General features: G+C 40.7%; 1 protein-coding gene and 1 long non-coding RNA gene across 2 annotated transcripts; both read left to right on the top strand.

The window, feature by feature from the left end:
• Positions 1–31,550: 31,550 nt before the first annotated feature.
• Positions 31,551–36,611, top strand: LOC116409806. Its single transcript, XR_004222086.1, has 4 exons — positions 31,551–31,588; positions 34,775–34,828; positions 35,441–35,491; positions 36,558–36,611. It is a non-coding gene; the product is annotated as an uncharacterized LOC116409806 (long non-coding RNA).
• Positions 36,612–36,999: 388 nt separating this feature from the next.
• Positions 37,000–64,182, top strand: LOC101731041 (adhesion G protein-coupled receptor E2). The gene is made up of 16 exons (XM_031899354.1): positions 37,000–37,142; positions 37,932–38,093; positions 47,344–47,478; positions 48,942–49,000; positions 49,809–49,892; positions 50,946–51,114; positions 52,076–52,177; positions 52,272–52,459; positions 54,675–54,839; positions 57,033–57,227; positions 58,196–58,431; positions 58,999–59,059; positions 59,936–60,027; positions 61,003–61,171; positions 63,603–63,701; positions 63,781–64,182. Exons 1-16 carry the CDS (start codon positions 37,049–37,051, stop codon positions 63,838–63,840), a joined length of 2,070 nt encoding a protein of 689 aa, XP_031755214.1. The 5' UTR covers positions 37,000–37,048; the 3' UTR covers positions 63,841–64,182.
• Positions 64,183–72,089: the final 7,907 nt, after the last annotated feature.

The following is a 72,089-nucleotide window of genomic DNA, read 5'->3' as shown; positions in this document are numbered from 1 at the left end:
ACCTACTACCAAAACAAAGCTGAATAAATGACATTGTGTTTTGTGTACATTTCTCTCTAACCTGATTTCATACCCTCAGACCTCCTTAACACAACAGTCCTCATCAAACTAAGTTCTTGCCAAACCTTCCCCTGGAATTGCCCATCTCTCATAAAGAATGTATTATAAAAATATAGGGAGCTAGGGCTTTCCCAACCCTTCTCTATGTGTGATTGTCAACAGAGTATATTGACAAATCTCTGTAGAACGACCTGCTTCCAGAGTTGGAGTGTTGCTCAATGCAAAGTTTATTTAAAAAAGGAAGGCATTTTGGCATTTTACTGCCAATAGATTCCCCACATTAGCGCCACCTAGAACGCTATATATATATATTTTTTTTTTATTTCAATATTTTTATTTTTATTTCAAAATATACATGCATTTTGTATAAATGTTGCGGTATAGGCAACAAGTCAATACCATGTTATTGAAGTTATGAATAGTCAATATAAACTTGCATACAAGTAATATATAGTCAGCGAACATATCTTAAGGAGCTGGAGGGGTTCCCTTGGGGGCCACTCCAAGAACCATTATTTTGTAGTATTACATATTGCGTAAGCTCATAAAGACTTAATATTATGACGTACTAGTGGTGCTAGATCATGAGCTAGTATTCCAGAACAGTATAACAAACAGAAAGGGAGGAAAGAAACCATAACTATGTCTAGAATGCTATTCTAAAAAAGCTTTACCATACCTGAGTTAAGAGCCCTAGACGCTCCTTCAGTTTGTTTAAGCAGCTTCCATTTTAGCTTGGTCTCCTGTAGCTTCCTGCTGCAGCTCTAGCCGTTGGAAGCATAGGTCACACATTTTGTTGGAAGGGGAAGTGAATTCTTGTGAATTTTTATGGGAGGGGGCAGCAGGAGAGGGGAGAGAGGAAAGAGCTACACAGACTCTGGCCCCAGGAATGAAGGATTTTTATAAGAGAGGGAGTTTGATACTGAAGAACATGTTTGCAAAAAAGGAGACAAGAAATCCTGTGTCTTTTTGGGTAGATTTTTCAAAGTGTGAAATTAGAGCTCACTACAGGAAAAATCCCATAGGAATGAATAGAAAGTGGGTGAATTTTTCTATAGTGAGCTCATATTTCACACCTTGATAAATCTGCCCCTGAGAGTAAATATTTTAGGTTTCTCCTCAGGAAGGGGTCATACTATTCATACTGTATATTTGTTTCATTCAGAAGGTAATTGGCAGAGACAGGATCCAATGACTGAACATTATGACTTCTCATGCCCCACAGGTGTTGTGAATATACCCACCGAAGCTAAAGGATTTCCCCAGTGCCACAGGAATTCAAGACTATGCCCAAAAAATTCCAAATGTGATGAAGCTTCAGAAGGCTATTATTGTGTCTGCCTTTTACGGTTCAGAAATTACATTGATAATACTCGTGTTACTTACCCCGGGGGATCATGCACAGGTATGGAGATCTTTATGTCTGTGTCGTTACTTCATTCTACTGTAGGTTCCTTCTGTTTGTGCCCTTACCGACAGTTCTAATATTACCCTGTAGCCACCACCATGCTGGAAAGGAAGTGATTTCAGACTACAAAGTGTGGGATCAGTTCACACAAACTAATCCATACCTCCCTCCTGTTTCCAAAATGGCCTAATCACTCAGACCAATGAAATCTGTATAAACATGTTTGGCCAAATCGCTTTCTACAGTATGTGAACAATTTTCTGGTTAGTGGCGAACCTTACAAAAGAGTCAGTGTTAGACCGAGGTACCAGGAGCTCACCAGGAAGCATTGAACCACAGATACACTGTCCAAACTATTCTTCATTCTCTCTTCACTCATGTTACATTCACTCGTATATCCTTCAGTCCATATAACTCACCCCCATTTTTCATTGGTAAATGAATCCTCATACGTGAACATTAGTTTGCTTTAATCTAACTCATAGTATATTTATATTACAGCTATAGGTGCATCTCCAAGAATCTACTCTCCAACCACTGTCATCACCTCCACTACCCTCCCAGCCACCGACCCTATTACCTGCCCTGTTGGGTATGTGATGAGTTCCACAGGGAAAGGCATGGAGTGCTCAGGTACAATAAATCACTAGGATATTAGATGGACAATAAACGTTTCCCTACGCACTAAATACAATGAACATGTTATTAAGCTGCCCTTCCGTACTGGGTCCATCAGCCACATATAACAGAATTGCATATAACCGAAACCAGAAAAAGGAAGCTATGGCAGAACTCCAAAACATCATTATTAATAGAAAGTGCTGACTTCAAACAGAGCAGATTATCATTTGGCCGCTGAAAACAACCATAAACGAATCAAGCTTTGATGTACCTTGTTTACCTCTTGTATCAGTTATTGGTTGGTTTTGTGTATGTCAAATTTACATGTTCAACCATAATTGTATAGAGCTGCAGTATGTTGGGGCTTTATGAATATGTAGTAATAATAACAGATTTGTTTGTCTTGTCCATCACCATCTTCAGTGTCGGACTGGCCCCCCAGGATACCAGGAAAACTCCCGGTGGGCCCAGGGGTCAGGGGGCCCTCCTGCTCCTGACCATTTAGCCTGTTTCATGGTCATTCCCTATTTCTGAATGGGAACAAAGAGGAGAAATAGATGGAAGGATAGATGCTAGCATGTAAATAAAAGAGACTAGGAGAATAAAGAGGTTGGGTGAGGAAAGGAGGAAAATTTGTTTCGAGAGTGGGTCTATGGTCTAAGGTTTCTGGTGGGCCCCTGGGGTCCCAGTCCGACACTGACCATCATTTGTGCTGCTGTTTGTCTCATAACAGTCCTAGGCATCTGTTTACTAAAGGTCCCCATCAGGGTCGGACCTGCCAGGGGGGTTAGGGGGGCCCCTTGGGGGGGGGCGCGGGCACCTGCAGGGCCCCTGGGGCAGGAGCCCCGGTGGGCCCTTCTCCCCCCAGTCTGACCCTGATCCCCATACACGGGCCGATTGTAGCTGCTGATATTGGTCCCTTGTAGGAACAGAAACGACAGCCATACCCAACCGATCTCTGGCCTGAAATTGGGCAGATATCGATCAGGCAGGTTAAAAGATTCAGTCGGATCGGGGACCACATCAGCTTGTTGATGCGGTCCCCAAACCAACTGCCCCATTGCCGCCATTATAATTTGATCGTTTGGCCCCAGGGTCGAATTAGCCTATATGTTCCCCGATATCGCCCACCTGTAGGTGGGGATATCGGGTGAAGATCGCTCATTTGGCGACCTCACCAAGCGGGCAAATCTTCACGTGTATGGGCACCTTAAGGTTCCATAGTCAGCGATAATGGCTTGCTCCAGAAAAAACGCCAAAAAAGCCCCACAAGGGCAGGTTTACTAAAGTGCAAGCACTTTTGTCATTGCGGATTTTCTGGCGCACATATATATTATCACCTATTATCTCATTTATGCAACATAAGTTGTCTCCAATTTTTATTGCCACCTGGGGAGTGCGGTTATGTGAAACAAAGGCAGAACCTGTATAGCGGGAACAATATAGTCAGTTTTTATACATGGGCAGAGAAAATTAGTGATTGCACTGGGGAAAAATAATACTTATAAATGTATTATTATCAAATTAATTAAGAATAGTTTATATAATGTGACAATAATTGATTAGTGAAATTACTTTATTGACCATAAGTATATTTAATATATATAAAATATTACTGTGTATGCATTTCCTTTTTTTTCTAGCATTATGTGAGATTTATTTGCAAGAGCAAAACAAAGCTTTGAGTAATTGTAATCAAAAGGTGAGTAACCAGTAAATGTTTTTTCCTTTTTTCTTTACAAAAATAATGGAATTTTCCAAACCAGACTTCTGTGCCCAACAGGCTTTACTCTCCATATGGGACCTCCTGGGTAACTTAGAGCCCAATCGCCAATAAATCTCCAATAAACTTATATTGTGTGACTTTGTAGGGAAGTTTGGTTGAAATGTAATTGAGGAATATCTGGAGGGCTGGTACAATGTAGTTTAAACAAACTTTTTCAGTGTAAAAACAAATCAGAAAAGGCTAAAGAGGATTTGACTGTGGATAGCCACATTATTTCAAAACCCTGATGGAAAGGAGAAGATTGAAACTTTAGCCGCATTACAAGCCAAGCAATTCTATTAGGGAAACTAGGGACATATTTCTAAACAATGCAGAAGGATGAATCTGCAGATACAGAGTTTTTATAACTTCTTATTTATGTGCTTTGACCAAATATGCAGTGAGTATCATTGCCAGCAGTTAATATCCCATCAAACCTACTGTCAAATCTAAGAACACCAAGGAGGCATCTGGTTTAACCAACAGTTACTTGGCCCCCCAACCTAATTAAATCTTTAGAGAAGGAAGATGGTCAGTTATCTTCACAGCATATACAGTCAGGGTCGGGCTGGGGGGGGGTGCAGGGCCCACCAGGGGCCCCCCAAAGTGCCCTCGCCCATTGTTCTGCTGATCGGCTGCTGGGGGAGGGGGGGATATCACTCCAACTTGCAGCACAGCAGTAAAGTGTAATCAGAGCACAGGTCACATGGCTGTGGTATCCAGGGAAATGAAGAATATGGCTGGGTGGGGTCTCGTGATTCTTTCCTTTTTGATTGTTGTTGCTGTTATGTTGCCCTATGCAGTAATGCATTTTATCCAACAGAAATACACAGATCCTTGCAAGTAATTCCTGTATTTTATAAGTAATTACTATAATGAATAAATAAAAGATTATAATGTGTGTGAAATATGTTCCTTATATACATTTTAGGATCCCAGTTGTATTCTTCAGAGATCCACTTATCAACTCCTGGAAGCTTCTTGCCAGAGTAATGAGACCAAATTACACGTAGAGGTAAGGGATTTGGTTGAGAATTGTGATGAGTGAATCTGGCCCATTTTGCTTCGCTAAAGAATTTGCAAAATGACAAGAAAATTCGCCAAATGGTTAAAAATCTGTGAAATGCATTTGTTGCGCAACTTTTTTGTCTCCTGCATCTTTTTTTTGCCGCGCGTGGCTTTTTTTGCCACGACCACGTCTTTTTTTTGTCGTACCTGGGCCTATTTTGACACATTCGCGGCAAAATGGCCATGGCTGTGCATATTTTGACGCGACTACGCCCAATTTGACCCGACCCCCATCCAATTTGACGCAACCTATTTTGCACCAATTTTGACGCGACTACAACTTTTTTTGACGCATGACAAATTTTTCAGCTGCAAATTTTTATGGAAGTTACGCAAAACAATTTGCCAATAGTGAAATGTGGAAATTCACTGTGAATCCATGCCTGGCGAAAAAATTCGCTCATCACTAGTTGAGAAATGTAATTTAGCGATGCTTACAAATTTAACACCAGTTAATTATGGAAAAGATACCATGAAAGACCACAAAGTAAAACACGTTTTTTTTTATTGCCATTTACTAGTGATGGGCGAAATGTTTTGCCAGGCATGGATTCGCGGCGAATTTCCGCGTTTCGCCATTGGCGGATTGTTTCGCGAAACGGATGAAAAAATTTGCCGTAGAAAAATTCGCCGCACGTCCAAAAATCCAAAATAATAGCCGCGGGCGACAAAATAATAGCCGTGCGACAAAATAATAGCCGCGGGCGACGAAACAGCCGTGCGACGAAATAATAGTCGCGGACGACGAAATAATAGTTGCGGACGACAAAACAATAGCCGCGTGCGACAATTTTTTTGTCGCGCGACATTTTCGCCATTTCGCGCATTTTTCAGCGTTTTGCGGCTCTTTTGAAAGATTCGCGAATTTTTCAGCGAAATGGAACAGATTCACTCATCACTACCATTTACCATTCCTTTCTCTTATTCACATTGTTTCCCCTCTATATCTACCTACAGAACATCACCAATTCTGCTTCTCAGATTCTCAGCGACTCTTCTTGGTCTAATCTCAGCTCTTCCGCATTCAGCGCTATGGTAAATGGGCTCCTGGAGACCGTGGAATTATCAGTATTGGAATCATTTTCTAAAACTCCCACCAATCGGAATTTCAGCAGCCCGGAGATAGGTACAAATATAGTTTAATTGATTTGCTTACAGAAAACCTACACAAATTAGTAGCAGAGCATTCAGTACAGACTTTAACCCCCAAAATTAACTGTTTGGGTGCAGAGGAGTCTTAAAAGTAATATTTTATAAAATATATAAACTCTAAACTGATTATAGGTGGGCAACACACAAGCTGTACATAAACATAACAACTCTAGGATAATGAAATGTTACTACTTTGGTTGAAGTGGGGAAAAAAGCACCCCTTTTCTGAAATCTTAGTATGAATTTAATGAACTTTCTGTAAGGAGCCCCGGGCGACCGGCGCGAGTCCCTACCTGTGTGCGCGCTGGTCCCCGGCACTCCTGCGTGCGGTCTTCAGAGACGCGTTAGGCGCACAGGCGCAGGCATCATAGGACGCACTGACATCACCAGTGGTGCTAAATTCAAACTTTGAAAGGCGCTACTCAGTTCATTTCAAGTTGCCCAAGCTGGTTCTGTGTTTTAGACCATTGCTAAGTGTTCCTATTTGATTGACTTTCTGGTTTGTGACTCCTTGCCTGATTTTGACTATGATTCTTCGCTGCCTGCCACCGACTTTAGCCTGATTTCGACTTTGCTTCTGCCTGACCCCTTCTGTACCGGGTTTCCAGAAATAACCTTGGCCGTGAGTAGGATCCCCGTCAGTCCCGCCGCAGAAAGCCCGGGGCCCCAAAAGGGCATTGGGGAACACCGGGGTTGGCTGGGCTCTCCTGTCACCATACACGGGCCGATTCTAATTGCCGATTTGGCAGCTAATCGGCCCGTGTATAGGGACTACCGACGGGCCTGCCTGAAATTGGCCAGATCTCGATCGGGCAGGTTAGAAAATCTAGGACCGACTTTGCCTATACCCGTCATTATAATTCGATCGAATTAGCCTAAATTCCCCCGATATCGCCCACCCGTAGGTGGTGATATTGGGAGAAGATCCGCTCGCTTGGCGATATCAGCAAGCAAGCAGATCTTAAAGGAACAGTAACACCAAAAAATTAAAGAGCTTTAAAGTAATAAAAATATAATGTACTGTTGCCCTGCACTGGTAAAACTGGTGTGTTACAGTAACACTACTATCATTTATATAATAAGCTGCTGTGTAGCCCCGGGGGCAGCCATTCAAGCTGGAAAAAAGGAGAAAAGGCACAGGTTACATAGCAGATAACAGATAAGTTCTGTAGAATACAATAGTGTTTTATCTGTTATCTGCTATGTGCCTGTGCCTTTTCTCCTTTGAATGGCTGCCCCCGGGGCTACACAGCGGGGTATTTATATAAACTATAGTAGGGTTTCTGTAGCAAACACCCCAGCTGTACCAGTGCAGGAATGGCTGCCCCCGGGGCTACACAGCGGGGTATTTATATAAACTATAGTAGGGTTTCTGTAGCAAACACCCCAGCTGTACCAGTGCAGGAATGGCTGCCCCCGGGGCTACACAGCGGGGTATTTATATAAACTATAGTAGGGTTTCTGTAGCAAACACCCCAGCTGTACCAGTGCAGGAATGGCTGCCCCCGGGGCTACACAGCAGGGTATTTATATAAACTATAGTAGGGTTTCTGTAGCAAACACCCCAGCTGTACCAGTGCAGGAATGGCTGCCCCCGGGGCTACACAGCGGGGTATTTATATAAACTATAGTAGGGTTTCTGTAGCAAACACCCCAGCTGTACCAGTGCAGGAATGGCTGCCCCCAGGGCTACACAGCGGGGTATTTATATAAACTATAGTAGGGTTCCTGTAGCAAACACCCCAGCTGTACCAGTGCAGGAATGGCTGCCCCCGGGGCTACACAGCGGGGTATTTATATAAACTATAGTAGGGTTCCTGTAGCAAACACCCCAGCTGTACCAGTGCAGGAACGGCTGCCCCCGGGGCTACACAGCGGGGTATTTATATAAACTATAGTAGGGTTTCTGTAGCAAACACCCCAGCTGTACCAGTGCAGGAATGGCTGCCCCCGGGGCTACACAGCGGGGTATTTCTATAAATTATAGTAGGGTTTCTGTAGCAAACACCCCAGCTGTACCAGTGCAGGAATGGCTGCCCCCGGGGCTACACAGCGGGGTATTTATATAAACTATAGTAGGGTTCCTGTAGCAAACACCCCAGCTGTACCAGTGCAGGAATGGCTGCCCCCGGGGCTACACAGCGGGGTATTTATATAAACTATAGTAGGGTTTCTGTAGCAAACACCCCAGCTGTACCAGTGCAGGAATGGCTGCCCCCGGGGCTACACAGCGGGGTATTTATATAAACTATAGTAGGGTTTCTGTAGCAAACACCCCAGCTGTACCAGTGCAGGAATGGCTGCCCCCGGGGCTACACAGCGGGGTATTTATATAAACTATAGTAGGGTTTCTGTAGCAAACACCCCAGCTGTACCAGTGCAGGAATGGCTGCCCCCGGGGCTACACAGCAGCTTATTTATATAAATTATAGTAGGGTTTCTGAAGTAAATACACAACTGTGTAAGGGGTGTGCCCTACATTTTTTTAAAATAAAATCTACTTTTCCTTTGATTTTATTTACTTAGGGCATAGCCCTTATGTGACTTTATACCATATGTTATAGGATAAAGGGTCCGGGGGCTAGAAAGCCTCTTGTCTAGGATACTGACAAAATAATGGCACCTTTTTAATAATCATGGTGCCCTCTGTTACACTGTGTGAAAGCTGTTGTCATTGTCATTGAATGGTGCTCTTTGTAAGGCTTTTCTTGGTGGCTCATAATATACTTCATATACAGTGGTGGACTGCGCCCAGATCCAATGTACCTGATTGGCCGGTTTCCCTCCCCCGATGCGCTGCAGGTACAGTTCATTTAGGTGCGCTCAGGGAGCCCCTGTGGAGGGAGGAAAGGCATCATTGGGGGGGAACAGGAGCCCTTGAGGCAGAAGCCCCGGTGGTCCCTGCACCCCCCAAGCCGACCCTGTTCACATACATCCACCCTCTGTAACTGAATGGTCCTCTCTGCATCTCAATTATTATCCTGACAATTATAGATTTATATGTATAAACATTTTAATGCCCACCTTAAGTTTAATACTATTTTCTTTACAGATGTTGCTACCAAGGTGGCCGAAGAAAACTGTTCTTTCCTAACCATAACTGTGGGACTCAACAGCATGCAAGTGTCATGTGACCTCCTTCCTAAACCCGAAGGTCAGGCAATATTTGGGCATATTTATCAATTTTCGAGTTTGTGAATTCAAGTTTGTTTTCCTAGATCAAATAAGCTCGCATACTGAATGCTCACCTATTCATTATTAAGGAAAACTCAAAAAACTCAACAAATCTGAATTTGCACATATTTGCCTGGGACAACTCCCATTGACTTAATAAATTCCAGAAATTTGTGTTTTTGAACCATAACTGGAATTGTGCGAGTTTTAGCTCTAAAAAACCTGAATCGTGAAAAAAACACACTCATACATTGATAAAAAAATCTCCCCCTTAAACATATCTGGTGGTGAGACCATATAATACATAACAACCACTTTTATATTTATCTCCAGATGGAGCTGTCTTCATTTCATACAAGAACCTCGGCTCCAGGTTAAGTGGGAGTTTTCTCAAGTTATCAGAGGACCCTGAGGATAATAACCCTGCTGTAGTTAATTCACAAGTGGTGACTGGAGGCATCACAAGCCAAACACGGGAAAACCTTAACCCCCCGGTGTCTTTCTACCTGAATAATCTGCAGGTCAGTGGAAAGAACCCTACAATGTGCACTTTCTGTCAGAGGACTACCAATAATACTCATAAGGGTACTCACCTGGATGATGTCCAAACTCACATTTCTATAAAATACTGCAGTGAGATATCTGGGATTACAACTCAATAATGCAACATCTCCAAAATATCTTATTAATGCCTGTAGGGTTCTGAAAATATATCTCTTAAAGATTGTTTAGTTATGGTCACCATTAGACAGTACCCCTGTATCACTATAGTTCTCCTACTTTCTGCCCTATACAATGATATTATTGCTAGTTTAGATGTGTAGTAGAACATGACTCAGTATCAGTGTCATATAGTGTCAATAACTTATCTCTCTTTTTATTTGAGGCCCCAGACTCCTTCCATATATCTTTGTGTGTATACTGGGATCCCAAGCTGAGTGGTTGGTCACAGAGAGGCTGCAACATCATATTTTCCAATGTCTCCCACACCGTCTGCTCCTGTGATCATCTCTCCACCTTTGCTGTCATCATAGCTCCCTGTGATATAAAGGTAACTCAATTTCCCTGATTGTGTCTTGATTGGCCATAGATTGTCCTACTCTCAGTGAGTAAAGTTACGCTAAAGTGTGCTCATACACTTTGGGTAAACCTATTACTATTTGAAGCTGACATGTGTCTTGGGTTGGAGTTGTTAGGAAATAATTATATGTATTTATTAATGGCCAACATATTCCACAGAGCTGTACAACAGAAGGGTGTATACTGTACATCAAACATACAGAATACACAAAATACTAACTGATACAAGCGATAAAGAGGGCCCTGCTTGTTATATAAGTGGAGATAATGTATGGGACACAAGGTGTAGGGTTGGGCAAAATCAGAAGACAGCAAAGTGAGAAAGAAATGTGGAATTGAACAGGTATTGGACCCCTTATCCGGAAACCCATTATCCAGAAAGTTCCGAATTACAAAAAAGACCATCTCCCATAGACTCCATTTTAAAATAATTCACATTTTTAAAAATGGTTTCCTTTTTCTCTGTAATAATAAAACAGTACCTGTACTTGATCCCAACTAAGATATAATTACCCCTTATTGGGGGCAGAACAGCCCTATTGGGTTTATTTAATGGTTAAATGATTCCCTTTTCTCTGTAATAATAAAACAGTACCTGTACTTGATCCCAACTAAGATATAATTACCCCTTATTGGGGGCAGAACAGCCCTATTGGGTTTATTTAATGGTTAAATGATTCCCTTTTCTCTGTAATAATAAAACAGTACCTGTACTTGATCCCAACTAAGATATAATTACCCCTTATTGGGGCAGAACAGCCCTATTGGGTTTATTTAATGGTTAAATGATTCCCTTTTCTCTGTAATAATAAAACAGTACCTGTACTTGATCCCAACTAAGATATAATTACCCCTTATTGGGGGCAGAACAGCCCTATTGGGTTTATTTAATGGTTAAATGATTCCCTTTTCTCTGTAATAATAAAACAGTACCTGTACTTGATCCCAACTAAGATATAATTACCCCTTATTGGAGCCAAAACAATCCTATTGGGTTTAATTACTGTTTAAATAATTTTTTTAAAAGACTTAAGGTAGGAGATCCAAATTACAGAAAGACCCCTTATCTGGAAAACCCCAGGTCCCGAGCATTCTGGATAACGGGTCCCATACCTGTACTTAGCTTGTAGCACTGGCATTTAGAGGCTGATTTAGCAGTGATCAATCGTCAATGTTTTTCTGTGATTGTGCAGAGAGATTGGAAGAAGGTGTGATGGGATCTAGAAGGGCTGCAGTTTATTATGTGGAGTGAAGGAGTGAGCAGAATTAAATACCAGGCCTGGGGTGGGGCAGTGATAGTCGAGTTGTTGACAGTAATAGACATTTTTGGGATGATATGGGTATTGGAGGTAGGAAGGAGATATATTTATGTCTTATACACGCTTAAGGTAATAGTGGGATATCCAAGATAAGTTATTTTCAAAAAATACTTTTTTTCATTCACAAAAGCAAAACACAATGGTGCTTTGGAATAATTTAAGTTAAGTAGTGATATTTATCAGACCATAATGCTTTGTTACCCAGATATAAGTAACTGAAAGTCATTTTATATTTGTCAATGTTTTTTGTCTTGAACAGGAAGATCGTGGCCTCCACCAAGTCTCACGTATTGGCCTCGGCATATCTGTTCTCTGCCTCTTTCTATCTCTTGTCACATTCCTCCTGTGCCGGTCCCTAAGGAGCGCTCACACCTCCATGTTGATAGCACTATGCGGATGTCTCTTTCTGGGACAGCTGATCATCCTGTTTGGCCTACCCCAAACTGGGGTTAAAGTAAGTGATTAAACCTTCTTTTAGCCCAAGGTCCATTGTAAAAAAAGACAAGGAGAAAAGTAGATTCTTTATTTAAGCAAAATGTTGATTTGGGTTTAAAATTCCCTTGTAGAATTAATACGCCTATCATATATAATTTACTGTAGGACTGTGGCGCCACACTTCTGAAGCAAATGTGTGTTATGTATCAGACAAGGTTAAACAAACCTCCCTCAAATTCAACCTGTCTTTCAAGGGAGCTTTAACAAGTGAAATATACATATGGAGCTATCTCCAGTTTGGGTTGTGAGTTTACTAGAAAATATCTTTCTATCATCTACTGGTTCTGTTGCCACCTCAGACCAGGGGCCAGCAATTCTGTAATAGGGACCTGTATAAGTCTGACTTTTTCCCAGGTATCAGTGCATGTTATAAAGCTAAGCAACCTGGTACAGGTATGGGATCCCTTATCCGGAAACCCGATATCCAGAAAGCTCCGAATTACGGAAAGGCTGTCTCCCATAGACTCCATTTTAATCAAATAATTCAGATGTTTAAAATTGATTTCCTTTTTCTCTGTAAAAATAAAACAGTACCTGTAGTTGATCCCAACTAAGATATAATTACCCCTTATTGGGGGCAGAACAGCCCTATTGGGTTTATTTAATGGTTAAATGATTCCCTTTTCTCTGTAATAATAAAACAGTACCTGTACTTGATCCCAACTAAGATATAATTAATCCTTACTGAATGCAAAACAATCCTATTGGGTTTAATTAATGTTTTAATGATTTTTTAGTAGCCTTAAGGTATGGAGATCCAAATTACGGAAAGACCCCTTATCCGGAATACCCTTGGTCCCGTGCATTCTGGATAACGGGTCCTATACCTGTACATGACTTTCTATGTTTCCATGAATCTCTGCAATTTACCTCCCAATCTGGCCAGTCTCTGGAACAGCTTGGACTTATCCTTGCTCCTCCTACTGCTCTATCCAGCTCTGTTTAACCCTCAGGAAAGGTATTGCTCACGGTGAAAAGATGCAGATTCATGATACTTACAGTTTGGGGTACAATACTCCTTATCATACAAAAATAAGTAATTCTAGACAGTAGTGATGAGCGAATTCTTTCGCCAGGCATGGATTTGCAGCGAATTTCCACATTCCGCCATTGGCGAATTGTTTTGCGAAACTTCAGTAAAAATTTGCCGCGCAAAAAGTCATTGCGCGTCAAAAAATGTCGTTGTGCGCCAAATTGGGCGCGGTCACGTAAAAAATGGGTATGTCAAAAAGGGCGCGGTCGTGTAAAAAAAAGTACGGACGACCAAAAAAGACGTGGGCGACAAATAAATCGGGCAACAAATGCGTTTTGCTAATTTTTCGTCATTTCGCGAATTTTCTTGCCGCTTTGCAAATTTTATGGTGAAGCGAAACGGGACAGATTGGCTCATCACTACTAGACAGCATAGCTGTTTTAAGTTCCATCTTTGTTCTGTTGTTTGATTATGGTATATTTGACTGCCTATAATATGAGCAGACATGGGGACCAATATCCTTTTCTATAGTGCATTGAATACCCCCTTGGTTTGAACTCCTTTGTATCTATCCCCAAATTCCTTCAACTCATCTTACTCTCTGTCTCACAGATACTCTGCTCTATCATTGCTGGCTGTCTCCATTACATTCTCCTCTGTGCTTTCTGCTGGATGACTCTGGAGAGTGTCCTCCTCTTCCTCACTGTGAGAAACCTGAATGCAATGAACTACTTGACATCCCGACGCTCTCACTTCCCAACTGCCTGTATCATTGGGTTTGGGGTTCCCGCAGTCATAGTCGCCATCTCAGCAGGAGTTCGTTCTGATGGATATGGTACAGGGAAAAGGTACAAACTATTAAATTGATATGTTATTCCTATAATACTTACCTACTCATGTAGTTACCTTCATCTAAAAATACTTCACTATGGTCACCTGGGTAAATTAAATTGGTAAGTGTTGCTGAATGAGCACCAGCCCAAGGATAAAACGTTTGATTCATTGGGGGTGTTTTGCATTTTGCCCCCTCCAATAAAGGTATAGTTTTCACATAAAACAGCTCATATGTAAAGTGCTGTCCATATGAATAAAACGTTTTCAAGAAAAATATACTTTTCTAGTAGTATGTTGGATAATCCCATGTAGGAAAATTCTGCTTTATGGTTAAACCTTGAAATTATTTAACAATAATTTCATTGTTAAATAATTTCATGGTTTATCCATAAAGCAGGAGGCTTAAAAGGGACTTATTACCATTATCTATATCTACAGACATCTATGGTCTTAGACAGTGATCCCCAACCAGTGGCTCAGGGGCAACATGTTGCTCACCAACCCCTTGGATGTTGCTCTCAGTGCCCCCAAACCAGGTAGTTAGTTTTGAATTCCTGACTTGGGGGCAAGTTTTGGTTGAATAAAAACAAGATTTCCTACCAAATAAAGCCCCTGTAAGCTGATAGTGTGCATAGAGGCTGCCTAATAGCCAATCACAGCCCTTATTTGGCTCCTCCATGAACTTTTATGGTGCTTGTGTTGCTCCCCAAGTCTTTTTACATTTGACTGTGGCTCATGAGAAAGAAAGGTTGGCGAACCCCGGTCTAGATTATACTAAAACATGAAAATGAACATGTATGTTATATTTTGTGTGATATTTATACATCACTGGGAATGATATGATTCTCTGTTTGGTTCCTTGCAGTTGTTGGCTCAGTCTAAATCTCATTTGGAGTTTCCTTGGCCCAGTTTGTGTCTTCATCACTGTGAGTTCTTAAGCTCTAACAATGTTTTATATGAGCTCTAATATCTCTCTACTAATGCACACTGGTTATACTGTATCATAAAGAGAAAATGACTGACAATTAGTGATGACAAATAGTGATGAGTGAATCTGTCCGGTTTCGCATTGCTGAAAAATTTACAAAACGACAAGAAAATTCTGAAAATAATCCATTAAACGCGTTTGTCGCCTGCGTATTTTTTTGTCACGTGTGTCTTTCTTTGGCTCGACCATGCCTATTTTGCCGTGACCACGCCCAGTTTGACGTGACCGCGACTTTTTCTGACACACAACAAAATTTTCCGAAACAATTTGCCAATGTCGAAGTGCAGAAATTCACTGCAAATCCATGCCTGGTGAAAAAATTCGCTCATCACTACTGACAGTTACTAAAATGTATTAAACTGGCTTGTCTAACACGTCTCACTCTCACACACAGTCGACCCATATTTCATTTCCAATTCATTACTTTTTATTAACAACAAAGTCTCCTCCTATTGATTTTTTTACTCTAGTTAAAAACACTGGACCTGACCGGTGTGCAATAGTGTACAGATCTGCTCTATTGTTTAAGTATCTGTGGTCATATTATGCTTTCAATTGTGTCCTGAATTTGTTTGCAGTTATTAAATAGCTCTAATATGAAAAATGGGATCTGCCAGAAACATTCACTTGTTTCATTTTATAACATGAAGTATCACTATTTCATCTTGTAGTTTTGATTTGTACCTTTTGGTCTTTGTATTTCTATTAATGGCCTACCTTTTCCGTGATTTTGCTTCGTTTATGCAACAATTTTCTTACAACCAAAATTACCTGATTTTTTTTTTTTACAAATCCAACGTCTAGAAAAACATGGGAATGATATTTTTAGTTAAAAATTCCTTATTTCATTTTGCAAATAGTCTCTCATATACTCATTGAAAGTGAATTTGATAAAAAAAAAAACATGTACATTGTACTTATTAGATATCTGCTCATGTACTACCCTAGTGGGCTGATTATCACATAATATACATCTATGAAGCCCTTGGGCAGGTTTGGCCATAAAATGCTATGACTGACTACCTTTAGCCCAGTTGGACACCTCATTGTCCTTTCTTTATATAGAGTTTTCTTTAAATATTAAACATCATTTTTTTTTTTTTAAACCTTGCTTTCTTCTCTTCAGCTCTCTTTCTTTTATCATCTAGATAAATACCACACTCCTGATTTTGACTTTCTGGCTTCTCCGAGTGAAGCTTGCATCTCTGAACACAAATGTCTCAAGTCTTAAGAACACTCGGTTAGTATGTGAGCACTAAATATAAATATATGTGAGTGGAAAAAAGTTTATATAGTGTGTACAGGTTAGTACAGGTTAAAAGAGAGCTTCCCCTGCAGTTCAGGAGGGACCACTAGGCGGAGGTGTTCTCCAGTATAAAAGGGGATGGCCCACATATGTTAGAGGTCTTTTCCTGGGACCTCACCTCTCATGGAGAGGATTACAGGTCAGTGAGTCAGTAAGGTCCAGATAGAGAAAGGGTAGTTTAGCAAGGAGTCGCTCTAAGAGCAAGAGATTTCAGATTCTGGGAATGTAGCCAGGTAGTTTGCCGGGGAGCAAGACCTCACCGTGGGATCACCTATTTTAGAGAGAGGGCCATTGTGCAGGTGTCTTGAAGCTCCGAGGAAGTGTGTGCTATATTATACTGGAGGTGGGAACTGACATTTGTGTGAAATCTTTATGTGCTATTACTGATATTTGGAAGAACTGCTGCCTGGAAGTTAATAAATCAGTTCAATTTGTTTGCATCAAAGTCCAGTGGTGCTGTTGATTCATTTGAGGTGCCGGATACCCCACTGGGGGGATTCCCACCCGGAGAGAAAAGGCCAAAGGTAAACGGGTGACACGATTACTGGGAGGATTACTGGCTGGAGACAGAGGCCTTCTGGTAATAGCAGCACTCGGCCTTCCACTCACACTCTCAATCAGCCATAAGCCAACACCTAAGTGTGCACTACATTAAGTTTGTTGTATTCTGGATGCGGTATTATAAAAGAGGTTCACAGCAGCTGGTAGTGGAACACGCTTTACTTAGAACAAAACATGGCTGAACTGCCAACAAGTTGGGAGGAAGGAAAGGATAGACAGGCAATGCTAGGGGAAACAATTATTAGCAGAACCAGATGCCACAAACCTGGCAATATATAACTGATATGGAGCTGAGAACCCTGGTTTATTTCCTTCTCCCTACAGGTTACTGGCCTTCAAGGCCCTGGTTCAGCTGTTCATACTTGGATCTACTTGGATCCTTGGCTTCTTCCAGTGTGGACCTGGGGCCATTGTGGCATCGTATCTGTTCACCATCTGCAACAGCCTTCAGGGGGCGTTCATCTTCCTTGTGCACTGCCTGCTCAATCACCAGGTCACTAAATCCTTTTCACTTATTCACTAGTCAGTGTAACTCCAGCCCAGCACTAGGGAGGCTAACTCCAGATTTATTGGATGCTGAAAAGTATTCCTTGTGGGAGTTAAATTACATGGCAGTTTGACCACAGGCTGGTAGGAGACTCATGGTGGCACTCTGTTACAGACAGTTAGGGGGACATTTGTGGTGAACATTCGTTTGCTATAATAAATATTCTTGAAATCAGGGTGGCTAATGTGACAATGTCAGAAAGAACTAAATATATAGAGTAATATTAGGAAACTATATGTATGTGTATAAATATATATATATATATATGTATGTGTATAAATATATATATATATATATATATATGTGCTTTTGATCATTGGGCAGTTTAGCACCAGTAGTATAATATTTATTATTTTTTTAATTAATATCTATTATTTATGGTAGGGCCATACTTTGCTTCATTGCTTTCTCTTTGCGTGTAGGTAAGGGAGGAATATCGCAAAGTTTTCCATCGGCTGCATGTTCAGAAGCCAGAGTCGGAGGGAGTATCGGGCAGCACTGTTCCTATGACCCTGAAATCGGTAAGTCTCACCCTTCCCCTTACAGCCATTGCTCTCAGTGCTGCTACTCTGCTCATTGCACCTTCATATCTCTCTGCAGGTAACTGTGTCCGATGTAATAAAATCTGATACTGTCATAGATCATCCCTGTGAAGACTCAGTGGTATAAGACTTTGAAGACTGAAGCAAGGGATTGGGGACTGAATTAATTATAGGACCTATAAATAATTGTAAATAAATAGAGTATACTTGTATGTATTTGTTGTATTCAGAGTTTATTGATGTCTGAAGGGTCAGGTAGTTATGTTTAGTTCTTCCCTGTTGGTTTTCCATAAGAATTGCTACAGGCAGTGGATACTCTATTCCCAATTTTTGTAGTTTTTCTGATAAATGTTAAACATTACTCAAAGCAAAGACAGACAGTTCAGCAAAAATGTCACCAAAAAAGAACTCCGCAGCTTTGTTTACTTGAATGGGACTTTGAAGTTCTCCTTTAGAAAATGTGGTACATTTCCATTTCATAATATAAAAATAAGCCCCAAAGGCTAATAATACTTATAATGTTGCACATTGGCCTACTGAGATTGGATAAGGATCATCATCGGCCTTCATCATTATTAAAGAATTAATTGGAAATACATGGTTGTGTAGGAAATTACAGGAAAAAACTTATGCAGCATTGCATATAGAAGATGAACAGGATTTAGTTGCTGATTTTTATTTTTTATTCATGATAAATGTATTTTTAAACTGCTTTATACCAATGAACTGATTTGAAATTATTATAAGGAGAGTTCAGTTACTACTTTGCAATGAAAAATTCCTTGCTGGATAGAGAATATTTAGAACATAAGTAGTAACGATGGGTGAAATAATTCGGCAGGCATGGATTCACTGTGAATTTCCGTTCTGTTGGTGGATTTTTTCTCAAAAAGGGCAACAAAATTCGATGCAAAAAAAATTTGATGTGTCAAAAAATTGTCACCTGTGTAAAAAAAAAAATTGTTGTGCACGTAAAAAAAAAATAACGTCAAAAAAAATAATGATGCGCACGACAATTTTTGTGGATCTTTTCAAAGATTTGCAAATTTTTCAGCGAAACGGGACAGATTCGCTCATCACTAATAAGTAGTCAAAATGTCTACATTCAGTTATTTACACACATTGGAAAAACAAAAATCACCCCAGACAGTATGAAAATATCAAAACCAGCTAGTGTGAAACATGCATTATATGGCCAAAAGAATAAAAGACATGCCCCATGTCATGCTAGAGCAGTGTTTCCCTGGCATGTCCAGGGTTAAACCTGGCAACATTTTGCTTTGGCTCCACAAAGAGACCCTTAATTAAATATGCAACAAAGGACTGTGGGAAGGTGATACACTTATCTGGGTTAGGAGACAATTTGGAGCCAGACCATTTGGGCGGGGAAGCTGGGGCAATTGGTTTCTTTGATCTGTTGATGTATGTATGTATGTATATCTTTATTTATGAAGCACTACTTAATACAAACAGGGGGTTAATAAGATAATAATAGATAAATACAAAGTATAACAAAAAATACAAGATACAGTGGCAATAAGTTAAGAGTCAAAGACACAAGAGGATGGAGGTTCCTGCCCCGTAGAGCTTACAATCTATATCAGTGACATGTTGCTCCCCAATCCCTTGAATTGTTGCTCCCAGTGGCCTCAAAGCTTATTTTTGAATTCCTGGTAAAGAGGCACGGTTTGGTTGCATAAAAACCAAGTATAATGTCAAACAGAGCTTTCTATAGGCTGCCAGTCCCCATAAGGGCTATTAAGTAGCCAATTATAGCTGTCATTGCTACTCCTAGAAACCTTTTTCATGCTTGTGTTGCTCCCCAACACTTTTGCCATTTAAATGTGGCTCACGGGTATAAAAGGTTGGGGATCCCTGATCTATATGGAAGGGTAACTTACAGACACAAATTGGCAAATATAAGTGCTGTAGGTCACAGTGGGTGTCATTACAATATATATATATTTATAAAAGAAAGTTCCCAATGATGGAACTGTGGACCTATAACAGCAGGGGGTGCAGCTATGAGAAAATATGGATTATAAAAAGGGATCCATATCCTTTGCTTTAGGGTTCACATCCTCATAAATCACATATTGGTTATGAGGAGGTTACATGCTTCCCAATGATACCAAACAGGGACTGCCTATGGAGGGATAGTTTCTGGGGGACTGGGACATGAGACACCCCTCATGTTTGGTATCATTCTGATCGCCCACCTATGGATCATAGCAAGTCCATATTTTCATCATAATATTGGTTAATGGTAAGTGCCAATATTATATGACAGAAACTGGCCTGAAAATTGCAGCCCTCTACAGGGGGTCATAAGTGATACATTCCTGGGCACTCCCCCCTCATGTATGCGGTAATGAGGAAGGGTCCCAGCAGGGGATTAAAGGGCAACAGACCCAGTTACTAACAGCTCATACTTGAGGTTCCAATTCTGTTGGAGTGTGTGCCCAGGTTTCCAACTCTTGCCTCAGGAGGACCCTAAGGAATTACTTGGTAACGTACATAGGGTTTCTCTGTGTTTTATTCCCTTTTATTTTATTTACTGTTTTGCATATGTATGTTTCTCTTTTTGTAATATCTTTTATATGCACTGGTTACTTTTGTAATATTAAATATAAAATGTAATACGTTTTGTCCTTTTTGCTCTAAAAAGATCTCACGTACCCTGTATGAACGCTTGGGCCTAAAGGTACTAACTGCTTGTCTGTGTCTAGAGGGAAAGTTGTCTGTGTAAATGCTAATTAACTAGTTGACTGCTAGCAGGGGAATGTGACTGTAATTTAACCCTTTGGCTGCTAGAGTGCTTGTTGAATTTGTTAGCTAACCGAGCTACAGAGGGAGAGAGTGTGTGTTAGCTACAGAGGGAGAGAGTGTGTGATACATTTGTGTATTAGGGAATAGTACCTGTTGTAGAGAGCAGGGAGATATTCAGATTAGGTTTCTATCGCCTGTTAATGATAGATGGTGGCAGCGAATAGTTTTTTGGGGCGGTGGTGTGTTTGGGGGCGTCTGACGTTAGTCTAACCTGCGTGTAAGGTGACTGAGTGTAACCCCTTGTTTCCCCGTCCCAGTGTCACGTGCGAGAGTGGTGTGATCATGATACCCCATATGTAATAAAAGGCACTAAATTTGCCCAGGGGCAGTAACCAATAGCAACCAATAAGATGTTTGCTTCTAAACAGGTGACCAGGAAATGTTTCAGTGCAAAATGTACTGTAAGTGTTTAGGGGAAATCATGCACAAACATGCACAAATGTAAAATTTGGTTAGGAGAGCACTTCCCTGCTGGGCTGGTGGTTAGGAGAGCGCTCCCTGGTGGGCTAGTGGTTAGGAGAGCACTCCCTGGTGGGCTAGTGGTTAGGAGAGCGCTCCCTGGTGGGCTAGTGGTTAGGAGAGCGCTCCCTGGTGGGCTAGTGGTTAGGAGAGCGCTCCCTGGTGGGCTAGTGGTTAGGAGAGAGCTTCCCTGGTGGGCTAGTGGTTAGGAGAGCGCTCCCTGGTGGGCTAGTGGTTAGGATTTGGCGCTCTCCCTGCAGCCTGGGTTTGATTCCCAGTCAGGGAACCTTCTCATTCCTGGGCTTCAGTTGCTGTAGCTTTATACAGAAGACAGATATAGGGGATGACAGTTGGCAATATTGTGCAGTACAACACATGCTACAACAATTTGGGCCACTTTACTGGGGCTGTACATCAGGCTTCCTCCTGACTTATCCAGACATCTGAAGCAGCTTTTCAGAACCCCCAAATTTCGCTCAATTACAGACCGCACTCTCACATGTGCTTCATTAAAAGCACATTCAGCCCATGTATGTGGCCTGGTTATTGGAGTCATTAGCCACCAATAACATGGGTAGCCAGCATCTCCTGAAATAAAATAAGATGAAATAAGTTGTTGAAATAAAATAAGCTGCTTCCAGTCTCCCACTGTGAAAAGAGGGCCCGCTTGCAATGGATGTCACAGTGTGAGACTGATAGCTGACACTACAAGTAGCTGATTTTAGTCTCCCACTGTGAAAAGAGCACCTGCTTGCAATGGATGTCACAGTGTGAGACTGATAGCTGACAATACAAGTCGCTGTTTTCAGTCTCCCACTGTGAAAAGAGGGCCCGCTTGCAATGGCAATCCATGCTTATGGCAGGCCCTGGTTTCACAGTGGGAGACAGAAAAAAAATCTAGGAAACTTCTGATAGACATGACACAAATACTTACCTAAAAGCCATCCATGAGACATTTTTACACTTTCAAAATCAGCATATAATCCGGACTGCTTTAAGATGTAAGAATCATGTGAGGAGCCTGGAAATTCTGACACCATACTCATGATATTCATCTTACTGTCAAACACGATTTGGATATTCAGAGAATGGTAACTTTTGTGATTCCAGAAAATATGCTCTTTGTCTAGTGGGGGATTTAATGCCACGTGTGTGCAATCTATGGCACCTAACACATTTGGGATGCCACTGACACAATAGAACTGTCTTTTTACAGTGTTCCTGTATTATTTCTATTAGATAATTATCGCAATGCAAGATTTTTGTGCATACGAAATGACTTTGAAGTCTCCCTCCACCTATGAGTAATACAGTTGTAGGTGCTACATCAATATATAATTACATGTTATGTGGAAGGACATCTCTGACTGCCATTCACTCTGGTTGGCTAAAGAACTGTAATAATCTCTTGTCCTTCCAATCTGTATAAAATATAAAAGTCACAATACAATTAACTAGTAATTAATTAATTCAGATTTTCATTAGATGGCAGCTCAAAAGCCAGTACAATATGTATCAGAATTTAATAATCAAGTTTCCAGTCTGTCCACCTTGTCCCCCAGATCTGATGGGTGAATTCAGCCACTGCGGCTTAAGGCGGCCATACAAACTCAGATTTTACTTCTTGTCTAATATCGGTCGTACAAAACTAGGTTTCGGGCAGTTTTAATGGTACGTGTATGGCCAGCTTAAGAGTTCGGTTTTCAAAGAAAAGTTGGACTGTCTGGAGTGCAGCAGTAAGGGACATTCAGGGGCAGATTTATTGAAATGTGAGTTTAGGGCTTAATACATAAAACTCAACCACATTCTATTCACTTCTATGGGATTTTTAGAAGCGTATTTATCAATGGGAGAAAGTAAGAGTTCACCAATTGGTAACTACGCTTCTTAAAATCCCATAGGAATGAATAGAATGTGGGTGAGTTTTTATGTATTAAGCTCTAAACTCATATTTTAATAAATCTGCTCCTCTGAATCAGTGTGGGGTTCAGGGCATGTAGGCAAAGATGATGGCGAAGAGCTCTACATCGAGTGGCGCTGAAACGTTGGAGCAGTTTGAGACTGTAGTTTTCTTTCACCGACATACAGGGCATCCCATCACTCAGGATATGGGTGCTTAGTGCCTTTCCTGATCCATCTAAGCAAAACACACGTGGAGCGGAGCTTTCACAGCAACATTCCGCCTATTCAGCTGTGTTCATGTGCCCCCTTTGTCCCTGTGTTTTAAAGTTTACACAGTAGTCGTGCGCTTCTTTTCACTCACACAATTAGTAAATGTGTAATTTGGTCAAAAAAAAGAGAAAATTGGCCAATCTCGGACATAGTCCATCACTTACTACAATAGAAATTTGCTGTTCCAATATCCATATTGATTTTAGATGAATTTGTAGATGGATTTAATGACTTTACACTCTCCTGTTCTTTCCTCTTATCTGCAGTATATGAGCCAATTAGCAACAGGAAGTTGCTGTGACAATGTCTGGGGGTTGATGTAAAACTTCTATAGAAGCTGCATTCAAAGCAGAATAACCAAGATGCAATTTCGTTTCACATGGCCTTATGAGGTACAGCTTTGCCTTTATCATTCTTTACTTTATTCTAATAGATAAAATCATATTGACCCACTGTCACTGTTACCTTTCTCTCTATCTCTCTCTTATTTTATGTCATGGGAGACCCCAGAAACTGAAGGGAAATTCCTAAAACTGGGATAGGGGAATGCCTGTCCCTCTGAAGGTGCCCCAGTAGCCCCACATCTTCTTTTCTGCTGGGGCCCACTCACAATATACTGTATATATAGAATATAACTGTCACAATATACTGTATATATAGAATATAAATGGCACAATATACTGTATATATAGAATATAAATGGCACACTATACTGTATATATAGAATATAAATGGCACAATATACTGTATATATAGAATATAAATGGCACACTATACTGTATATATAGAATATAAATGGCACACTATACTGTATGTATAGAGTATAAATGGCACACTATACTGTATATATAGAATATAAATGGCACACTATACTGTATATATAGAATATAAATGGCACACTATACTGTATATATAGAGTATAAATGGCACACTATACTGTATATATAGAGTATAAATGGCACACTATACTGTATATATAGAATATAAATGTCACACTATACTGTATATATAGAATATAAATGGCACACTATACTGTATATATAGAATATAAATGTCACACTATACTGTATATATAGAATATAAATGGCACACTATACTGTATATATAGAATATAAATGGCACACTATACTGTATATATAGAATATAAATGGCACACTATACTGTATATATAGAATATAAATGTCACACTATACTGTATATATAGAATATAAATGGCACACTATACTGTATATATAGAATATAAATGGCACACTATACTGTATATATAGAATATAAATGGCACACTATACTGTATATATAGAATATAAATGGCACAATATACTGTATATATAGAATATAAATGTCACACTATACTGTATATATAGAATATAAATGTCACACTATACTGTATATATAGAATATAAATGGCACAATATAACCTGAGCTTAGGGACCCACTCACAATATACTGTATATATAGAATATAAATGCCACAATATAACCTGAGCTTAGGGACCCACTCACATTATACTGTATATATAGAATATAAATGGCACACTATACTGTATATATAGAATATAAATGGCACAATATAACCTGAGCTTAGGGACCCACTCACACTATACTGTATATATAGAATATAAATGGCACAATATACTGTATATATAGAATATAAATGGCACACTATACTGTATATATAGAATATAAATGGCACACTATACTGTATATATAGAATATAAATGGCACAATATAACCTGAGCTTAGGGACCCACTCACATTATACTGTATATATAGAATATAAATGGCACACTATAACCTAAGCTTAGGGACCCACTCACATTATACTGTATATATAGAATATAAATGGCACACTATACGGTATATATAGAATATAAATGGCACACTATACTGTATATATAGAATATAAATGGCACACTATACTGTATATATAGAATATAAATGGCACAATATACTGTATATATAGAATATAAATGGCACACTATACTGTATATATAGAATATAAATGTCACACTATACTGTATATATAGAATATAAATGTCACACTATACTGTATATATAGAATATAAATGGCACACTATACTGTATATATAGAATATAAATGGCACAATATACTGTATATATAGAATATAAATGGCACAATATACTGTATATATAGAATATAAATGGCACACTATATTGTATATATAGAATATAAATGGCACAATATACTGTATATATAGAATATAAATGGCACACTATACTGTATATATAGAATATAAATGGCACAATATACTGTATATATAGAATATAAATGGCACACTATACTGTATATACAGAATATAAATGGCACAATGTAACCTGAGCTTAGGGACCCACTCACACTATACTGTATATATAGAATATAAAGGTCACAATTCAAGGCTAATGTAGTAACTAATTCAAAATTACATGACAGCTCAGAAACCAGTGCAATTTGCATCGGAGTTTAATAATTACCATTGAAGCATCAGTTTCTATGACGTGTAAACATCAATTTCTGCTTAATGATGTGCAACAGTTTTTCTTCTCGACAGCTGCCCAGACCTAGGGTCAGACTGGGGCGACAGGGCACTGGGAAAAAAAATCTTGGGGGCCCTGGCCCTAGTGGGCCCCGTTGGCCCAGACCCAATCCCTGCTAGCCCTCCCCCGGGCCACCGGTCTCCCTCCCCTGACCTGCTGAAAGTAAATTAAACTTACACGCACTCAGGAGAGAGTGTTGGGCGGGTTTTGGCGGGTGCAGCAGGTGGTTAGGGGGGCGCGGTGGGGGCCCCTGTGGGGAATGTGGTGGGGTCACCTTGGGGGTGGGCCCTGCACCCCCCGGTCCAACCCTTTAGGCAGGTGCTGTAAGTTCAGCATATAAAATATGGTAACCCACATTTGTTTTAGGGTTTACTTCTCATTTAACAACTTCTTAATAACTGGGGGGGGGGTCATTTGTAAGGCACCCCCAGTAATTAATAAGATTGTTCATCAAGGTAACTTTTAGTATGTTATAGAATTAGCAATTATTAGCAAACTTTCAATTACTCTTCATATTTTTTATTTTTTTTTTTATAATTTTTGATTTATTTACCATCTTTTTATGACTCTCTGCCGCTTCCAAATGGGGGTCACTTACCCCAGAAGCCAAAACCTGTTACTCTGTAAGGCTACAATTGTATTGTTACTGAGCAAAGGCTGGACAAATAGGAGAGGGAACTATGTAGGCTAGAGACACCCTTTTCCATGATGCAAGAGTTCTTGCTAAGGATTAAAAATAGTAAAATGGTGGAGGGTTAGAAATTTGTAATAATCTTGATCTTATCTTCCCCTTTTGCTTATTTCCCCTCAAAAAATGTACTTCCCCTCTCTGGCCACATACAATATATTTCTCACGTATGTTTTGTTACTGTAAAAACACCAAAGAGATATTTTCAGGGGAAGCATGTTCTCACCAAGGCAATCTCTCTATCTAAACCTCATTTAAAGGTAAATATGTCACGAATAAGTGGCATTTTTCTTATATATTATTTATTTTTGGATTTCAACAATAGGGGAGGGGGTACAGAAAGAAAGAAGAGGGGGTGGGGGGGAAGCATTGTTTCTTTTACAGTCGTATTCTTTGTTCCTAAGCTGACAACAAGTTCTTGCTACTTTATAATGTATTATAGACACATTTCCGTTATATACAACATCCTTGCAAATTATTAATTGTAACATAGATACATCCATTTGTCTCCTTAGTATGGGTTAGGGGGTATCCTGTTATACCTTACTAAGCTGGTGAACTTTTCAATATCCTATTACCGGTCTAGGTTATTCAGAAAGTCTGTCCATGGTGACCATATCCTACGATAGATTTGACTGTTGTTATGTATTAGGAAGGATAACTCTTCTAGTTTCCTTATTTCTTCTACTTTTATTAACCATTCCTTATATGTTGGGGGAGAGGAAGACTTCTATTTCTGAGGGATCAGTGATTTTGCTGCCTGCAGTAAGTGTAGGGTAAGTGGATCTGACAAGGTATTGTTCTTTTCGAGTGTGGCATATAGTAATATGATGGGTAGTGATGAGCGAATCTGTTCTGTTTCGCTTCGCCGAAAAATTCGCGAATCTTTCAAAAGATCCGCGAAACGGCGAAAAATTAGCGAAACGGCAAAAATGTCGTGCGACAAAAAAATTTGTCGCCCGCGGCTATTATTTTGTCGCGCGGCTATTGTTTCGTCGCCCGCGGCTATTATTTTGTCACGTGGCTATTGTTTCGTCGCGCGCGGCTATTGTTTCGTCGCCCGCGGCTATTATTTCGTCACCCGCGGCTATTGTTTCGTCGCCCGCGGCTATTGTTTCGTCGCCCGCGGCTATTATTTCGTCACCCGCGGCTATTGTTTTGTCGCCCGCGGCTATTGTTTCGTCGCCCGCGGCTATTGTTTTGTCGCGCGGCTATTGTTTCGTCGCCCGGCTATTGTTTTGTCGCGCGGCTATTGTTTCGTCGCCCGCGGCTATTATTTCGTCGTGCGACTATTGTTTCGTCGCCCGCGGCTATTGTTTCGCTGCCCGCGGCTATTATTTCATCACCCGCGGCTATTATTTTGTCGCCCGCGGCTCTTATTTTGTCGCGCGGCTATTGTTTTGTCGCCCGCGGCTATTGTTTCGTCACGCGCTATTGTTTTGTTGCGCGGCTATTATTTTGTCGCCCGTGGCTATTATTTTGTCGCCCGCGACTATTCTTTTTTGACGCCGGCGACAATTTTTGGACGTGCGGCGAATTTTTCCGCAGCGAAATTTTTCATCCGTTTCGCGAAACAATCCGCCAATGGCGAAACGCGGAAATTCGCCGCGAATCCATGCCTGTCGAAACTTTTCGCCCATCACTAATGATGGGTGCATTTTCTATTTTAATAGGGATCTGGGTTACTTTATATGTTGTATCCAGTATTCCTTTCCAGAACTCCTGTATCTCTGGGCAAGTGAGCCAGATATGTGTGTGCGTGTGCCATCTGCTTTATTACACCTCCAGCACAGAGGAGAACTGTTAGAGTACATTCTGTGCAATCTAGCTGGCGTGTAGTGCCATCTAGTGATGAGCTTATATATTGCTTCATTAGTTCTCATGGCTCTTGATGCTTTGTGCGCTAATTTATAGATTCTGCCCCAAAGATTTGGAGAGATTTCAACATTCAATTCCTTCTCCCATGCTAGGCAGTGGGGTTCCTGTTGTGAGCTAGGGGTTTCGATTAAAATGTTGTATGCCTTAGATAATGGTTTGTCCACTACTGTGTTTAGTTCTATAGAGTCTATTATTTTTTTCCCATGGGGAGAGTGGTCTATTCCATTGCTTATCTTTACATGTGTGGATATATGTATGTAACTGGTTATAATTCCAGATATCTCTGGGGTGGGTGCCCCATCTTTTTTGGATTTTTTTTGGATTTCCATCACTAGAATAAAGAGAGTAGGCGATAGAGGGCAGCCTTGTCTGGTACCATTAAAAATATGGACTTTAGGGGACAGTGTTCTGTTAACCCTTATTCTTGCTGATGGATTCTGATATAGAGCTAGTATTCTGTGAATAAGTGGCATTTTAACCTGTGTTCATTTCCATTGCATAGAAAGTCAAAAATAGTAAGATTACTGTTCTATAGAGAATGTTACTCTCTGTATTGCTGTGTTATTAACATGGGCATATTACTTGCCTGGGCTGAGATATACAAATAGCCAGTTTCTAATGGTCATAAGGGGAAGGTAGGTGGTGCTCATCTATCAGAATTGCTTAGTTGTTGTTCCTGCCTTATTATATAATGTTCCTCCTGAACTGTATCTTTATGGCTGCAATTAAATGTATAGCTTTCATGCACTGAACCATGTACCTTTTAGCTGCCATTCATCAGACTTTAGGAAAACTATACCCCCAAACAATTTAAGGGCCACCTAAAATGCTTGCAACCTGGTGCTCATAAAAATGCTATACATGAAGTGCTTGTTCCTATGTTTTTTCACTGAGTGTCAATGCACCTTGGTACCTATTACTGCTCTGTTGGCATCAGGCACAGCAAAAACCAAGAGAGTCCTACACTTTTTACCAGTTGACACATGAAGTCCAGAGTCCCTTTGTGCCGCTTGTTTTCTGGCTAATCTATGTCAATATGAAATCTCAATTCCCTATCCTTCATCCTACGCAACGTTTTCCCCACATATTGTTGGGTAGATAGATCACATTCTCTGTACTACAAATTACATATGAGATACATTTATATTCTTAACCAGTAGATGCACTTCTGAAAGTGTTAAGATACTTTCAAAAAACCACATGCTTTACTTTCTTAGCTCTATACTTATAAGTTCAGCGTGGGGCATACTAGGGGAGACATAATTAGCTTTAATTCTACTTCTACTAAATCTAAACTGTGACTTATCATAGCATCTGAACAGACCAGTTTCCACAGTCTCATAATTATCTTTCTGATTTTCAAAGCCTCACAGCTATAATCAGTCACAAAATACACTGGATCTCTCAGTTTCCTATTTTTATCATTATTTCTCTTCTCTCTCATATTCTTTCTTCTATCACATTTGTAAGATCTCTTCAGTCACCACCCACTGCCTGTTCATATGCTTTTCTTAAAGTCTTAACACTATATCCCATAACTCCATAGCTCTCTTCTAGAAGGAATCCCAAGTGGAACAGACCCTCCCCAACCTGAGGAATTGTCCAATTAAAATACCCTCCAGAAGAGGCTCTGGGTCACACATTGTTCTCATCAGCAATGAATTCCTACTAATTGGCTTTCTATATAAATCCATTCCCACCTTTCCATCCAAAAATGTAACCCTTTTTCTCCAATCTTATAGGTGAATTTGATGCCAAAATCATTACCATTACAATATGTCACAAACTCGTGTGCCTATTCTTGACTCCCCATCTAAATCACTATTAGATCATCACAAAACCAATAATATTTAATTATACAATTGCCCAATGTGATCCATCTCCAAAGATGTGGCACCTTTTGTGGCATTGCTATGCCACAACTTTGGAGATAGTACTGGCCTCCATACATGAAAAATTATGGTTAAAAAGATATTCGACTGATTCACATTTCAAATTTGCTGCAGATTTGTCACAGATAGAAATGTGCTGTTTAATAATATATGCTGAAATTATCAGATTAAAAAGCTGCATTGTGAGGAACCTTATGAATTGTGCAGAATTTGGTACTTAGCAAGTAGCTTATAGTCAGCAAATAAGGTTCACTGGCCCTAATTTCCTTTTTATGGATGAGGAGTTTGATACAGTGACAATTACATATCTGCTCTCACAATAAACACCATATTGCATTTGTGTCTCCTTGCACCTAACATCAATGCACCCAGTGCAAATTGTGTAACCATAGCGATTAGCTTTAATGTCTGATTACTGGTTGCTATGGATTGTTAGTAAATTAACTGAACGGTCTATAAAGTTGTTGAATTGGTTACACAGAGAGAGACTGATAATTTCTGTTCTTATCACATAAGTGTTTTTATTTAGATATTTCCCTAATCTCTTCTCATTCTGTGTGTCTAATGGATTTCCCTGCTGCAGGGCCGTGTCAGTATGAGGACCCAGGTCGGATGGTTGCTGATAGGTAAGTACAGTTGGCAGAGTATAGGGAATTATTACCGTTACCCTTGTTATAGTCTCGACTTGGTATTATAAAAGAGGTAACAGCAGCTGGTAGTGGAACAAGCTTTACTTAGAACAAAACATGGCTGAACTGCCAACAAGTTGGAGGAGGTTGGGAGGAAGGAGAAGATAGACAGGCAAATGCTGGGGGGAACAATTACCAGCAGAACAGGATGACCCTGATTAGTTTTGACATGTAACAGCGCCATCTACTGATCGCACACCATAATCATAATTCTAATTGTACGAGTTTTATTGCTAAAAACTCGAATTGTGAAAAAAAATCAAACTCAAAAGTTGATAAATCTCCCCCTTTTTATTACCCCAAAATTAACACACAGTGCTGGCGGCTTATAACTGGCAGATGTCCCATTGCCTAGCAACAATGTACCAATAAAAACAATTCTTCTTAGTAGGCAATACATGTAATATTGGGGTATTATTTCTAAGCTATTGTCCACAAAGATGAAATTAAATCTTTATATGCACAAGGAATTACAGTTATATTCTCATGATAATACTGAGTACATTTTTCTGCAGCTGTCTGTGCATTAGAGATCTTCTCCGGAGATCAGGGTGAGTTACAAATAAAAGGTAAAACAACACAACATTATTTCAATGGAATAAGGGACACACACATTTCTAGTTTCTACCAGTTAATACCAATTTAAAGAGAAGTGATTTGGGGCTGCTGGTATGTATTGCTTTGCATGCTGAGCCAATGAATGGACACTGCTTAGGAAAACATGTTTTACATACACAATATACAGTAGTTTTATCCCCATAATTTCCCAAGTGTTATGAGAGAAAACACGTCTCACAATAAATATATAGATTATACTTATTCCTCTTACTACAGAAGAAACTTGGTTGTGCAGTACCAACATTTGCCTCAATCAATAGAAACAGTGCTAAAAAGAAACACAATTGGGGGGAATTCACAAAAGTGGTGATATTCCGACACAATAAAAGTGGAGATAGATTGGTCGGATTTTCCACCTAATTCACAAACCTCTATCTCCACTTTTGTGAATTTGTCTTTTAAACAGACAGTTTTCAGATTTTGTCATTTTCCCGACATTTCTTTTATGAATTTGCCTTTAGCTGTTAGTAAATCTGTCGGTGCCATCAAACCCAGTCCCACAGCTACAGGAGCCTTGGGGTAAGGATTTTACCAGCAGGATTTTGCATTTCATATGCCATTTCACTTTGGGGGCATTTCCTGAGGGGTAATTTTAGTTTGCCCAGGGAAACTATACATCATTTTTTCAGGACAATCTGGGCTTTCTAATGTTTTCTATATTTCTGTGTAATTCCACTTCTGTAACAAGATTTAAGGGTCTAAATACCTTCTTCTCTAGCCCCTACTCATTACTGGTCAGCGGCAATCCGGCCCCACACCAACATGCCCGGTGATTAGAGCTCCAAGAGGACTAGGGCCCACTGGGTTTTTATCCAGTGCCCTGTTGGGCCAGTCCAACCCTGTTCCCCAATATCCCAGTTTGGGGGCCAGTGTGTATGTGCCACCAAGATGGCTGCAGGGAACAGGTGGGCCCAATGCTGTCGGGGAGCTCTGTAGTTCTGGACATGCTATGGGGGCACAAATAAGTTGGGGCAAATGTCGGTGAAGTGATTAAAGAGGGGGCACTGCTGCTAAAACTAAAAATTTGCCTGGGAGGCTTTACTTGTGCTTTAAATAAAATGTTTACAATATAATCACTCAAAATGTTATTATTGTCTCATTCATTAAGCTAAAACTAGCATAACCATGCAAATGTGAGGTAAAAACTTTTTATATAAAAGATATAAATTAAACTTTTTTTAATCAGTGTTTTACTTGTTTATAAAATGTTAATGAGGCTGTTTGCACCTATTGTTCTAGGGTGAAACAGAAACTTGTCCCCTAACAATAGGCTTCTAATCCCCATTAATATGTTAGTGACCCCCCAATGGGGCCCCTACCTTAGGTGTGAAATGGAGACTGGGGGAAACAAAACAAAACAGAAGAGCTTAGAATTTGTCCGACAGAGTTACACTGAGCTTTACTCCATTCTGAAAATGTCGGGGGAAAATGTCGTTAAAACATCATATAAATGTTGTTTAAACAACAAATTCACAAAAGTGTCCGTAAACTGTCTTTCTTTCACCAAAAACGGAAAAGTGGCGGTTGAGTCACTGGAATCTGGAGAAAGTGTTTTCCACCAGTTTTTCCACCACTCTTACTCCAATAAAGGGCTATCTCCACTTTTGTGAATTCCCCCCAATGTAAAATTGTTGCAATGTGCATTTTGCATTACCTGTAATATTAATTGCAGCGAGTCTAAATGAATATATGGAAAACTGCATAATATTCTGTAGTTAATAGAATACAACAACAAAAAAAATCATTAATCTACATGCACAAATAACTTCAGTGTTTATGTGCCACATAAGGAAAAAAGAATCCAAAAATGCTCAACTATAAAAATATAAAACATTCCAAATAGTGAGAAAATCCCCCAGCCTACAGTGGTCCTAAGACTAAATTCCCAGCCCTGTATACCAATGCATTGTAGTAAAACACATACAGTATAACTACATTTAATGTAGTGGTTACTAATTGTCTTGATACCTGCAATGAAAATGTATTGGTGTTAGTAGCAGATTACTGCAACAAGTTGCAACTATACCTCTGTAGTAATGTAGTGGGTACCACACTCGAAAGTACGTATTACAGTAGGTTCTGGGGGGAAAAAACAGTATAAGCATTTAGTAATAAAGTGTAGCCGAGGGCATAAGCTTAGTAATGTCCAAAGTTAAGAATAGTTTGAATACAATAATACATCTAATATCTGGTTTATTAGCGATATTGAAACATTTAACTCATATAAAACACATACTAAGCATAATGACAATGTCAGTGGGTTAGCACACTGAAAAATGAACTGCCATTATACACACACTATTAGTACAATAGTATCATTTTATAAACCTTACCCCTGTTTGTGTTTATGCCTTGTAAAGCTCTGTGTATATTGTTAGTGCTATATCAATAAATAAACATACACCTGCAGTGACAATATAAATAGTCTAAGCTGCGGGCATACAGATGGGGAGCTACACACGGGGAGCACCTATGAACCTCCACCTCTTGTATCGGTTATTGATTGCTTTATATGTTATTCTGTATGTCCAATGTATGAAACCCACTTATTGTACAGCGCTGCGGGATATGTTGGCGCTTTATAAATACATGTTAATAATAATAATAATAATATACACCCCTGTAGTATTATAATGAACGTAAGCAGAGGCTCTGTACAGCAGTGAAACCTGGCAGGGATACGAAATACACAGAGTGAAGGAAGAGGATCTGAACAGGCACAAGATGGCACCTGGGAACTCTGCTTTTTTATCTCAGCTTTTCAAATAGGGGCAGTATTCTATGTAACAGACTGTGCGGGGAGGGAGAGGTAAGGGGGGGCGATGGAAGGGGGGGCGATGGAAGGCAGTTAAGGGGGGGCTGTACGTAGGGGGATTTAGTGCCCCTTTAAAGCTAAACTTCTTGGATATAATGAAATAGAGTTGCCAGTGACTGTTTGAATTCAATATGACAGAGATATTGAGAAGTGAATGTGTGGTAATGCTAACTTCATGGGTAGGGCTCACTAAATGCCACGTGCAGTATTTATAGCTTATGTTTATAGTATTTATAGGGATTTATCTCAAAGTATAGTGTCATTGGGTCAGATCAGTAAAATAATATAAATATCTTTGTTTTAGGTTACAGCGTTGCAGCAAACGATACAGAGGAAACTGACCAGTGCCTAAAAATAAGTAACTATCACCTCCACTTCTAATGATACAGAAAAGAGATCTAGTTATTCTCAGTCTTCCATTTCATTTTATAAAGAAATGTCAGCTACAACATCTACTATAGGGTTGCCACCTTTAGGGTTGTTAAACTTCGGGCAGGGGGGAAGGTAAAAGATGTCAGGGGGCGGGCCATGTGATGACAGGGGTGGGGCTGGCGACTGCATGTGGACTGGGCAGTGCTGTAAGGGGGCGGGCCTATGAAGTAGCCATCTGGGATTGGTTGATCACAGCGTCATTTACTTCATGTCCTGTCTGGATTTCCTAGTTTGGATATCCTAACAGACAGTTTTCACCCTTCTGAAAACCAGGCTGCCCAGATACAAACCTGGCAGGTAGCACCCTAATCTACTAGGTTTCAGCAACAGACAGATAAATGGTTTAGAACATAGTGGGACTCATTTATAAACTTTGTGCAGCACAGAATGATTCGCACAGTGAATATATTGGGTGTAACATAGATTGGTGTATTACAGACATAATTGCACATTTTTTATTACAGCTGCAATTGTCCTTAAGAGCTGTTTAAACATGGCATAATCCCAAATTGCAATTTTCCCCTTGTTTATGTTACAGTATGCTCATTGGATTCAACTGGAGACCTCAACGAAACATGTTATTCAAAAAGTAACTATCACTGAGTTTATATGTTTGGAAATGTATAATACAGGTATAGGACCCATTATCCAGAAAGCTCGAGACCAAGGGTATTCCGGATAAGGGATCTTTCTGTAATTTGGATCTCCATACCTTAAGTCTACTAACAAATCAATAAAACATTAAATAAATCCAATAGGGCTGTTCTGCCCCAATAAGGGGTAATTATATCTTAGTTGGGATCAAGTACAGGTACTGTTTTATTATTACAGAGAAAAGGGAATCATTTAACCATTAAATAAACCCAATAGGGCTGTTCTGCCCCCAATAAGGGGTAATTATATCTTAGTTGGGATCAAGTACAGGTACTGTTTTATTATTACAGAGAAAAGGGAATCATTTAACCATTAAATAAACCCAATAGGGCTGTTCTGCCCCCAATAAGGGGTAATTATATCTTAGTTGGGATCAAGTACAAGGTTCTGTTTTATTATTACAGAGAAAAAGGAAATCAGTTTTAAAATTCTGAATTATTTGATTAAAATGCAGTCTATGGGAGATGGGCTTTCCGTAATTCGGAGCTTTCTGGATAACGGGTTTCCGGATAAGGGATCCCATACCTGTAAAGCCATTTATTGATGTTTTACAAGTTGGTGCAAGGACACACCCAAACATACACACCAATAAGGTAGAGGGTTTCTGCTACACCCCAAATACACAGGCAGGTTAACTGGCTCCCAATAAAACTGGCCCTACTGTGTGTGAATGTGATAGGGACATTGTCATTATTACTGATATAGCCACAGAGTCCCATGGCCTGTATCAAAGCTCTCAGCCTTCGGCCTCATACATTTATATGGTCATGACACTCCTCTGTCACTTTTAATATCCACAATAGATGGTTCAGAATTCACTATATAGATACATAGTAAATTGCTGGAATTCTGAAGGAAGAAAATGTTAGTGAGACAATGACTGGCCAGACCAAGTGTGACTTTGACTAGTTTATATGTACTGAAACATAATGAAAAACAGTATATGCATTGCCTAAAGCGGGGACATCTAACATAACCCTCCTGTCTGTGATCACTTACAGTTAGAGAGGAGAACTGCATTTCTGTGTCTGGATTTTATTTCTATTACTGTAAAGGTGAGTATATATATATATATATAGGGGTAGATGGGTATTTCTGTATGTGATGGGAGGACCAACACTATGGCAGTAACAGCATATGTATCTGAATGAGCAAGTTATGTGTTGGGACAAGGTTATACTTGTATAATAATAACTGAGGGGATCATTTGTGTATCTATGTCAGTTTCAAAACTTGAGTTTTCAAGATTTGTTAAGTATTAATATTTTAATATGTAATATTTTTAAAATTGTAAATGCTGTCACAGCCTCCCTTCATTGCCACTTCTTTAACTCCAGCCCTACGTGTCCCTTTGCAGCAGGCTAATGTGTGACATGTCACTAAGTGACAATGAGAAATGTATAGTGACTGTATTTTGTGTTTATTTGCAGATATAAATGAGTGTCAGGAGAATGCAAACATCTGTGGTCCTGAGGCAGAATGTAAGAACACGATGGGAGGATACAAGTGTATGTGTGCCCATGGCTATCAGACAAAAGCAAACAAAACAGAATTCTGCCATAATGAAAACTATACTAAATGTGAAGGTAAGTAAATAACCAGGATAGGGGCACACAGATGTGTATGACACAAAGGGAGATTGTGCCTCTCATGCAGAACAGATGAGTTATTCATTAGCTGATTTATCACTCACAATCTGAAGGGGACCCATTCAGTTATATTTAAGGTATAAGCCCAGTGGCCCTTAGGGCATTCTGACTGCTGCTGCCATCCTGTAGGAAATATCTGTGGTCAAAATATCCCTGTATGTATGGATATAACTAGTCAAGCCATGGATATAACTAGTCAAGCAATGCAGTGGCCTTGATTAAACTGCTTCAGATCAGAAGAGCCAGAGATACCATGCTATGTGCATATCAACATGAGCTCCTTGCCCATCGGTATAGCCAGCCAGTGCCAATCAGTCTTTCCCCCCTTCTTTTCCCGGGAACTGTTTCACCATTTAACACAGGGCTCTGTGGAGCTTCAGGTATAGGACTTGCTGTCCAGAATGCTTGGTACCTATGGTTTTCCGGATAAAGGATCTTTTTGTAATTTGGATCTCCATACCTTTTAGTCTACTAAAAAATCATTTAAACATTAAATAAACCCAACATTGTTTTGCCACAAAATGTGCAGGCAATAGCACTAATCTTAATGCCTCAACAGCTTCCCCTGGTGAGCCCAATGAGCGTCAATTCTGGGAAAAATGTATCGTGGGACAAAAACCCACTTGAAATTGCACTTTGCTCACTGCATTTGTTGCTATAAATGGCCCCTATAATCTTTTTGTCCAAAAGCAGAGTTTCATAATATCTGTTATTTTGTGTTTGCAGATATAGATGAGTGTGATACAAACACCCACAAATGTGGCGCTAACGCAAAGTGTATAAATACAGAGGGAAGCTACCAGTGCCAGTGTGAGCGTGGATATCACTGGAAAGACAACACAACTAAATTCACTCCCACCGATAATAAGGAGCAAAATAAATGTGAAGGTGAGTAATGAAGGGATAACAGAGAACAGAACAGGGGGAGGCAAACTCTGCAGCTTTATGCTTAAACCTGGATTATCAGGCAGAGCCACCAACGGGGGGGAAAGTCTTCCTCCATAAGGGAACACGGTCACGTTGTGGAAGTTATGTATAAAGTAACACCAAAACGTACGCAATTACGTAACTTATGCAAAATCTGGATAACAGGCCCTATACCTGTAATAAAAATGTTGTCACGTGACTATAATGTTGCCTGCATGTACTATAAACTTTTATGTACCCCCTGTTGTAAATAATGAGATATTAAAAACCACTTTGGCATTCCCTGACCTGTATTAAAGCATGCGTCTATTTGTTTGGTCATGGCACCCCTTGGTGAGCGCTAATATTTTTATATTTTATGGTAGGTGGTACATGGTTCTCTGTATAATAGAACAGATAGAGCCTTTTGATAGGGGTACATTATTTCCTACGTAAGAATAGAATCATGTTATTGGTTAGATAACCATAAATAAACCAAATAGTTAAACAAATACAAAACCTACTATAGGTCAATGGGCAATATGCACGCGGCATGTAGAGACAGAGTTTTTAATTCATTTTAATATATTCTGTGTGTGAGTAACCCTGTTAGTCTATATAAAGCTCTTTATGTTTGCAGTCAATGGGGAATGCCCAGCTTGAAAAACATATTCATAATTAGACTTCTTTTTGGTCCTATTTGCTTTACATTGAAAATTGAGCATTCATCCATATATCCTCTTGCAAATGCTTTTTATCATCTCAGAAAGTTTCAAAAAGGGAATGGAACTGTGACACGCCCCAAACAAACATGCAGTGGAGTAAAATAGGCAATGAAAGCTTTACAAAGAACCATGTAGGCTTAAAACGTAGCTACTCTGTGAACTTATAAAGGGATTTTATTTATTGGAGGTACTGTCATATGGCTTTTTCCCAGGAGAGCAGAGGGCTCATCTACTAATAATTCCCAAAGTATAATGATTCTTGCCCCCCTCCCAGGTGGTTCACATTGCTAAAAGCAGGATTTAAGTACATAAATATATCCCACAGAGTGCACATTGCACCCCCATTCTAAATAGATCCCTATACTTAAACTTATTTGCTTTAATCTTAATCTACATTGCTCTCAGTGGATACAGGCCCATTTCCACTAATGCATCTGTTTAAATAAATAAATGCTATACACTGAATTTCCATGTGAAAAGGGGTACAACATAATATTAGAAACACTTTCTCCCATGTATAGGTTTCACTTTGTATGAAATGCAATTCAGGCCCTATTGACTGGGAGCCATGCAATGATTAAAGGAGAAGGAAAGTCATTTTGGCATTTTACTGCCAATAGATTTGCCACATTAGTGCCACCTAGAACAATATATTTATTCTGCAGAAACCATTGCCATACCTGAATAAACAGCTTTGGAGGCTTTCTCTGTTAGCTTAAGATAGCAGCTGCCATTTTAAGTAGCTTCCTGCCTGCAGCCTCTAGCCCTTATAGCCAAGATTACACATTCCTAAGGGGGGGTAGGGAGTTCTTAGCATTCTGGTGGGAGGGGGGAGCAGGAGAGGGGAGAGAGGAGAGAACTGCACAGACTCTGGCCACAGGAATTAAGGATGTTTCTGAGAGAGGAAGTCAGACACTAGAACATCATGTTTACAAAAAAAGAGACAAGAAATCCTGTGTTTCTTTTGATAGAGGACTCTGGAGCATTACTGTAAGTGCTTATGGCTGTATTTACATAGACCTTTCTGATAAAGCTTACTTACTTTAAAGCAAGTAGGTGGGACAGTCCGATATTACCTTCCTATTTTTCTTACTTTTTTTTACATACTGTAGATGTAACCCTTTTTTAGCCTGGAACTCCAGTACTAGCTTACAAAACACAGAGTATCAGCCACATTGTACCTTGTCTCCCAGCTAAGCCCTTGCATTATTGTATGGAGGAGCATCCCAAAATTCTCAACTATAAAAATATAAAACATTCCAAATAGTGAGAAAATCCCCCAACCTACAGTGGTCCTAAGACTAAATTCCCAGCCCTGTATACCAATGCATTGTAGTAAAACACATACAGTATAACTACATTTAATGCAGTGGTTACTAATTGTCTTGATACCTGCAATGAAAATGTATTGGTGTTAGTAGCAGATTACTGCAACAAGTTGCAACTATACCTCTGTAGTAATGTAGTGGGTACCACACTCGAAAGTACCTATTACAGTAGGTTCTGGGGGGAAAAAAACATTATAAGCATTTAGTAATAAAGTGTAGCCGAGGGCATAAGTTTAGTAATGTCCAAAGTTATGAATAGTTTGAATACAATAAAACACCTATTATCTAGTTTATTAGCGATAGTAATCAACAAATATTGAAACATTTAACTCATATAAAACACCTTCTAAGCATAATAACAATGTCGGTGGGTTAGCACACTGAAAAATGAACTGCCATTATACACACACTATTAGTACAATAGTATCATTTTATAAACCTTACCCCTGTTTGTGTTTATGCCTCGTAAAGCTCTGTGTATATTGTTAGTGCTATATCAATAAATACACATACACCTGCAGTGACAATATAAATAGACTAAGCTGCGGGCATACACATGGGGAGCACCTATCAGCCTATACACCCCTGTAGTATTATAATGAACGTAAGCAGAGGCTCTGTACAGCAGTGAAACCTGGCAGGGATATGAAATACACAGAGTGAAGGAAGAGGATCTGAACAGGCACAAGATGGCACCTGGGAACTCTGCTTTTTTATCTCAGGTTTTCAAATAGGGGCAGTATTCTATGTAACAGACTGTGCGGGGAGGGAGAGGTGAGGGGGACCGATGGAAGGCAGTTGGGGGGGGGATATAGTGCCCCTTTAAAGCTGAACTTCTTGGATATAATGAAATAGAGTTGCCAGTGACTAATAATTTATATTTTTAGTAGACATCTGGGCTGTCAGGTCTGTATAAAAGATGACTTTGAAATGTTTGAAATCAATATGGCAGAGATATTGAGAAGCAAATCTATGGTAATGCTAACTTCATGGGTAGGGCTCACTAAATGCCACGTGCAGTATTTATAGCTTCTGTTTATAGTATTTATAGGGATTTATCTCAATGTATATTGTCATTGGGTCAGATCAGTAAAATAATATAAATATCTTTTTTTAGGTTACAGCGTTGCAGCAAACGATACAGGGGAAACTGACCAGTGCCTAATAGAAAGTAACTATCACCTCCACTTCTAATGATACAGAAGAGAAAACTAGTCATTATCAATCTTCCATTTCATTTTATATAGAAATAAGTCAGCTACAATGTCTACTATAGAGTTGCCACCTTTAGGCTTGTTAAACTTCGGGCAGGGGGAAAGGTAAAAGATGTCAGGGGGCAGGCCATGTGATTACAGGGGTGGGGTTGGCGACTGCATGTGGACTGGGCAGTGTTGTAAGGGGGGCAGGGCTATGAAGTAGCCATCTGGGATTGGTTGTGTTGTGTACCACTAGAGGGAGCTGCATGCCTAAATGTTAGCTCAGTTACAATGTGTTATCTAGCTTGGCTTTCTGCTTGTTCTCTATGGTTAGTTATACTTCCTACTTGAAATGCCTGTATATAGTTTGCCATGTTGGAGCTCTAATAAATAAGTTGTTAAGCATTACCATTGAGTCCTGCACAACTCCACTGTGAACCCAACAGGTTCATCACAGTGTCATTTACTTCAAGTCCTGTCTAAATTTCCTAGTTTGGATATCCTAACAGACAGTTTTCACCCTTCTGAAAACCAGGCTGCCCAGATACAAACCTGGCAGGTAGCACCCTAATCTACTAGGTTTCAGCAACAGACAGATAAATGGTTTAGAACATAGTGGGACTTATTTATAAACTTTGTGCAGCCCAGAATGATTCGCACAGTGAACATATTTGGTGTAACATAGATTGGTGCATTACAAACATACCGTATATACTCGAGTATAAGCCGAGTTTTTCAGCACACCAAATGTGCTGAAAAACTCACACTCGGCTTATACTCGAGACCAGGAACCTCCGCTACCGATTCCTGCGGCCCCCACTAACCCGACAGGCTACCGGGCCCACGCACGCCCCTCCACCCCCCCGGGCAGCTGCACTCAGGGCCAGATTTCTCTCTGAGGTGCCCCGAGGCCGCCCCTGTGGGTGTCCCCCCCGTGCGCATGTGCGAACGCGCCCTCTCCCCAGTGCACATGCGCATGCATCAGTGGAAGCAGCAGCCCGTGCAGACAGAGAAACTTACAGAATCTAGTTGTGTGTTAGTTAATCATGGCCTCGTCTTCCACGGTACTAGTTATATAAATATATTCAATATATCTTTATATACAACGGTTACCATTATATTGGATACCAATAGATCCTAATTATAGCTAATCATAATTGATTGCAGTTAAACACATATCATGTGTGTTTAACTTCAATCAATCAATAATTACCTATAATTAATACCAAAATACAGTATTTACCATTATTAGCAATACTGATCAGGTATATCCATGTAATGTGATCAGTGTTGCTAATACAGGCGAATACTGTTAATTATTATTTATTACCGTAATTTAAAGTTACAGTACACATACAGTACCGGTATATATCTAGCCCCTGTCAGACGTCTTTAATCGGATGTCCGTAAATACTTTTAGGTACCATAATTACCGGTACATTACGTTTATGTGTGTCTAAACCTATCATGACTTTGAGCTCCCACTGAATCCAGAGCACTTTTCCTTTTGTTTTTAGGTGCTCTGGTTCAGGGGATCTACTGAATGTGATGAGACAGAGCAGCGTTGTCTGTTTTTAAATATTTAAAAACATATACCCCACTGATGCCTCATTTAATGTAATTTTATTGGTATTTATTTTGATTATTGAAATTTAGCAGTAGCTGCTGCATTTCCCACCCTAGGCTTATACTCCAATCAATACGTTTTTCCAGTTTTGTAAGGTAAAATTAGGTACCTCGGATTGGCTTATACTCGAGTATATACGGTAATTGCACCTTTTTAATTCCCACTGCGATTGTCCTTAAGAGCTGTTTAAACATGGCATAATCCCAAATGGCAATTATTTATGTGCACTCTCTGTATTTGAGTTACGCCACAACTTTGGTTTTAGAAAAAATCTGCTAATCAGATTTAACAGATTGTGAATTCATATTTGCAAAATTGCCGTCAACGCTACAGTATATTCGTGTGTAACAAACAAGTGCCCGCGGGCACACAAAAATCCATCTGATTTGCCAGCCTTGGTGAATATTGGTGCAAAATCTGCATTTCACCTCAAAAAAAAAAATGTGTTTATAGAAAAACATGCAAAACAACCAAATGGGATTTAGGGGAATAGGCATGAAATTCCTGCACAAATACAGTGAGCAGAACTCACACATCAACTTTAATTTTTCCCCTTGTTTATGTTACAGAATGCGCATTGGAGTCGTCTGAAGATATCAACATCACATGTTATTCAAAATGTAACTATCACTGAGTTTATATGTTTGGAAATGTATAATACAGCCATTTATTGGTGTTTTACATGTAGCCCACATTAGTCAGCAGCACTACTACTTGCTACAACTTGGCGCAACAGACGTCCTGAGCCCCCGCTTACTATGGGGGTAGCAGGAATTCTTCACTTATGGTGTGCCTACACCCAGGGGTGATACTGTGGGACTACAACTCCCACCCTGGGAACTTGAAATTGTACTTTAAATCTTAACTGGGATCCACACAACTCCTGGCACCTTGCTCCTCCCTTGGGGTAGTATCTTACCGGCCAGTAGGTGATCCCTTGGTATGAAAGAGCCACACACAGGTGGTTATAGCGAACCAGATGAGTCGCTTTATTCAGGGCAGACCTCTCCAGGAGTGTAACACATGAATCAGGGCACCTTCTCCTTTACTTCACTGTTAGAGAACCTCTCTCCTGTTGGGCACCCACGGTACTCCCACCAGGTGATCTTATCACCCCAAATACACAGGCAGGTTAACTGGCTCCCAATAAAACTGGCCCTACTGTGTGTGAATGTGATGGGGACATTGTCATTATTACTGATATAGCCACAGAGTCCCATGGCCTGTATCAAAGCTCTCAGCCTTCGGCCTCATACATTTATATGGTCATGGCACTCCTCTGTCACTTTTAATATCCACAATAGAGGGTTCAGAATTCACTATATAGATACATAGTAAATTGCTGGAATTCTGAAGGAAGAAAATGTAAGTGAGACAATGACTGGCCAGACCAAGTGTGACTTTGACTAGTTTATACTGAATAGGGATGCACCGAGTCCCGGATTCAGTTCGGGATCCAGCCTTTTTTTGATGGATTCCGTTTCGGGCGAATCCACGGTCCCGGCCGAACCGAATCCAAATTAGCATAAATTAGCATATGCTAATTAGCAACCGGAAAGGGTTAAATGGTGGAGGGGGATTTTTTGCCGAGCGCAACTATTAACCCTTCCTGGTCCTAATTAGCATGTGCTAATTAGGATTCGGTTCGGGATTCGGCAGAATCCCTCAGGGTGGGTTCGGAGGTTCGGCCGAACCCAAAAAAGTGGGCTCAGTGCATCCCTAGTACTGAAACATAATGAAAAACAGTATATGCATTGCCTTAAGGGGAGGATAAATAACATAACCCTCCTGTCTGTGATCACTTACAGTGAGAGAGGAGAACTGCATTTCTGTGCCTGGATTTTATTTCCCAGAATGTGATGGTGAGTATATATATATATATATATAGGGGTAGATGGGTATTTCTGTATGTCATGGGGGTACCTACCCTACGGCAGTAACAGCATATGATATCACTAAAAGTAAGGCTAAGGGACAACTTTGTCAACGTTTAAATTCAAGTTTTTACCTCAATGAAATTTTTTTTGCGGCAAAAAAGCTTGAGTATAAATATGTAAATTGAAAAAAAAATCTTATGTTCATGAAGTCAATGGGACTTCATAAATTCAAGTTATTTTATGATTCCAAAATTGATTTGAAAATAATGGCTAGAATGTGATATAATTGACGAATGAGTCCCATTTTGCTTTACAAAAAAAATTGCGAAACTACAGGAAAATTCACAAACCGGCAAAAAATCCGCAAAACGCATTTGTCGCATGCCGTTTTTAGTTGCGACCGCACCTATTTTGCCGCATCCACCCCCAGTTTGATGTGACCACACCCAATTTTGCCATGACCGCAACTTTTTTTGATGAGCACCAAATTTTTCCGTGTAAGTTTTGCAAAACAATTCTCGTGAAATGCGGAAATTTGCTCATCACTATCCCTGATTTATTCCATATCCTACATTTTAAAATTGTGAAATGCTGTCACAGCCTCCCTTCATTGCCACTTCTTTAACTCCAGCTCTACGTGTCCCTTTGCAGCAGGCTAATGTGTGACATGCCACTAAGTGACAAACAGAAATGTATAGTGACAGTATTTTGTGTTTATTTGCAGATATAAATGAGTGTCAGCAGAATGCAGGCATCTGTGGTACTAAGGCGGAATGTAACAACACGATGGGAGGATACAAGTGTACGTGTGACAGTGGCTATCAGACAAAAGCAAACAAAACAGAATTCTGTCATAATGAAAACTATACTAAATGTGAAGGTAAGTAAATAACCAGGATAGGGGCACACAGATGTGTATGACACAAAGGGAGATTGTGCCTCTCATGCAGAACAGATGAGTTATTCATTAGCTGATTTATCACTCACAATCTGAAGGGGACCCATTCAGTTATATTAAAGGTATAAGCCCAGTGGCACATATATCTGTGGTCAAAATATCCCTGTCCTTCTGTCAGTGACAGACTCACCTTATATAACATGCTCAGCTGAGTATTATTACACCAATGTGTAGCTGTTACTCATCTGTGCGTATCCCAGGGGTTTCCCATTTCATATTAGGACAGTGACGGACACACTGGGGCATTTTGTCTGCTGATATTTTCTGTTGGACACAAGTGGCAGACAAAATGCCCCTGTCTGCCTTTCACCATCAAATGGCAAACACAGCCCTGAGCGCCATAGGCCAAATAGTAGAAGGAAAGTGATTATTCTCTCTGCCTCTGATACAGCAGACTGTCAGTTTAAAGTCAGGAAATAATTATTTTCTCCTATAATGCTGAATTGGGAGCAGGTCTGTTGGACAATTCATAGAATGTTTACTAAGAAAATGCATGACATTGTCTTTATAACCATAAAACAGTCCCATGCACGGTGGGTTATATCTTGCATGGATATAACTAGTCAAGCAATGCAGTGGCCCTGATTAAACTGTTTCACATCAGAAGAGCCAGAGATACCATGCTATGTGCATATCAACATGAGCTCCTTGCCCATCGGTATAGTCAGTCAGTGCCAATCAGTCTTTCCCACCTTCTTTTCCCAATAGGGCACTGCTTCACCATTTGACAGGGGGCTCTGAGGGAACCCTGGAGCTTCAGGTATAGGACTTGCTGTCCAGAATGCTTGGTACCTATGGTTTTCTGGAAAAAGGATCTTTCTGTAATTTCGGATCTCCATACCTTTTAGTCTACTAAAAAATCATTTAAACATTAAATAAACCCAACAGGATTGTTTTGCCACAAATAAAGATTAATTATATCTTACTCAAGGTACAAGGTATTGTTTTATTACTACAGAGAAAAATGGAGTAATTGTTAAAAATGTGAATTATTTGCTGACAATAGTCTCTATTGGCAATGGATTTCCTTTAATTTTTGTATAACGGGTTTCTAGATAAACATTATAACATTAACATTATAACCCTTGCTATGTTTGACTGTGTAAGTAATAAAATGATACAAGGCTCAGCAATAGACAAACTCATGCTGTGACCCAATGAGAGTTTTGTGGAATATCGAATCATTCACTGCAGTCTGGTGTATTTTTATCAGAATGATGGTTCCCCTTAAAAAGGTGTTCAGTGGAGCAGAGGGCTCATCTACTGGGGGGTGGAATGGAAACAAATCTGTATTTCTTGCAATGATTTGAACTTGATGGACGTATGTTGAACTTGATGGACATATGTCTTTTTTCAACCCAACTTACTATGTAAAATTGCCCCCTGCGATATGCACTTGTTCTCTGTACCCTGTGCTTAATTAAAAGCCTACAGTGCAGCTTGCACCTCTCATGGCAAATGAACCCTCAAACCTGAGTGATTTCATCAACTTATCTAATACATTGAAATTTTATATTACAGCAGCAGATGCATTATCTCCAAGAACATCCCCTCCAGCCACTGTCATCACCTCCACTATCTTCCCAGCCACCGACCCTATTACCTGCCCTGCTGGGTATGTTGTGAGTTCCACAGGGAAAGGCATGGAGTGCTCAGGTACAATAAACCACTAGGATATTAGATGGACAATAAACGTTTCCCTACACCCCATCCCTGAATACAATGAACATATTGTTAAGCTCCTTTGTTGCAGTGAGCCCTTCTGTGCTAGGTGTTTAGCCTCTTTGCATAGCAAAGCAAAACCAAAAAAGAAGCTATGGCAGAAATGCAAAACACTTTGCTCAGAAGCAGTAACCCATAACAGCCAATAAGATGTTTGCTTTTAAACAGGTGTAGCCCACTTTAGAAAATGTGCTGCTACCTGCTGAGATTTAGTGGCGCTAACAGGGATCCTGAGCCCCGCTTACTTTGGGGAACAGATGTTGCTGTACTATTTGGCGTGCCTCCACCCAGGATAGGGATAGCTTGAACTATAACTCCCCTCCTGAGAACTTCATATTGTACTTCTGCTTGGGGACTCCCAGCACTCCTGGCACCTTGCCCCCTCCCTGGGGCAGTTGCTTACCCGGCAGTGTGGATCCTCCAGATAGTAAGACAATGCACTCAGATAGTATGATGAACTAAGTGATTTCTTTATTTGCAGAATGAATGACAGATAGGCTTTGCAGGAGTTACAGAACACGTCAGGGAACACTCTTTTCCTTAGGGGACCCTCTCTCCTGGGATACCGTCAATACTCCAGCCAGATGACCCTCTTTTGGGTTCCCTCCGGTACTTCACGCCAGAAGCCCCTCTCTAGGGCACTTCCCGGTACTCCCGCCAAGTGGACACCCCCTTGAGACCTCACCCCGGAATATCACCCGGCTATCCCCCGGATTAGGCAAATCACCTATTACTACCACTTGGTTCCCTGACTCCAGCAGTCAGTGCTGGGAGATCTTAATCTCATTAAATCTCCTGTAGGGGCCAAGCTGCCCAGCTAAATAGCCTATCTACCACTCCTAGAGCGGTCTATAACCTTTAGCTCACTAACTACTCCTGGCCTGTAGCTGGCCTCTTGCCAGAGGGTCCCAGGCAGGAAGACCTGGCTGCACAAGGCTGCACAGCCTTATATACTGTGTGCACCACCCTGTGGCCATAACCCTGAACTGCAGGGATACTCCCTTTCTTAACACAAAAACAACTAGGACCACCCTTAGGTGTCCAATTCCCTAAGGCCACCCTCTAGTGCCTGTCAAAGGAGAACCCATCCTAGGGGCCCAATCTTGGAGATCCCTACACAGGTAAACTAGTAAATGCTTTCTGCTCATTGGTTGCTGTAGGTGGCTGGATCTGTGGGAAAATGTCCACCTTTTATTACATAATCTTATTATTTAATACTATTATTTTAGCTACAACAAATCAACTGCAGTTTTACTACTGAAATAAAGATGCCTGTATATCAGATTTGTTGTCTTGTCCATCACCATCATTTTGTGCTGCCGTTTGTACATTGGTACATTGTTCACTTACTGTCATTATATAACATTACTGTGTAGTCATTTCTTTTCTTTCTCTAGCATTGTGTGAGATATATTTGCAAGAGCGAAACAAAACTCTGAGTTTTTGTAATCAAAAGGTGAGTAATAACTGTTTTTGAAATGTTTATATGAAAAAAGCTGATTCATCAACATTCAAAGTATATTTTTTTTCCGCGAAAACGCTCAAAATCGAATTATGGTTTCCAAAATAAAGCACAAAATAATGTCTTTATATAATCCCTTTATTTGGCTGGAGCTTGATGCAAAGCAGAGCACACTCAGCCTTTTACCTTCTCTTTCTGCTCTCCGGATCTGGCTCTCTCTGGCTGGCACTGCAGCAGGGGTTCTTTTATAACCTGCTGGTGCAATCCGTGGCTTTGGCTCCAAAGCCTGGCACTCCCTGGGTCCTACTCTTTTCCCAGATATGCACTGGGGCTGCCAGCCAATCCGATTTCTGTCCAGTCCAGTGTAACAGGGCTGGTTGACGTCACAGACAAAATAAGCCTTGCCCACCAACACTTTTTGGTTTCCACCACTTTAAAGCTAACCTGGATAGGAGCATTTAACTTACATAGGGCTGTGTTACACCAATGCAAAATGTTGCAACATATTATAAAATATAAAATATTACAAAAAGAAACATTTCTATCAAATTGTTAGAGATATGCAAAACTTTAAATAAAGGTGATCCAGTCAAACATAAAGGCTTCATAAAAAAGCTCCTCTGAGATTTTACACTTTTTGTTGTTGTTATGGTGTTCTATACAGTCGTGCATTTTGCAGAACTGAAACACACAGATCCTTGCAAGTTCTCCTGTATTTTCCTTACAATTGTTATAATGAACAAATTAAAGCTTTCTTGTGTGTGAGATAACATGGGAAACGCTTTTCCTTATATACATTTAGGATCCCGGTTGTATTATTCAGAGATCCACTTACCGCCTTCTGGAATCTTCTTGCCACGATAATGAGAACAAATTAGACATAGAGGTAAGGGATTTGGTGGAGACATTTGGTTTGGAGAGAGATGGTTAAGATGTTTAAACGAGAAGGAAAGTCAAAATCTATGAAGCACACTATTAAATAGTACTACTATTGCTGTGTAAAAACGCTATATTCCTGGCTTGCCTAACGAAAGATTTACAGAGATACACATACTAGAACCTACAGACTTGTTTCAGTGAACGGCGCCGCCATCTTGTCCAGCATGTCTGTATGGGCTGAAAAGCACAAGCCAGCCCCCCCCATCCCCGCTCCTGCCACAAACCCCCCCACTCCTGCCACAAACCCCCCTGCTCCCCACTCCTGCCACAAACCCCCCTGCTCCCCACTCCTGCCACAAACCACCCCCGCTCCCCACTCCTGCCCCCCTTGCTCCCCCCACCTGCATGTCACAGAGTTCTCCGTCGCTGCGTCACCATGGCAACCAGCCGCTCCTGCTGTGTGCGCATGCGCCGCTTACAGTAACAAGTCGCCAAGTCTGGGAAGGAGCGTTGCATTATGGGAATCTTCTCTACCCTGCTTTTTTTTCCTGTTTGGCTTCTGATCTTCTGAACAGGTGAAATATGGGGAGACTTAAGGGCACTATTGAGAGAACTGAAGGTATGCCTGCAGCTTGAGATTAACTCTTTACTAGCTTTTCCTTCTCCTTTAAAGGAGAAGGAAATGCTACATCACTGGGGGGGCACCCCCTCCCACTTTAATCGCTTACCTGAAGCCAGTGCTCCTTAGGAGAAAACTTCCCGGCATGGGAAAACATGTTTTTTTCAAACCCCATCAGTTAATAGAGCTTCTCCAGCAGAATCCTGCATTGTAATCTGTTTTCCATATTCTTCATTTCCCAGGGTGCCACAGCCATGTGACCTGTGCTCTGATAAACTTCAGTCACACTTTACTGCTGCGCTGCAAGTTGGAGTGATATCCCCCTCCTCCCAGCAGCCGATCAGCAGAACAATGGGAAGGTCTTTCTTAGCCTTTCCTTCTCCTTTCCGAAATGGACTACAAAGTAATTTAATTTCTGCTCTCCTCTATATTTACCTACAGAACATCACAAACTCTGCCTCTGGGATTCTCAGCGACCCTTCTTGGTTTAATCTCAGCTCTTCTCTAGTCAGTACCGTGGTAAATGGGCTCCTGGAGACTGTGGAATTATTAGTATTTAAATCATTTCATACAAATCCCAGCAATCAGAATTTCAGCAGCCCGGAGATGGGTAAGGAGATAGTTTCATTGATTTGCTTACAGGAAACCTACACAACTTAGTAAAAGAACTTGCAGTTCAAATTCTGAACTAACCCCCAAATACTAACTGCTTGGGTGGGGACTTGAAAGTAATTTATATTCTATAAAATAAACTATGTACCTGTAATGGGGGGGGAGGCAACACACAGACGTGTATAAACTTGGAATATATATATATCAGTAAATATTGCCCTTTTACATCCTTTCCCTTGAGCCGCCATTTAGTGATGGGCTGTGTGCTCCCTTAGAGATCAGCTGACAGGAAATAATGCAGCTCTAACTGTAACAGGAAGTTGTGTGGGAGCAAAAGGCAGAACTCTGCCCATTCATTGGCTGATGGGGCCTAGCATGTATGTGTGCCTTGGCTTGTTTGTGTGCACTATGAATCCTATGATCCCAGGGGGCGGCCCTTAATTCTTAAAATGGCAGTTTCCTATTTAGGATTACCCAATAGCACATACTACTAAAGTATATTTTTATGAAAATGGTTTATTTAGATGAAGCAGGGTTTTACATATGAGCTGTTTATGCAATATATCTTTATAGAAACCTACATTGTTTGGGGGTATAGTTTTCCTTAAAACTCTGTGGGAAATCCCTTGAACCCTTATGTATAATATTTCATATGAAGGGCAGGATACAAGTGCATGTGTTCTGTTAGAGACTTATTTGTTACAGAAAGATGTTTAAGCAAAAGTTCTTTCAATGCCACCTGCAGAACTTCCATGCACTCTCTTTGGCAAGCCCGGCTCAATTGCTGTAGAACAAAAAAGCTAAATAACCAAAAAAACCACAAAAATTAAAAAACGAAAACCGATTGCAGTTTGTCTCAGAATATCAATGTCTGTCATTCTAAAAATTAATTTAAAGGTGAATAACTCCTTTACTATAATAATATGTCCACCCAAAGTTTCATACTTTTTTCTTTCCAGATGTTGCCACCAAGGTGGCCCAAGAAAACTGTTCTTTCCTAACCATAACTGTGGGACTCAACAGGATGCAAGTGTCATGTGACCTCCTTCCTAAACCTAAAGGTCAGAGGGATTAAACATATTAAAGCATTGAGTCCATATAACATATAACAACTTCATAATTTAGCGTCACAACAACTTTTCTCTCTTTCTCCAGATGGAGCTGTCTTCATTTCATACAAGAACCTCGACTCCAGGTTAAGTGGGAGTTTCCTCAAATTATCAGAGGACCCTGAGGAGAACTACCCTGCTGTGGTTATTTCACAAGTGGTGACTGGAGGCATCACAAGCCAAATACGGGAAAACCTTAACCCCCCGGTAAACTTCTACCTGAATAATCTGCAGGTCAGTGGAAAGAACTCTACAACGTGCATGTAAGGGTCTGCTGGGGTTTGATCCCAGGACCTCCTGGTTGTTGGTTGTTCTTCCTAACCATTGAGCCAGGAGAGCAGCTGGCAAGGGGTGATTGCCTTGTGTTTCCTTTTACCTGTGTCCTGGGCTTGGTTACATCACCCAAGCAGCCTTATTGGCTAGGTGGGGTCAGCCAATCAGGGCTGACTCTGCCCTATTTAAGCCCAGCCCCCCTCACACTTGTGGCCTGAACATTGGTTAGCATTAAGCACTGTGGCCTGGCCCTAGTTTGCGTTCCCTGTTCTGGCTCCTTGTCTTGCTCCTTTGCTCCTGTTCTCACTCTTTGCTCTTGTGCTCACTCCTGCCTTTATTCCTTGCTTCCCCTGTCCTGTCTGGTCTACGCCTGCTCCATCCTGTCCTGTCTGGTCTATGCCTGCTCCGTCCTGCCTGGTCCCATCTGGTCTACGCCCGCTCCGTCCTGTCTCGTCCCATCTGGTCTACGCCCCCTCCGTCCTGTCTGGTCCCATCTGGTCTACGCCCGCTCCGTCCTGTCTCGTCCCATCTGGTCTACGCCCGCTCCGTCCTGTCTGGTCCCATCTGGTCTACGCACCCTCCATCCTGTCTGGTCCCATTTGGTCTACGCCCGCTCCGTCCTGTCTCGTCCCATCTGGTCTATGCCCGCTACGTCCCGTCTGGTCCCATCTGGTCTACGCCCGCTACGTCCCGTCTGGTTCCATCTGGTCTACACCCGCTCCGTCCCGTCTGGTCCCATCTGGTCTATGCCCGCTACGTCCCGTCTGGTCCCATCTGGTCTACGCCCGCTCCGTCCCGTCTGGTCCCATCTGGTCTACGCCCGCTCCGTCCCGTCTGGTCCCATCTGGTCTACGCCCGCTATGTCCTTTCTACGCTCGCTCGCTCCTGTAACAGCCACTGCCTAAAGGACTCACCTTCCTATCTCCCACTCGTAACAGTGCACTTAATGTCAGAAACTGGGAAATACCAATAACATTGTCATTAGGACTAGTGTTGAGCAAATTTTATCATGGATTTGCTGAAAAATTGTGCATTTCTCTATTGCCAATTTTTTGTCATGAAACTGCTGCGAAATTCGCCGCAACAAAAAATCGAAACTGAGGAAAAAGTTGTGGTCACTTCAAAACACTCACAGGCATGTCAAGAAAGTCGCAGGCGAGTCAAAAATAGTCGAGCGTCAAAAAAGTCGTGCAGTAGTTGCTTTTCACAATTTTGCGACAGTTTTGTGAATTCTTCAGCAGTTTCGCAAATTTTTCCACTGGTAAGAGAGAATTCACATACCTGCAGGAATCTGGAACCAGTCCTAGGTACAGGGGCCACAGCCTGTGATGCCTTGCCTTATGCCCTGAAGTAAAGGGTTGGATTCAAACTAAAACATAACCTCAAACATCTTTATCCCTCAGACTCCATACATGTTATACCAACAGTATACAAACTGGCTATGGGTTTAATTCAAGAGCCCAAACATGACCAGCTTACTGAGTTTATGAGATGGGAACATCTGGGCAGGGGTAGGTCACACAGCATTAATGTTTGGGGTGTATGGAACCAGTAGAAAAACCACAGCCAATGAATATAATATCATTTCTCTACTATGTTTCAATAAGGAGTTCATTATATTCTTGGTCCAGTTCATACTCACGGGAGGTTATCAAAACTCAAGCTGTGTCCTACTAAAGGTGACTCCACCTTGCATTTCTGTGGGAGGGGGAGTGTCCAGTTACCTGATGCCCCTTAACCCTGGGATAAATATCAACTCCTTCAGTTAAGAATTGGATTCACTTTGGAGGACCAATTTCAGTTGGGAGTTTAATCCCATTTGTTTTCCCCCTTGCCTCCAGGACAAGACAAATTCTATATTTTGGGTAAAGTATAGGTTTTCTATGTTTTTCCCTTTTATTTTATTTTGTGATCGTGTATTGTAAGGTGATAAGTCATTGCTACTAAGCATCCCTTCATAGACCAAGTACTCCATGCCCCAAAGGTGGTTTAGTAACATCACTATTAGACAAAGTAGAGGCCATCAATGACCACTGTATGACTATCATTATCCAACTCTCTGCCCACTAAGCTTATATGGCTGCAAGTTTATGTGTCAAATAGAACGTGTGAGTGTTGCACAGGTGGGGGAATGGTTGGTATCAGTGACAATAACTTTGTTCTGTTTTTGTTTGAGGTCCCAGATTCCTCTCAGATATCTTTGTGTGTATACTGGGATCCTAAGCTGGGTGGTTGGTCACAGAGAGGCTGCAACATCATATTTTCCAATATCTCCCACACCGTCTGCTCCTGTGATCATCTCTCCACCTTTGCGGTTATCATGGCTCCCTGTGATATAAAGGTAACTCCATTTCACTGAATGTGTCTTAATACCAAACCCAATGATTGTGTGTCCTACTAACAGCAACTATAGACACACTGAGGCTGCCAACCACCCTGTGTCACTAGTCATTGCACTTGTAATTCTCTCCAATGATAGAGAAAGTTCCACTAATAATCTTTAAAACCCCCTTCAAAAGGCGCCAGTTGATAGTAGAAATCATTATTCTTCCTGAGCACTGGGCTATCAGCAGGGCTGTATTTGTGACACTTAAATAAAGTATGATTTAGTAAATTGTACTCGTATAGTTTGGTTAAATGTTTACTAATGGCAATTGACACGTGTGCTGGGTGGGGGTTGTCAGGAAATAATTCACAATTCATATTATTGTGTATTTATAAAGCATTCCGCAGCACTGTACAATTGTAGGGTGTATACTCCATATATACAGTTTACATATAAATGCAAATGATACAAGTAAATAGGGCCCTCCTTGTTGGAGCTTACATTATAAAAGTTAGAGTTAAGGAGAAGGAAAGTAATTTTGGCATTTTATTGCTAATAGATTCCCCACATTAGTGCCGCCTAGAACCCTATATTTATTCTGTAGAAAGCTTTACCATACCTGAGTAAACAGCCCTAGAAGCTCCCTCTATTTGTTTAAGATTGCAGCCGCCATTTTAGCTTGCTCTTCGTAGCTTCCTGCTGCAGCTCTAGAGGCTGGTAGCTCAGATTACACATTCCTAAGGGAGGGGAGGAGTGAGTTTTTTGAATGCTTATGGGAGGGGGGAGCAGGAGAGAGGAGAGAGCTGCACAGACTCTGGCCCCAGGAATGAAGGATGTTTCTGAGAGAGGAAGTCAGATACCCCAAGAACATGTTTACAAAAAAGTAGACAAGAAATCCTGTGTTTCTTTTGATAGATGACTCTGTGAGTTTCTGTGAGTGCTTATGGCTGTATTTACATAGACTTTTCTGATAAAGCTTACTTAGTTTTTTTACTTTTTCTTCTCCTTTTAAAGGGCATAGATCAGAAAAGAGCGAAGTAATAGATGTGGCATTGAGCAGTGAACTTAACATGTGTCAGTGGCATTTGGACGGCAACATAAAAAAAAAAAAAACTCGACTTTGAGTTTAAAAAAACTAAATCAGTGTTTTTAAGCCACATAATGTATGTTGCAGGAATGCAAGGCTAGCTGAGGTTAATCTTCTTAAAGAAATGTGTTTGAAGCAATCACTGTATAAAAAAGGGCATTGACTCAAGGGATGAGAACATATTTTTGCCCCTTTATAGGTCCCTGGTAAGGCCTCACCGTGAGTATGGGGGGCAGTTTTGGGCTCCAGTCCTTAAGAAGGATATTAATGAGCTGGAGAGAGTGCAGAGACTGCAACTAAACTGGTAAAGGGGATGGAAGGGTTAAACTATGAGGTTAGACTGTCAGGGTTGGGGTTGTTTTCTCTGGAAAAGAGGCGCTTGCGAGGGGACATGATTACTCTGTACAAGTACATTAGAGGGGATTATAGGCAGTTGGGGGATGTTCTTTTTTCCCATAAAAACAATCAGCGCACCAGAGGCCCCCCCTATAGATTAGAGGAACGGAGCTTCCATTTGAAGCAGCGTAGGGGGTTCCTCACGGTGAGGGCAGTGAGGCTGTGGAATGCCCTTCCTAGAGATGTGGTAATGGCAGATTCTGTTAATGCCTTTAAGAGGGGCCTGGATGAGTTTTTGAACAAGCAGAATATCCAAGGCTATTGTGATACTAATATCTACAGTTAGTACTAGTGGTTGTATTTATAGTTTATGTATGTGAGTGTATAGATTGGTAGGTGTGGGTTGTGTGTGCTGGGTTTACTTGGATGGGTTGAACTTGATGGACTCTGGTCTTTTTTCAACCCTATGTAACTATGTAACTATGTAACTGAAAGGCAGAGAGATTGGGAGAAAGTCTGATGGAAACTGGAAGGGTGCAGCTTATTAATTGGATGAGTTGAATGAAGGAATGGAATTTCACAGTAGTAGACATTTCTGGGATGCTATGGGTATTGGAGTGGGAAAGAGAACTATTTATGTCTTAATAGTAAATGTAATGTAGTAAAGTAGAGATGTATATTAGACCGCAATGCCTTGATAGCCATCTAGACAGAAATCATGTCTTTAAATGATAAAGTAATTGAATGCCATTTTATATTCATCATTGTTTCTTATTCTTGAACAGGAAGATCGTGGCCTTCACAGCGTCTCACGCATTGGTCTCGGTGTATCTGTTCTCTGTCTCTTTCTATCTCTTGTCACATTCCTCCTGTGCCGGTCCCTAAGGAGCGCTCACACCTCCATGTTGGTAGCACTATGCGGATGTCTCTTTCTGGGACAGCTGATCATCCTGTTTGGCCTACATCAAACCCAGTTCAGAGTAAGTGATCAAACCTAATTCTTTTATCACAAGTTCTGTGGTTGTCAAAATACAAAAAGACAAGTAGAAATGTAGATTCTTTCATTAGACAAAAGGTTAATTCGGGTTTCAATACTTTTGTGGGACCAATACACCTATCCTTTATAATATAGGCTACACACAGTTGAAGCAAATGTGTTTTAAGATCAGTCTAGTAACCTGAACTGTGTGGCGGAAGAGTCGTGTGCTTACATAATGACATAGTTATATCAGATAAGAAAGAGAGTGTTCTTTAACTTCTAGTTAGTTCAGAGGAAGGAAAATAAAATATAGATATGAAGCTGTCTGTAGCTTGATTTGTGAGTTAGCTAGTAAATAACTCCCCAAACCATCCCCAACAGCTTCTGTTCCCATCTCAGACCAGGGGCCAGCAATTCTATATTAAGGGCCTATAAGTGTAGCCCTCTCCCAGCTCTCAGTGTTTGGCTATAAAGCCAAGTAACCTGGTACATGAATTCCCGTGTTTCCATTCCTCTCTGCCATTAACCTACTGGAACTGCTTAGACTCATATTATATAAACAATGGACCTCCTCCTTCTGTATCCAACCCTGTTACACCAACAGAAACTGTATTGCTCACAGTGAAGAAGCAGTTGAAGTTTTCTTCAAGTACAAGGCATGATACTTACAGTTTGGGGTACATTGCTCCTTTATTAGAATAGAGTCCCATCTGCCATACTGTGGCTTTGTGTCTTTATTTGTCATTATTAATTTTATGGGATATTTGACTGCCTATAATCTTAGCAGACATAGGGACTCTTATTCCTTGACACCAGTGTTTATATTATTTAGGGCCCTGGTTGACATGACTGGTGAAACATTTCATTGCAAGATGAAGTCTGCTCCATCCAGCACAATACCATTTTCTAAATTCATTCAATACCTTTTGGTTCTAAGTTTCTTTGTATCTATCTCACTCTGTCTCACAGATACTCTGCTCTATCATTGCTGGCTGTCTCCATTACATTCTCCTCTGTGCTTTCTGCTGGATGACTCTGGAGAGTGTCCTCCTCTTCCTCACTGTGAGAAACCTGAATGCAATGAACTACTTGACATCCCGACGCTCTCACTTCCCAACTGCCTGTATCATTGGGTTTGGGGTTCCCGCAGTTATAGTGGCCATCTCAGCAGCAGTTCGTTATGATGGATATGGTACAGGGAAAAGGTAAGTACTATAAAAAGACTATGTTATTACAGTAATGTAATAATGTAGTTGTTTATATAGACACCTGGAAAAGGTAAATAAAATTGGTGCTGCATTAGTTTTCTCCAGAATTATAGAATCTCATTTTCTAAGTAACCCATTAACTGGTCTTCATTTCTTTATATAGTGTTTTATATGTTTGCCTTTTTCTTCTTTGTCTTTCCAGATTTTTAAAGGGGATTATTAACCCTGGCAGCCAAATAACTATTGCTAGTTTTATTGTTAGTTTTACATTTGGTTATTTCCTATTCTGTTGTCCTATTCTCCTTCCAGTTTCTGGAAATTACTGCCTGGTTGCTGGTTGGTCTACAAAATGAAGACCAGTTGTGAATTGTCTCCGAATATCAGAATCTCTACATCATACTAACATTTAATTTAAAAGTAAACTACCCCATCTATTCTGTAGTTCTCAAGTAAGATCTAGTAGGACCCTAATAAGGACACACAGCTGTATATGAACACGTATGTCATGTTGTGTGATATTTATACATGTCACTAGGAATTATATGATTCTCTGGTTCCTTGCAGTTGTTGGCTCAGTCTAAATCTCATTTGGAGTTTCCTTGGCCCAGTTTGTGTCTTCATCACTGTGAGTTCTTAAGCTCTAACAATGTTTTATATGAGCTTTAATATCTCTCTACTAATGCACACTGGTTATACTGTATCATATAAAGAAAATGATAATTCTAACAATTACTAAACTGTATTAAACTGGCTTGTCTAACATGTCTCACTCTCACACACAGTCGACCCATATTTCTTTTCCAATTCATTACTTTTTATTAACTACAAAGTCTCCTCCTATTGATTTTTTTACTCTAGTTAAAAACACTGGACCTGACCGGTGTGCAATAGTGTATAGATCTGCTTTACTGTTCATTATTTATCTGTGGTCATATTATGCTTTCAATTTTGTCCTGAATTTGTTTGCAAATATCAGTTATTAAATAGTAAAAACTACTACTACTGTTTCATTTATAACATGAAGTATCACTATTTCATCTTGTAGTTTTGTTTTGTACCTTTTGGTCTTTGTATTTCTATTAATGGCCTACCTTTTCCGTGATTTTGCTTCGTTTATGCAACAATTTTTTTACAACCAAAATGACCTGATTTTTTTTTACAAATCCAATGTCTAGAAAAACATGGGAATGATATTTTTAATTAAAAATTCCTTATTTCATTTTGCAAATAGTCTCTGATATATTCATTGAAAGTGAATTTGATTAAAAAAAACATGTACATTGTACTGCTCATGTACTACCCTAGTGGGCTGACTATCACATAATATACATCTAAGAAGCCCTTGGGCAGGTTTGGCCATAAAATGCTATGACTGACTACCTTTAGCCCAGTTGGACACCTCATTGTCCTTTCTTTATATAGAGTTTTCTATAAACATTAAACATCATTTTTTTTTAAACCTTGCTTTCTTCTCTTCAGCTCTCTTTCTTTTACCATCTAGATAAATACCACACTCCTGATTTTGACTTTCTGGCTTCTCCGAGTGAAACTCGCATCTCTGAACACAAATGTCTCAAGTCTTAAGAACACCCGGTGGGTATGCGAGCACTAAATATAAATATATGTGAGCGGAAAAAAGTTTATATAGTGTGTTTTGCTTTCACTAATTCAAATATATAATACATTTAGTAATGGAACAACCCACGGTTTTTTTCCGGCAGGTTTCCCCTAGTTTGGACACCTAAAGGTCCTAATTATGTGCTTAATAGAACTATACTTTACAGGTTAAAAGAGAGCTTCCCTGCAGCTCAGGAATACCCACTAGGCAGAGGTGTTCTCCATTATTAAAGGGGATGACCCACATGTGTTAGAGGTTTTCCTGGGACCTCACCTCTCATGGAGAGGATTACAGGTCAGTGAGTCAGTAAGGTCCAGATAGAGAAAGGGTAGCTGAGAAAGGAGTCACTCTAAGAGCAAGAGATTTCAGGTTCAGGGAAGGTAGCCGGCCACCAGAATAGGGACACGAGTGAGTGAGCTCAGGGGCAGGTAGTTTGCCAGGGAGCAAGACCTCACCGTGGGATCACCTATTTTGGAGATAGGGCCATTGTGCAGGCGTGTGGAACCTCCAAGGAAGTGTGTGCTATATTATACTGGAGGTGGAAACTTTGTTTGCATCAAAGTCCAGTGGTCCTGGTGATTCATTTGCGGTGCCGGATACCCCACTGTGGGAGAAAAGGCCAAAGGTAAACGGGTGACACGATTACTGGGAGAATTACTGGCTCTAGACAGAGGCCTTCTAGTAATAGCAGCACTCAGCCTTCCACTCACACTCTCAGTCAGCCATAAGCCAACACCTAGGGGTGCGCTACATTAAGTTTAAAAATTTAAGATAGAATCATGTCTTATTAACCAGTCTATTACAAAATCAATACATGAATCCATGGATGCAGTGAAAATGGAAATTATAAAAAGGCTTTTTTTATATACACTGTAAAAACATCTAAAAATCCTGGCAATATATAACTGATATGAAGCCGAGAACCCTGGTTTATTTCCTTCTCCCTACAGGTTACTGGCCTTCAAGGCCCTGGTTCAGCTGTTCATACTTGGATCTACTTGGATCCTTGGCTTCTTCCAGTGTGGACCTGGGGCCATTGTGGCATCGTATCTGTTCACCATCTGCAACAGCCTTCAGGGGGCGTTCATCTTCCTTGTGCACTGCCTGCTCAATCACCAGGTCACTAAATCCTTTCCACTTATTCACTAGTCAGTGTAACCCCAGCCCAGCACTAGGGAGGCTAACTCCAGATTTATTAGATGCTGAAAAGTATTGCTTGTAGGAGTTAAATTACATGGCAGTTTGACCACAGGCTGGTAGGAGACTCTTGGTGGCACTCTTTGCTATAATAAATATTCTTGAAATCAGGGTGGCTAATGTGACACTTACTACTTACTTATATAGAGTAATACTAGGAAAATGTTGTATATATTGTGAGATATACAAGCAGTAAGAACACTGTTTGGTGTGTTTTCCACCAGGGTTAATGCCTGGTTGTGCAGCAGCTAATGCTGTTTTCAGGTAAGCAGCTTAGGAAAAGCCAGATAGGTGAATCACTGGAGAAAATGGAGGGTTAATAGGATAGGTCCTCCATTCCGTACTCTCGTTTAGTATTTTGATTTGGCCCCGCTGTAAGTAGCTGCCTGATTAGGCTGCAGGTGAGCAGCAAATAAAAGAGTTGTGGGACTACACAGAATGGGAGGTGATTGGTGATTAAGATTGGGGATTCACTCTCAGATCAGGCCATGGGGCAGGAAGGCTGCCTGTGTGAGGAACTCCCAGAGGGGCTGGGGTGCTGCCTGTCACTGCAAGGAGCAGAGGGAGCCATGACCAAGTGTTGAGAGCTGAGAAGAGTCAGCAGGGCTGAATGAGAAGCCAGAGGCTGGGGAGCTGGTATCCCAGGAGGGGAGAGACAGCAGGGCTGAGTGAGAAGCCTGAGTGTGCCAGAGGCTGGGGAGCTGGTATCCCAGGAGGGCAGAGACAGCAGGGCTGAGTGAGAAGCCTGAGTGTGCCAGAGGCTGGGGAGCTGGTATCCCAGGAGGGGAGAGACAGCAGGGCTGAGTGAGAAGCCTGAGTGTGCCAGAGGCTGGGGAGCCGGTATCCCAGGAGGGGAGAGACAGCAGGGCTAAGTGAGAAGCCTGAGTGTGCCAGAGGCTGGGGAGCTGGTATCCCAGGAGGGGAGAGACAGCAGGGCTAAGTGAGAAGCCAGAGTGTGCCAGAGGCTGGGGAGCTGGTATCCCAGGAGGGGAGAGACAGCAGGGCTGAGTGAGAAGCCAGAGTGTGCCAGAGGCTGGGGAGCTGGTATCCCAGGAGGGGAGAGACAGCAGGGCTGAGTGAGAAGCCTGAGTGTGCCAGAGGCTGGGGAGCTGGTATCCCAGGAGGGGAGAGACAGCGGGGCTGAGTGAGAAGCCTGAGTGTGCCAGAGGCTGGGGAGCTGGTATCCCAGGAGGGCAGAGACAGCAGGGCTGAGTGAGAAGCCTGAGTGTGCCAGAAGCTGGGGAGCTGGTATCCCAGGAGGGGAGAGACAGCAGGGCTGAGTGAGAAGCCTGAGTGTGCCAGAGGCTGGGGAGCTGGTATCCCAGGAGGGGAGAGACAGCAGGGCTGAGTGAGAAGCCTGAGTGTGCCAGAGGCTGGGGAGCTGGTATCCCAGGAGGGCAGAGACAGCAGGGCTGAGTGAGAAGCCTGAGTGTGCCAGAGGCTGGGGAGCTGGTATCCCAGGAGGGCAGAGACAGCAGGGCTGAGTGAGAAGCCTGAGTGTGCCAGAGGCTGGGGAGCCGGTATCCCAGGAGGGGAGAGACAGCAGGGCTAAGTGAGAAGCCAGAGTGTGCCAGAGGCTGGGGAGCTGGTATCCCAGGAGGGGAGAGACAGCAGGGCTGAGTGAGAAGCCAGAGTGTGCCAGAGGCTGGGGAGCTGGTATCCCAGGAGGGGAGAGACAGCAGGGCTGAGTGAGAAGCCTGAGTGTGCCAGAGGCTGGGGAGCTGGTATCCCAGGAGGGCAGAGACAGCAGGGCTGAGTGAGAAGCCTGAGTGTGCCAGAGGCTGGGGAGCTGGTATCCCAGGAGGGGAGAGACAGCGGGGCTGAGTGAGAAGCCTGAGTGTGCCAGAGGCTGGGGAGCTGGTATCCCAGGAGGGCAGAGACAGCAGGGCTGAGTGAGAAGCCTGAGTGTGCCAGAGGCTGGGGAGCCGGTATCCCAGGAGGGGAGAGACAGCAGGGCTGAGTGAGAAACCCCAGTGTTGTGTGTGATGTGTAACAGTCATTGGGGTTGGTAAGAAGCCCCAAGAAAAGGTTCCAGAGTGTGAGAGTTACCCTGTAAGGTGAGAGCCCTGAAGCAAGCACAAATCATAACCATGGTTGATGAACTGTTTATGAACTGGCTGTTATGTTTATGTTGGGAGGTGTTTTCCCCAAATAAACTTATGTTTTGAGAGAAACCATGATGTCCCCCCAAAATTAAGAGTCTGCTCTTTTAAACATTGTGCAGTTTAGCACCAATAGTATAATATTTATTATTTATAAATACCTGTAGTTTTTCTGGTAGGGCCATACTTCAAACCTTTTGTTCATGGCTCTCTTTGTATTATAAGGCTCATTGCTTTCTCTTTGCGTGTAGGTAAGGGAAGAATATCGGAAAATTTTCCGTCGATTTCATATTAAGAAGCCAGAGTCGGAGGGAGTATCGGGCAGCACTGTTCCTATGAGCCTGAAATCGGTAAGTCCCACCCTTCCCCTTACAGCCATTGCTCTCAGTGCTGCTACTCTGCTCATTGCACCTTCATATCTCTCTGCAGGTAACTGCACCTGAGGAGCTGAAACCAGATATTATCATAGATCATCCCTTTGAAGACTGAAGCACGGGATTGGGGACTGAGTGTAAGCTCCTCATGGCAAAAACACAGCACTTGAACGTTTACCTATAAATAATTGCAACTAAATAGAGTGTACTTGTATGTATTTGAACATTATACACTTAAATACACCTTTGCTAAAAACAATAAAAGAGCACAATAAGTAGGAGTTTTGGACACTTCATGGAAGCAACCAATTAAGCAAAACAAGTTGGGAGGGAGAGCTCAGGGGCCACGGAGCACTGAGTTTCCTCTGACCTTTGGGTATGGTTGATTTCTTTTTTTTATTTTAATTGTGGATACATTTATGATTGCTTTGTGCACCTAATAAACATTCCATGTGTATCACTGCGTACCGTTTGTATCACTATGTGGCACACAGTTACCTGGTGCAAAAGAACAAAACATAAGGCCCTGTCTTCTAATAGTATTGCCCATTGTTTATGCACCCCAGAACAATAAAGTTTTCCTGTATGTAGGGCTTTATGGTAAGCATTTTCTATTTTCTCTCCTAAGGAGACTCTTTCCTTTAATCTCTGCTTCAGATCCTTGGTTTATATTTTGAATATTTCTATCCAAGTGGTTGCCCTTTTTATTGGCCCCACTGGGATCACCTGACTGTAGCTGGGAAGGGTGGGAGCTACAACGTTGAGCCGGCCCCCGCTCCTGTATAAACATGGCCAGCTCCATGTTGTAGCTCACACCCTTCCCAACTACAGTCAGGTGATCCCAGTGGGGCCAATATAAAGGACAACCTCTTGAAAGCAAACAAGTTGAAGGTAAAAGTCAGTCACTGTGTAAAATGTATAATGAAACAGTAGAATTATTAATGAATTCAATGAAAGTGAGTAGGACTGGCCAGACCGGAGGTGACTGTGACGTAGTTGGCCGGCTTGTAGTATATTGCAATATACGCACACTCAATCCCTGTATTGCTTAAAGGGGAGGGGCATTTCTTAGTAACTTAATGCACAGAATGTCTTAATGTCCTACATATATATTGATAATGGGTGCGTGCAGAGGACCTCTTGTTTATATATATATATATACAAATTTTGCGGTCGAAGACTCTTTGTACCCCCGCCTTTAATTATAATCTTAACTTCTCTCTTTGATTTCTCTATAAATGGCCCACACCCCAACCCAACTCCAACCCAAGTTACTTCCTTCCCCCTTTTTTTTGCAGAGCTGTAATAGATTTAGTTTTATACATTTTTATGCATATAAATACATACTAATGTTTTATCACTGCAGAAACACCGGGTGGCAAAGCAAAAAGTCAAGTGAAATATACATACTGTTTATATACAGTATATAAAATATGTATATTTGTATTTATATAGTGCTACTTATGTATACAGTGTGATAAACATTAATAACGCTTTGATCCAGAATAAAACTTCAGAGCAGGTTTACTGAACTGCAAGACATCTGTTGTTGTGCATTTTCTGATTCACATATATATTATTGCTTATTAGCGCACCCACGCCACTTAAACTTGCAAGGTTTACTAAAGGCTATTGCCAGAAATGTTGTTAAAAACACACATAATTGTCGCCAATTTCTTTTGCCACACCAGACATTGTATTGTGGGAGAGATGTAAAGTCAGTTTCTAAACATGACCAGTAAAAAGCAGTGAGTGTACTGGGGGAGAATGGTACTTATCAATGTATTATTATTGAATTTGAAATAATGTAATATTAAAATACTTAATTACATCATTGACCATCATTATTTTTAATAATACATTCATAAACTGTTTATTAATACTTTTTTATCTCAACTATTAATGGGAAAAAAATCCACAAGTAGTGATGAGCGAATTTTTTCGCCAGGCATGGATTCGCAGCGAATTTGCTGCATTTCGGCATTGGCGAATTGTTTTGCGAAATTTCCGTGAAAATTCCTTGCAGAAAAATTTGTCGCACGTCAAATTGGGCACGGTCGCGTCAAACCGGGTGCGCTCGCGTCAAATTGGGCGCGGTCCCATAAAAAAAGGTGCGGTCGCATAAAAAAAGCGCAGGCGACAATAAAAAATAGACGTGGGCGACAAAGAAGATTTCGGGAAGTTTTTGCCGTTTCGCAAATTTTATGGCAAAGCGAAACGGGGCAGATTCACTCATCACTATCCACAAGATTTAAAGCAGATTATGGGGCCGATTCACTAAAGTGCGAAATAACGTGCGCTATTTATAGCGTTCGGTAAACATTTTATCGTGTCTTTTGGCGACTTTTCGCACGATTCACTATAAGCATACTTGCGCTATTTTACGCGCGATATTGCATGCGTTATTTAACTCGCGATGACTATTTCAATGCGGTATTTGCCGGTACATGCGCTGAATAATGCTCGCGTTTAGTCGCCGGATATAAATAGTAGCTTTAAATAGTGTATATAAATTGTCGCCGCATATAAATGGTAGATGCTTATAAATAGTAGCATATAAATAGTAGCATATAAATGGTAGCATATAAATAGTAGATGCTTATAAATAGTAGCATATAAATGGTAGCATATAAATGGTAGATGCTTATAAATGGTAGCATATAAATGGTAGCATATAAATAGTAGCATATAAATGGTAGCATATAAATAGTAGCATATAAATGGTAGCAAATAAATGGTAGATGCTTATAAATAGTAGCCATGGGCGTCCACAGAAGGGGGCAAGAGGGGGCACTTGCCCCCCCCTGGAAAAGTAGCAAAAAAAACCTTACTTTCTGCACTGTCTCCTCAAGCCCGTTTTTGCTGTGCTCCGATTGGATCTTTCTTCTTGTGGATTCTCCAATCAGAGCACAGCTTCCTTGACAGACAGTAAAATTGACCAATCAGAGCACAGATGCACACAGGGCTCGGGAGATTTTGCAAACTGGAAACAAATGAAGACTGAAAAGAAGAATCTGCAGCTGTAACTTTACCTGAGAACCAACTCTCAACTTTTGCTGCAGATTTCATCCCACGGGCACTATACACAGGTACTATACACAGGCACTATACACAGGTACTATACACAGGTACTATACACAGGCACTATACACAGGTACTATACCCAGGTACTATACCCAGGCACTATACCCAGGCACTATACCCAGGCACTATACCCAGGTACTATACCCAGGTACTATACACAGGCACTATACACAGGCACTATACCCAGGCACTATACCCAGGCACTATACCCAGGCACTATACCCAGGCACTATACCCAGGTACTATACCCAGGCACTATACCCAGGCACTATACCCAGGCACTATACCCAGGCACTATACCCAGGCACTATACCCAGGCACTATACCCAGGCACTATACGCAGGCACTATACGCAGGCACTGTACCCAGGCACTGTACGCAGGCACTATACGCAGGTACTATACGCAGGTACTATACGCAGGCACTATACGCAGGCACTATACACAGGTACTATACCCAGGTACTATACCCAGGTACTATACCCAGGTACTATACCCAGGTACTATACCCAGGCACTATACGCAGGCACTATAAACAGGTACTATACCCAGGTACTATACACAGGCACTATACACAGGTACTATACCCAGGTACTATACACAGGCACTATAAACAGGTACTATACCCAGGTACTATACACAGGCACTATACACAGGTACTATACCCAGGTACTATACCCAGGTACTATACACAGGCACTATACACAGGTACTATACCCAGGTACTATACACAGGCCTCTGTTCTGCCTCTATACAGATTTCAAATGGGGGCCAAAAATATTGCTCTGTGAGGCTACAATTTTATTATTATTATAATTTTGTATTACTTATTTTTCCAAGTAGGCCCCTTAACTATTCATATTCCCATCTCTTGTTTAAACCACTACCTGGTTGCTAGGGTAAATAAGACCCTAGCAACCAGATAGCTGCTGAAATACCAAATGGAGAGCTGCTGAACAAAAAGCTAAATAACTGAAAAACCATTAAAAATAAAAGTGAATTTGAATGCGAACTAGCCCTGATCACAAACACAAATGTTTGCAGATCCCCTCACAGAAATGCGCGTATAAATACTTTAACATACTAAACATTTTAGGGTAAAAACAAAAAAGCCCCCCCCGCACTTTTGTACAGTATCCCTGGGAGTCAGTGGGAACGGCAAGAGGTAGTTGGGAGGTTAACTTTTTACGCCAGCAGCGAATCCACTAAGTGTCACATTAGCTGTAGGTCAGTCTGTGTATGGGCCATCTTTAGCCTCCCCTAGAATCATCCTGCAAAAAAAATATATATATTTATATATATATATATATATATATATATATTTGTCTGTTGCAGGATGATACTAGCTTACTTGCCCCCCCTTGGAAAATTTTCTGCGGACGCCCATGATAGTAGCCGCTAGTGATGAGCAAATGTGTTCTGGTTATCTTTGGTGAAAAATTAGCAAATCTTTTGAAAGATCCACAAAATAGCAAAACTGTTGTGCGGGCAAAAAAATTGTTGCACGCGACTATTATTTTTTTATGCCTGTGTAAATTTTTGGACGTGCGGTGAATTTTTGCGTGGCAAATTTTTTTATGCGTTTTGCCATTGGCGGATTGTTTTGCGAAATGCATGAAAAAATTTGCCGCAGAAAAATTCGCCGCACGTTCAAAAATTCGCTGCGAATCCATGCCTGCCGAAACATTTCATCACTTATAGCCGTATATAAATAGTCGCGCAAATGAACGCACGCCATGTTAGCCACACGCGCCAATACTTGCGGAAAATTACTGTATTAAAAATGAACATTTCCCTGCAAACTGGCGGCTGCGTCACTCTAGGGGAAACACAGACTTGAATAAATAACACTGTAAGTCCATATTTTATTGCAAAAAATCATTTACTGTACTTTTGTATAATTATTATACCTAGTAATGTATTTTGTGCAACTGAATATTTACCGCTACAGTACAGTATATTTTGGCGACTAAATATTTACCGCTACAGTACTGTATATTTTGGCGACTAAATATTTACCGCTATAGTACTGTATATTTTGGCGACTAAATATTTACCGCTACAGTACAGTATATTTTGGCGACTAAATATTTACCGCTACAGTACTGTATATTTTGGCAACTAAATATTTACCGCTATAGTACTGTATATTAGTAGCGAAATTCCATACATGCCAAGACTTTAGTAAAATTGAGTAAAAAGACACAGACTTGAATAAATAACACTGTAAGTCCATATTTTATTGCCAAAAACTCATTTACTGTACTTTTCTATAATTTTTCGCCTGCCTGTAGTAGGTGTTAATTTTCGCATAGACCAATGCGATATTTAGCGAGCCTGAGGGGCACATTTACTAACCCACGAACGGGCCGAATGCGTCCGATTGCGGTTTTTTCGTAATGATCGGTAAAAAAAAATAACGCATGTGATATGGCGACTTAACGCACGCGATAATACTATGGTGAATCGCGCGCTAATTATCGCAATGCAAAAAAGCATGCGATAAATTTTAGCGCACTTTAGTGAATCAGGCCCTATGTGGTTAATCTAAATGAGTGCCAAAAAAACCTCCCAAATCACAAGAAATAATGCTGAAAGTAACAGTTACAGTTGCCAGTTTCACTGGGCAGTTACTGAGCTGCCAGGAAAATACTTGAACCCAGGATATGGAAAACATCTCATCCTTCCAACTGTAAATTAGAACCACACTTAGCTGTGCAATTTCTTAGGGGACTAAATAAAGGGTAACTAAACCTTCAGTCCCCTACACTATTTTTTGCTATGTTAATATATGAAATATAACTGTAAATTAACATTAGGCAACATGATCCATGCAGTAGTTTTAAACTACCTTACAAAATTAGGTAAATATCTGATCTGCCCAGAGGTGCCCAAATGTTTGCATTACACACAAGGCAAGCCTATTTTTGATCTTTAATTATAACCTTGGTCTTGACTTCCCTTTCTGTTTATTTCTGTTCATTTCTGTATATTGTCATTTCCCCAGAAAAAATACCTTCCCCTTTTTGGAAACCTAAAATTAACCTGCTATTAACTTAGGTTGTTACACACATTTTATTGCAGTAGAAACACTGGTTGCCAAGGGGAAATGTGTACTTGAAGTTTTTGGCATGACCAATCTCTCTATCGCTTATCAAATTTTTAAAGGAAATATGTCATTGATAAGTTAAGTTGTTCATTTTCCCAGAATAAAAAGTAAAATATATTAACTTTACTGTTCCATACAGACTATTACCCTCTGCATTACAGCTTTTATATAAGTGAGCTACCATATTGCTTGGTTTGGTTGAAATATACAAACAACTATCGTCCAAGCATCATAATAGGAAAGTAATGTTCTTATAACATTAGTGGAAGAAGGTGTTTATTTTTTCAAGAAGATGCCCATTGCCCATTCTGTTCCTGAGTTATTGTATGAATTAACTCTTAAACTGACTGTTATGGCTGGCACAATGTTATCCATTGACCTAAAAACACTTAGCGAAAAGATGGATGCCACCACAAATCAGAGTTGTACAGGTATAAGACCCATTATCCAGAATGCTCGGGACCAAGGGTATTCCAGATAAGGGGTCTTTCCATAATTTGGATCTCCTACCTTAAGTCTACTAAAAAATCAATAAAACATTAATTAAACCCAATAGGATTGTTTTGCATCCAATAAGGATAAATTATATCTTAGTTGGGATCAAGTACAGGTACTGTTTTATTATTACAGAGAAAAGGGAATCATTTAACCATTAAATAAACCCAATAGGGCTGTTCTGCCCCCAATAAGGGGTAATTATATCTTAGTTGGGATCAAGTACAGGTACTGTTTTATTATTACAGAGAAAAGGGAATCATTTAACCATTAAATAAACCCAATAGGGCTGTTCTGCCCCCAATAAGGGGTAATTATATCTTAGTTGGGATCAAGTACAGGTACTGTTTTATTATTACAGAGAAAAGGGAATCATTTAACCATTAAATAAACCCAATAGGGCTGTTCTGCCCCAATAAGGGGTAATTATATCTTAGTTGAGATCAAGTACAGGTACTGTTTTATTATTACAGAGAAAAGGGAATCATTTAACCATTAAATAAACCCAATAGGGCTGTTCTGCCCCAATAAGGGGTAATTATATCTTAGTTGGGATCAAGTACAGGTACTGTTTTATTATTACAGAGAAAAGGGAATCATTTAACCATTAAATAAACCCAATAGGGCTGTTCTGCCCCCAATAAGGGGTAATTATATCTTAGTTGGGATCAAGTACAGATACTGTTTTATTATTACAGAGAAAAGGGAATCATTTAACCATTAAATAAACCCAATAGGGCTGTTCTGCCCCCAATAAGGGGTAATTATATCTTAGTTGGGATCAAGTACAGGTACTGTTTTATTATTACAGAGAAAAGGGAATCATTTAACCATTAAATAAACCCAATAGGGCTGTTCTGCCCCAATAAGGGGTAATTATATCTTAGTTGAGATCAAGTACAGGTACTGTTTTATTATTACAGAGAAAAGGGAATCATTTAACCATTAAATAAACCCAATAGGGCTGTTCTGCCCCAATAAGGGGTAATTATATCTTAGTTGGGATCAAGTACAGGTACTGTTTTATTATTACAGAGAAAAGGGAATCATTTAACCATTAAATAAGCCCAATAGGGCTGTTCTGCCCCCAATAAGGGGTAATTATATCTTAGTTGGGATCAAGTACAGATACTGTTTTATTATTACAGAGAAAAGGGAATCATTTAACCATTAAATAAACCCAATAGGGCTGTTCTGCCCCCAATAAGGGGTAATTATATCTTAGTTGGGATCAAGTACAGGTACTGTTTTATTATTACAGAGAAAAGGGAATCATTTAACCATGAAATAAACCCAATAGGGCTGTTCTGCCCCAATAAGGGGTAATTATACCTTAGTTGGGATCAAGTACAGGTACTGTTTTATTATTACAGAGAAAAAGGAAATCAGTTTTAAAATTCTGAATAATTTCAGCCCATCTCTATGGGAGACAGGCTTTCCATAATTTGGAGCTTTCTGGATAACGGGTTTCCGGATAAGGGATCCCATACATGTACAAGTATATTTGCTCACCATGCTCCTGTAGACTGGGAGAATTTAGATACTGCTGGCAGAAACCACAACACAGTAACGAATATACAAAGCAATATATACAAAGTAAGGACTAATCCTGCAATTTTGAGCTCACTGTGAAATTGTATCAATTTTAACTGCATCATTAATATCATGTACAATATT

The sequence above is a fragment of the Xenopus tropicalis genome, chromosome 3 (assembly GCF_000004195.4).
Source record: "Xenopus tropicalis strain Nigerian chromosome 3, UCB_Xtro_10.0, whole genome shotgun sequence".
NCBI lineage: Eukaryota > Metazoa > Chordata > Amphibia > Anura > Pipidae > Xenopus > Xenopus tropicalis.
Note: the sequence above shows the minus strand (reverse complement) of the source record. Positions and strands in the feature narration are given on the sequence as shown.

Coding starts and splice junctions, on each gene's coding strand:
- LOC101731041 (XM_031899354.1), top strand. CDS start 37,049: ATGGGAGGATACAAGTGTATGTGTGCCCATGGCTATCAGACAAAAGCA. Junction 52,460..54,674: donor TCTACCTGAATAATCTGCAG/GTCAGTGGAAAG, acceptor TTTTTGTTTGAG/GTCCCAGATTCCTCTCAGAT. Junction 63,702..63,780: donor TTCCTATGAGCCTGAAATCG/GTAAGTCCCACC, acceptor ATCTCTCTGCAG/GTAACTGCACCTGAGGAGCT.